At 38.2% G+C, this 72,089-nt stretch overlaps 5 protein-coding genes and 1 long non-coding RNA gene across 9 annotated transcripts; all 6 read left to right on the top strand.

Moving 5' to 3' along the window:
• Window positions 1-21,898: 21,898 nt before the first annotated feature.
• LOC118480507 lies at window positions 21,899-23,282 on the top strand. The gene is made up of 3 exons (XR_004863010.1): window positions 21,899-22,843; window positions 22,932-22,990; window positions 23,152-23,282. It is a non-coding gene; the product is annotated as an uncharacterized LOC118480507 (long non-coding RNA).
• A 5,242-nt stretch (window positions 23,283-28,524) lies between these two features.
• Window positions 28,525-30,770, top strand: LOC110869172 (receptor-like protein EIX2). The gene has a single exon (XM_022118463.2). It carries the CDS (start codon window positions 28,525-28,527, stop codon window positions 30,661-30,663), a length of 2,139 nt encoding a protein of 712 aa, XP_021974155.1. The 3' UTR covers window positions 30,664-30,770.
• Window positions 30,771-50,802: 20,032 nt separating this feature from the next.
• LOC110869169 lies at window positions 50,803-54,872 on the top strand. 4 transcript variants are annotated; one of them, XM_022118460.2, is made up of 4 exons: window positions 50,804-50,914; window positions 52,217-52,281; window positions 53,396-53,581; window positions 54,678-54,872. In XM_022118460.2, exons 1-4 carry the CDS (start codon window positions 50,841-50,843, stop codon window positions 54,740-54,742), a joined length of 390 nt encoding a protein of 129 aa, XP_021974152.1. In that variant the 5' UTR covers window positions 50,804-50,840; the 3' UTR covers window positions 54,743-54,872. The 4 variants fall into 4 exon arrangements, 2 of the variants coding, with proteins under 2 accessions (XP_021974153.1, XP_021974152.1); XR_002552976.2 differs by having other exon boundaries at window positions 50,803-52,281; window positions 53,396-53,601; XR_002552974.2 differs by having other exon boundaries at window positions 50,803-52,446; window positions 53,372-53,601.
• A 4,586-nt stretch (window positions 54,873-59,458) lies between these two features.
• Window positions 59,459-60,379, top strand: LOC110867216. Its single transcript, XM_022116344.1, has one exon. It carries the CDS (start codon window positions 59,459-59,461, stop codon window positions 60,377-60,379), a length of 921 nt encoding a protein of 306 aa, XP_021972036.1.
• Window positions 60,380-60,477: 98 nt separating this feature from the next.
• Window positions 60,478-63,070, top strand: LOC110867214. Its single transcript, XM_022116343.1, has 4 exons — window positions 60,478-61,694; window positions 61,784-62,107; window positions 62,209-62,314; window positions 62,396-63,070. Exons 1-4 carry the CDS (start codon window positions 60,478-60,480, stop codon window positions 63,068-63,070), a joined length of 2,322 nt encoding a protein of 773 aa, XP_021972035.1.
• A 4,001-nt stretch (window positions 63,071-67,071) lies between these two features.
• On the top strand, window positions 67,072-70,022 carry LOC110867213. Its single transcript, XM_022116342.1, has 10 exons — window positions 67,072-67,386; window positions 67,462-67,678; window positions 67,753-68,031; window positions 68,164-68,399; window positions 68,486-68,710; window positions 68,808-68,900; window positions 68,988-69,092; window positions 69,174-69,479; window positions 69,562-69,643; window positions 70,018-70,022. The coding sequence occupies exons 1-10, from the start codon at window positions 67,072-67,074 to the stop codon at window positions 70,020-70,022; spliced, it is 1,863 nt and encodes a 620-aa protein (XP_021972034.1).
• Window positions 70,023-72,089: the final 2,067 nt, after the last annotated feature.

Below are 72,089 nucleotides of genomic sequence, written 5' to 3'. Positions count from 1 at the left end.
TTTATATACAGACCGAATACAGACAAAGTACAGACACAAGTGCACCAACAAACTCCCCCTTGGCTGTAGCTTTGTCTTTATCTTCTATAGTTGTAGACTCGTCTCGAACTTAGACGGTCTTTGGTCTTCGAGTTCCCAAAACTCTGATGTCCTTTCAAGTCTTCAATGTCGGAGGATCTTCAAAGTCTTCACGTCTTGAAAGCAGAGAGTGTATCAACAAACTACCCGTATCATGTAGGAAGTGTGTTGACAAACTCCCCCTTAACATAAGCTCCCCCTTGAGTTATGCTCGTGAAAAGACTTTATCTTTATGAAGTGAGATCCTTGTGGTGTTGATGATGGCCAGCGGCAACTCGATCATCTTCATCTTTTGAGCGCCTTCTCGTCGTGTCTTCATTCCAAAGCTTGTCATCGACCATGTTCTCCTAGCTTTTAGAATCTGCACATGCAAGAAATCTAAACGCATAATAAGAACAACTGCTTGGAATATAGTATAAACAAATGACACACGTATGACCATGTCACAAAGAAACACCGTCCGACAGTTTGAAAGTTTAGTTTAATAAATTTGTCAATTTTAGTCTTTAACTTTCAAAACATGCAAAATTTCGACCGTTTATGAAGATTTAGTCAGTTTGGTTTTCGTTCAGGTTTCAGGTAACGAAGACTCGAGCTCCAACATCGTACGATCGAAAATAAAGTAGAAAGAAAATCTTTTTGGCTTTTATAAAGTTTATATTAAAACACGCTTAAAATCTTTTTGGTATTTTTGAAAGTAAAAGACAACAATTTAAAATCCTTTGAGTGTTATCAAACGACATCACCGCTAATGTCGTGCTGATATGCACCAAACGACGAAACTGTTTAAAAGAAAAATAATAAAAGTTAAGCAATAAATAAATATATACAAACATTCTTTTTGCGAGTTTCGAGGGTAAGAGAATCATATCAGTGTACGGTCATGCCAAAACACTCTTGTTGTTCAGTTAGTTAACATTAAGATAAGCATCCTATAACAATTATCGGTATTGTTGTCCACTTAAGCTCAACTTATCAGATGTAATCATGGCGAGGGGATACGTTAAGGTATGATTTATACTTACCGACCGGTGTTCATCCACATCACGACACATTCCCGTATCAAGGTATGCACGAGAATTCATCTTACCGGTGAGTATACTGATTATCATCTGTTTGACCGTATAAAATGTGAGATACTCACTTATTTTGATTTGAAAGCAAGCCCTATGTGATATAATCACTTATTGATGAGGAACTTGATTTTCATATGCATGAGGGCACAGGTGCAAGTCCGTGAACAGGTCAGTACTTCCGTACAGCAGAGAGACGAACTTGACACCCGGATAAATGTGATATATTATCACTTATTTGATTTGGACATGTGATTGTTTATCACTTATTGAGGTCGAATGCAGTATGTAATATGTACACGTATGTATAGTATCATGGAAGATCTAGACTTGCGTCCCCGTTATTTTCCGGTAAAAGATACAACCATGATACCCAGATGATAAGCAGCATAAAGACCGAATATCTCAGAACCTCGGCAATCTATCAAACGAAATTTCGGTACTAAGACCATATGCCAATGAATGGTTCCCACCTGATCTTCAGTCGATTAAGATTTATATCACCCTGCACACTTTAAAATGATTGTGAGCCTACCGATACATCTTATATAGAGCTGCTTATCGTTTTTCATTTAAGGTTTAAAGAGGTTTGGATAGACCACTGATGTACTATCACTTTCTCTTTTGCTCTCCAGGAAACTCATTTTTGTTTTTCTATTGTTTTTGTGTTTTTGAAATTTTTCGATGTTTTTGGATTTTCTGATTTTTGGAATTTACTCCCCCTAAAATCAAATAAACTAAGATAAATTTAAAACACACAAAGATATTTTCAAAAATGATTTTCCGATGTTGGTTTACTCTTGTGCTTGACCTTAATGCCGTTTACCAAAATTAAGTTTTATCAGAAAAGATTTAACAAATTTTGGAAAAGTGAGTTGGCATGTCGGTAAGCGATGCGGACCATGACAACATTGATGTGTTTCATATTGAAACAATCACGTGTGAGGTGATATCCGAGATCAACGTGTCAGGTCAAAGAGTGCTGTTCAAAGTAGCTTAACTATCGACAAGTATAGGAGAGATTAAGAAATTCAAAACCGTATCCTGCAACTGTTTCATGCATTGCAAGGAATCTGAGCACTCTCCCAACTGGATATCCACCCGGTGTGGACTTCAAAGTCGAATTTGCAACTACTGTAAAGTCTCTTGACAGCAATAAAATCATAAACCTCCGGGTCCGGCTGGTCTTCCACATTGTACCAGCGAAGGTCTTTGACTTTCTCTTTCAGAAATGGTGTTCGGATGTTCAATCCATGCAAAGGCATCGGCACACATTTCACTTCATTCGTTCCTGAGGACCCGATCAAAAACCAGAATGACCAAATTTTCGGCACGTTCTTCATTTGGTCGAATTTTGCAACTTCATTCATCCAAATTTTCTTTTCTTTCCTCTCTCTCCATCAAAGGCAACAATTTCTTCTGTCGCCTATCTTGTGCAAGGACATTCCACTATCAACAATCCTAAGACTATCAATAGTTCCTCCTGGAACTTCCTGCACACTCACTCAGAGATTAGTTGGAGAGGGGGACCCAAGCCATTGTGGTCTTGGGTCTTCCATTTTCATCAATGACAATAACTTCTTGTCTTTGATGGTTTGTAAATTGTGATGGTCCCCCTGATTCAGTAACCGATTTAGGTTTCCATGTCTGTTTTGTTTTATCAGCGTCATTCTTTAAAATTTTAACTTCATTACAGTTTGAAGTTTTTGAATTTGTTGATTTTACAGAAACAGATTGTTTTTGAACCACATCGGTTTTAATTGTTTTTTCAATCCTTTTGACCTGTTGGCGCTTCTGCTTCTTCTCCCTTTCTTTTACAAGTTGGGGATCTTGTTTTGTGGAAACAGATGGCTTACGGTCAGTCTTGCCACGGGGATCATCAACCTTTCCTTTTTGCTTATGAAGATAAGGGCAATTTCGAATTATATGCCCAATGGTTCCACACTCAAAGCATGATCTTCGTTCAACATACCTCGAAGAATCATGTGTTCTCTTAGCCGATGATGTTGAACTTTGTGAACCCGAGGTACTAGGCTGTGAACTGTTTTGTTCATTTCTTTTCAAAACAGTAGCTTTCTTGACAAAATCTAAGTTAGATTTATTTTCAAACGTTTCAATTTTGTCCGTTCCCGTCGATTTCACAAAGTTAACATTTTTCTTCTTCTTTTGATTCGGCTTCTTCTGGACTTGAGCCGGTGCCTTTCCTTTGGGCTTGGTGTGATTTTGCTGTTTTGGCATTACTGGTAATTTCTTGTTGCCAAATTGTTTTCGAACTTCAGCCTTTGGGATTGGAGGACACTGTGTAACTGTAACATGTGGTCCTTTCTTCCCCAAAAACTTACTTGTCGAATTTTCAAAGACTTTATCGATTAAGGATTGATTAACGTTCTTAATAGGAAAATCTTTGTCTGAGTAAATTTTATCAATACCAACCAAAGTGTACAGCAAGGTCACACTCTCCGACTCCTTCTCAGACGAGGACTCAGTTGCAACAGTCTTAGCGGGTGTGGCAGGGGGATCACATAGAATGTGATTCTCAAGAGGTATGTCCTCATTTTTGACTACCGCATCAGACTTTGCTGGGACAGTATCATCAGATTCATCATCAGACGACTCAGCATCCTCAATCACAACTGGAGGATCCTGTTTCTGTTCAGCAGTTACAGATGTATCTGCTGACACATTTGAATCTGAGGATACTTCTTTCTGGTATCCGAGTCCTGCTGCAAACTCCTTCACATCAAGAGGAACAGATGGTTCGAAGAACACTCTATCCTCCTCATCAGGCATGGCATCATAATTGTGTCTGACTGGTGGTGGACATTTTTTGTATCCTATGCATGTGACATCCTTCTTTTCTTTCTGAACGTCAATGATGTGATCCAACACGTAGCTAGAGCTCAAATAGCTGTCTAGCTTGAGTTGGATTGCCTCACTTTCCGTTTTTACACAGACCATTTCCTTTTGCATTGCCTCAAGACGTGAGATGTACAAATTAATGTCCGTTTGTTTTCTGGAAACCATTTTAGTCAATTCAGTTTTATCTTTCTTTAATGTCTCAATCATTGACTTAAATTCCTTTTCATGGTTTTCATAAAACATATTGGCTTCTGTGCATTTTGAAAGATCCACAGTCAACTTCTGATTGTGGATGAATGTCACATCATATTTTTCTTGCAAAGCCTCGTGTTTGCTTTGCAATGCACACCACTCAGCATTCAAGGAACCATGTTTGTCTTGCAAGTCAAACAAACTAGCTTGTAAAGCATCATGTTTGGCTTGCAACTCAGACATCCTTGCCTCAAACTCAGCACATTTAGCCTGCAAGCTATCACAGTTATCACAGTTTACAGCAATGGGTTCATCGACACATACCTGACTTGAAGAACTGTCGACATTAGCCATAAAGGCTGAATGGAGAGAAGACGAAGTACAAGCAGCTTGATCCATCAGAACAGATCTTCTTTGAGTTTCTGCTGCAGCTTCCTCCAAAAGTTCATCAATATCAGCATCAACTGAGACACCAGATGTCTCACCCATATTCTCATCGCCTGACCTAGATGAATCTTCATCAACACTCCTGCTGTACCCAGAAGAGTCTTCATCTTCAGAAGATTCACCACCACTGGCGGAAGATTCTCCACCACTGGTGTTAACTACATCCTTCACAACTTGAGCAAAGCAAGCTGTACCATTAGGAGCATCACCACCAAACTGGATTGACCAGTCGCAACCTTCATCCATCTGAACTACAAGTGCCCGGTTGGCTTGATTGTTGACAGGCACTAATGTACGTTCATTATTTCTGTTCTGGTTCTGCTGGTTGCCCTGGTTTCTGAAGGGGTTCTGGTTTCCATGCTGTGCTGGCTTTGCACATTCCCGTTTAAAGTGACCCCGTTCACCACAGTTGAAGCACTTTACAGCTTGCTTATCGAACCCATACTTGGTGTCTCGCTTACTTTCCAAGCTGGTTCTGCCAGTACTTTCCATCCAATCCTTTGCTCTTCTCACAGCACTCGCAAAGGCCCACTTGATATCCATCAAGTCCATCTCTTCTTTATCTATCTGCCTATAGTCTTCCTGTGTCAGATTAATGTTGCCAATCTGACCTTCTATCAACCCACAGTATGCACTCACTACAGTGTTAAGCAGCTCCATGTGTTCCTTAGCTACTTCCACACTGATTTTAGAGAAGCTTGACGTGTCGAGCTGTACTGTACCTGGCTTTGATTGTTGACTAGCAGATGATGTTCCTCCATAACATGCACGTTGTTGTTGAGCAGGAGGCGGAGGAGGAGGTGGTTGGATTGGATTTCCAAATATGTCTGTGGTGGGAGGCGGCTTAACAGGAACTTGTATTGGATTGCCAAAACAATCTGTGCTTGTGACAAACGTCGTTTGAATTGGAGCATGTGAACCAGTTCTTGCAGACGAAGAGCTGGAAGTTCCATAATACATTTCTGGATTCTGTGGCAATGGAACTCTCTTCGCCTTCAATGTTTCCTCCTGATCCTTGTTTTCCAAAAGCTGCACGAAGTCGTTAAAACTTGTAGTTCTCAACGCTCCGTTATACTTAAGGATTTCCAAGAAACTACTCCATTGAGGAGGTAAAGCATCAGCAAACTTCTTCACCACCTCTGCTTGAGTTGTTGTAACTCCAAAATTGTTCAACTCAGTAAGCAGGTGATAGAAACGACTTGTCATGTCTCCCAGAGACTCCTTATCCATGCAAGCGAAGCTGTCAAATTCTTTCTTGAGCAGATCATGACGCAACTGACGTGTTGCTTCATTCCCTACTCCTCTTGTTTTCAACCCGTCCCACAACTTCTTAGTTGTCTTGAAGCTGACAAACTGGTGATAAATATCCTTGCTCAAAGCCTGGGTGAGAATGGCGTATGCTTTCTTTTCCAGATCATACGTTTTCTTTTTATCTTCGGGAAGATCAGCAAATGACGCAGTCTCTGAAGCAGCAACCTCTATGGCTTGATCGAAATCTGTGGTGAAACGTATCCACAGTTCCGTATTTTGACCAAGAACATATGTTTTAAACCTCTCAGCCCATCCTGGATATTCATTCAAACTCATCAGTTTTGGGGGTCGATTCAAACTTCCTGTTTCGCTTTCGCTTAATAAGATACTTTGTACACTCGGAGTTTGACCCGTTACTAATGCCCATTGATTTGATGGTAAAGCATTTGCTTGTGAAGATGTAGATACTGGAGATTCGGCCCATGATGGTGATAGACTTGTACACGTGTATTTTCCACTATCAGGAGCCGGTGTACCCCACCATGAAGGAGTAACTCCTGAACTTGTATATTTACCACTATCTGGAGCAGGATTCCACCAACTCGGATTCATGATTAATGAGCAAAACAAATGCTAACTGAATACTCCGAAAGATCACACAGCCGAAGAATCCTGGTCGAAAGATCTGAGATCACAGAAACTTGTTAACAATAAACTGACCACAATCGAAAGATCAACTATTGTTCGAAGGATCAACAGTACTCGAAGGATTACTGTTGAATCTCGAACAATGACAATGATTTCGAAAGATTCAAGAACTCGAAGGATTCCCTTTTGAAAGATCCTTATCTTTCGAGTTAAATATCCTTATCTTTCGTATATCTGACTTTCGAAAGATCACACTTGTTCGAATGATCAACAGTGTTCGAAAGATCACTGTTGACTTTCGAGCAATGGCTTCGAAAGATTCAAAATCTCGAAAGATTCACACTTGAAAGATCCTTATCTTTCGAGATAAATCCTTATCTTTCGAACAACTATCTTTCGAACGACTATCTTTCGAAAAGATTCCCTTATCGAAAGATATGTTTCGGACTCAAGAGGACTACTCGAAGGATATTTATCTATCGAGCTGTCTCTGAACGAAGGATGGTCTTTCGATGTTGAAAGATATCTTTCGATGTCGAAGGATATCTTTCGAATGCTCACTGACACACTGACAGAAAAGTTGATGGGTTGGTGAAAAGGTGACAGGTTGGTGTACCAACTTTCGGCAGAAGGGATGTTCTGCACACGATTTCCCACCAACTTTTTGACTTTCAAACAAGATTTCCCAAAAAGGCAAATCTTATCCAACCAGTTCAGTCACCGGAGACAACCGGAATCTTGGCCGGAAAAATCAAGGTCACTTAAAAACAAATTTCCAAGTTACCCAACCCAACTTTAAACACTCCCGAAGGTTTAAAACACGTTTTCCAGTTTAAAAGTGTAGAAAAACCAACAAAAACGGGTGTTAAACCAAGTGTTCAAACACACACCAAGAACTTGAAAAACCCGGTTTTAAACAAGGTAAAGAGCCAAGCTCTGATACCACTTGTAGGTCCCTTTTTGTGTCGGATGACGAACCTCAAACCTTGTTATACTAACCCACTAGCGAGTGCGGAATCCAAGCTAGCAAGCAAACTGGGATTAAGCAAGTATAAACACAACACACAAGGGTTCACCGATTAACACAACTTGTATTAATGCAAATGAAGGTTTCGGTTACAAGCACAATGTTTACAAACCTAACTTGTAAACTCTCAAAGTGTGTGTGTGAGTTCCGGACAGAAAGCTCTCAAGAAGTCTCTCTCTCTTTCGGTGTGTGCACCTATGTGAACTTTTAGAACTGTCTAACACAACACACTGCATGGGTATATATACCCATACACAGCAGGTCTGCTCGAAGGATCCGATAGATGGTCCGAAGGATCATCTTTCGGATACAATGCTTTCGAAGGATCAGCAAGGACCTCGAAGGATAGTCTTTCGAGGTCTATCAATCGAAGCATATCTTTCGAGTACCTCGAAGGATCAACAGTATCCTTCGAGGAGCTATCCTTCGAGACAGACAACTACTTTCTAACAGTTTGACCAAGTCAAACCGGAGGATGGTTGACTTGGTTGACTTGGTCAACTTACAGACTTAGAACATCGTTTATATACAGACCGAATACAGACAAAGTACAGACACAAGTGCACCAACACCTTCAAATAACGAAAAATCCTTTTGACAGCTGCAAGATGTGAGGCCTTCGGATTAACTTGATATCTGGCAAGTAGGCACGTTGGGTACATTATGTCTGGCCTTGATGCTGTGAGGTACATAAGGGATCCGATCATCGCGCGATAGTATGAAGGGCTAACAGGTTCACCCTTCAAGTCAGGAGTAATTCCGTGATTAGTTGGCAATGGGGTACCAATGGGTGTTGCATCGGACATCTGGAACCGGCTCAAGATGTCACCAACATATTTAGTCTGATGGATGAATATCCCAGACTCCGTTTGTTGCACTTGTAGGCCCAAAAAGAAATTCATTTCCCCCATAGCACTCATCTCGAACTTATCCTGCATGATGCGCTCGAAATTCCTACACAAAACATCATTAGTAGAACCAAAAATAATATCATCAACATATACCTGTACCAGAAGAAGATCTCCATCTTGTTCTTTGATGAAGAGAGTACAATCGATAAGACCTCTTCGAAAACCGTTCTCCAGCAGATATGTAGATAAGGTTGCATACCAAGCTCGTGACGCTTGATGAAGACCATAGAGAGCTTTGTTGAGCAACCAAACCCGATCGGGATGAACAGGATCTTCAAAACCTGGAGGCTGTTCGACATATACCTCTTCTTCAACCACACCATGTAGAAATGCACTTTTGACGTCCATCTGGTACACCTTGAATCCTTTGAATGAGGCATAAGCCAGAAAGATTCGAATAGCTTCCAGACGTGCAACAGGTGCATATACTTCGTTGTAATCGATCCCCTCTATCTGACGAAAACCTTGAACGACTAAACGAGCTTTGTTTCGAATAACCACTCCACGGTCGTCTTTCTTGCATTTGAAGACCCATCGAGTGCCAATCTTCTTGTAATTCTCAGGCTTTTCAACAAGCTTCCAAACACCCAGCTTGTGAAATTGCTGTAATTCTTCTTGCATGGCTTCAACCCAGGCACTATCTTTCAATGCTTCTTTCCACGACTTTGGTTCTTCTTGTGACACGTAACACGCGAAGGACCAGTCATTTTGTTGACCAGATTCTCTTATAGCTGAATACAAACCAGCATTCTGGTTATTTCTCAGCTGATTACGCGTCTGCACACCGCGATGGACATCTCCTATGATATTCTGCTGGGGATGGGTATCGTGAATCCTCATATCAGGATTATCTGGCACACGAGCATTGATACCCAAATTATTCAGATTAAGATCAACAACCAACTCCACACCAGGAATGTGGGTAGAGGTGGATGCATTCCCTTCAGCAGTATCTATATTCTGCGTATGAGGTGTATCTACAGAAGCACCTTGAACAGGAGCAGCTGGAGCTGAAGATCCTTCGGCTGCATCATGATATTCATCATCTTCAGAAGAGTCATTATAATCAGCAGCATCTTCATAAACCTCATTTTGAACCATATTGTTGACAGATGTAGAAACTTGAGAATCAACAACAATAGGTCTAACCAATGGCGAGACAGCAGCGTTGTCACTTTCCAACAACATCCGAGCCGCTGCTGATTCTTCGTCAAAGGTTGGCAGATTGAAGGAGTCAAATAGCCCATCATAATCGAACATCCACGGATCACCCGGAGCCCTAACAGGACTCGTGTACCTTTGAACCCTAACTTCGCTCCAAAGCTCAATCTTTTTGGTAGCTAGATTCCAAACACGAAAATTCGGAGTAGCATATCCAAGGAAGAAACCCTCGATAGCTTTTGCACCAAACTTTCCATCCGGCTCAATCATAGTACACGGAGCACCAAACGGTTCAAGGTAAGAAAGATCCGGTTTCCTTCTCTGAAGGAGTTCAAAGCAAGTCTTGCCATGTCTCTTAACTGTAAGAACTCTGTTCAACGTGTAGCAAGCAGCCGATACAGCCTCTCCCCAGAATTGAGTAGGGAGTTCCGACTCTACTAACATTGTTCTTGCAGTTTCTATAATCGTCCGATTTTTCCTCTCAGCGACACCATTTTGTTGTGGAGTATAACGAGAACTGTACTCATGAAGAATGCCTTTAGAAGTACAAAACTCATCCATAACTTGATTCTTGAATTCAGTTCCATTGTCGCTTCGGATCCTTTTAACTTTCAACGTATAGAGATTCTCCAACATTGTAAGAAGATCCTTGAGGATGCCAGGAGTTTCACTTTTGTGTGCCATAAAAGATACCCAAGAAAATCTAGAGTAGTCATCAGTAACTACTAAACAATAAGCATCACCAAACGTTGTCTTGTGCTTCATAGGTCCAAAAAGGTCCATATGAAGACGTTCGAGAGGCATGCTGACAGTGTTGATTTTCTTCAAAGGGTGAGACTTCTTTGTTTGCTTCCCCTTTTGGCACGAGACACAGATATCTTGCAAATGAAAACTTCTTACAGGCACACCATTCACAAGATTATTTTTCACCAACTGGTTCATTTTTCTCAAGTGAATGTGTCCCATTCTCCTGTGCCAAGATATAGACTCCTTTTCTGTGGCTTTTGAGACAAAACAAGTAACTTGTGCAGATGTAGTAATCGCCTGGCTCATGTCGAGAATATAAAGATCATTAACTCTCGGAGCCGATAAGAGAATCCATTCTTGTGGAATTTTGAATCCAGGTTTCAGCACATAGCAGCCAGCGTCATCAAAAATCACTGAGAACTTTTTATCGCAGATTTGCGACACACTCAGAAGATTGTGATCAATTTGCTTCACATAATTGATCTTATCAAAACACACGATACCATTGGAGATGCTTCCTTCTCCAGTGATGTAGCCACCTTTATCACCCGCAAAAGCAACATACCCTCCTCTGATATTTCTCACGTCATATAGGAGCCGTAAGTCGCCAGTCATGTGCCTGGATGCTCCACTATCAACAATCCAATGACTATTAATAGTTCCTCCTAGAACATCCTGCACATGTCAATTAAACACATCAGTTGAGAATGGGGACCCAAGCCTTAGTGGTCTTGGGTCGTCCCTTGGCATCACGATACGTAAGCTCTATCTCTTGATGGTTTTCAAGAACAACTGCTCCCCCTGAATTGTCACCCGACTTAGGTAACCAAGTTTGTCTGTGCCTACCAGTTTTTGAAGATTCTGGTTTTACAGGTTGTGACACAATTGGTTCCTTTTGCACTGTTTTAACTTCAGATTTTAAAGCTTTTTCAACAGTTTTTATGTTCTTACGTCGTTGTTTAGTTTCTTGTTCTTTTACCGTTCGTTTATCTTGTTTAGGTGAAACTGATCGACGTTGAGGGTGAACTGTTTCAGGTGGAGTTTTCTCAACAAATTTCTTCTTTGGAGCATTGGGGCAGTTTCTGATAATGTGCCCAATTTCTCCACATTTGAAACAAGTTCTCCTTTCAACAGACTTAGGAGAACTTGATCGACTACCAGATGTTGAACTTGTAGAACCTGAGGTACTTGCTCGTTCATCACACCCGTTTGTGTGTTGGGTGTAATTGTTATCACTGTTACGTTTCAAAATCTTGACTTGTTGTACGAAATCAGTGTTTGATTTGTTTTCAAAAGTCTCAATTTTATCTGTACCTCTTGATGCTACAAATTTAACATCTTTTCCTTTCTTCATGTAACGAGCTCCTTTTGATTCAACCTTAGCCTTTGGCTTTGGAGCTCGTTGGTGTTGTTTACCCTTAGAAGTAGTCGGTTGTTGAGTGGTTGGAGATTTTTGATTACCAAACTGTTTTCTAATCTCAGCCTTAGGAATTGGATCACATTGTGTTACCACAATTCCCGGAAGTGTTTTTCCCAAAAATTTGTTTGTATTGTCTTCAAAGACTTTGTCAATCAAAGATTTATTTACATTTTTAATTGGAAAAACATGATCTGAGTAGATTTTATTATCTCCAACCAAAGTGTACAACACATTACTGCTTTTAACAGTAGACACATCTTTCTCATCGACTTTGACAGGATCAATCACTTGCTTTTTGACAGATGGAACCTCAGGAGTATCAGGATCACAAAGGATGTGATTCTCTCGTGGAATATCTACTCCTTTCGTCTTGCTAAGTGATTTATCCTGATCATTTACAGCCACTTCTGATTCATCATCCGACGTCTCATAGTCCTCAATAATTGGAGGACTTTGCTTCATGGATGGTGAAGTTTCTTGTTCCTTAGAGGCTGTGTTTGAAGAGTTGTCCGGTTTGAACCCAAGGCCAGTAGTAAACTCCTCAACATCAAGAGGCACACTGGGTTCATACCTAGGCATTTCTTCCTCATCAGGCATCTTGGTATAGTTGTTCATCAAGGGGGGCGGACATTTGTTATACCCTATGCCTTTCTGATTTCCTTTTAGTTGTTGAACATCGATGATGTGATCAAGCACAAATCGGGAGTTAGAATAACTATCCAATTTCTGTTTGATCGCATCATGTTCGCATTGGGCAATGGCTAATTGCTTTTTAGTTTCTTCCACAGTGTTAATATATTCATTTATACTCACTTGCTTGTGGTAAACTACTTTGTTAACCTCGGACACATTTTTCTTTAAAGTTTCTATTACAGATTTAAATTCTTTTTCATTCCGGGTTAAAGCCATGTTTGCCTCTTTGCATTTCGATAGTTCAATAACCAAATTCTGGTTATGACTATGAAGCTTTTCTGATTCAAGCTTCATCTCTGCACATGATTTACAAATAATAGGAGCAGGAGGTTCAGAAGTTACCTGACTAGTAGAGGCTGAGCCGTTTGCCATAAAGGCAGATTGAAAAGAAAAAGTTCCATCTTCAGAAAATAGCTTTTCCATTTCCGTTGATGTAGCAGCAGCCTTCCTAATCAGAATTGATTTCTGACATTTAAGCTCATCAGCTTCATTCAGAAGATCCTGAATATCTTCACTTTCTTCCTCCTCATCAGGCTCTGAGTGATTATCCCCAGAAACAGAGCCTTCTTCATCTGAACTTCCAGAATAACCAGAACTGTCATCGCTCCCAGAAGATTCTTCTTTATGATCCTGCTCGATGACCTTAGCATACAAAGCAGTTCCACTTCCCTGATCACCTTCACCAAACTGAACTGACCAGTCACATCCTTCATCAGCTTGAACAGCCAAAGCCCGATTGTGATTGGTAGTTCCAGGCTGTCCCTGATTGTTGTTCACTGCCACCATCCTCCTCTCACGGTTTTCTTGTTGGGCATTCACATTCGTCTGGTTTCTGAAAGGGTTGTGATTGCCGTGTTTTGTTGGTCGAGTGCACTCACGTTTAAAGTGCCCTTTCTCGCCACAGTTAAAGCACGTGACGGCATTAATATCAAACCCATACTTCGTGTTTTTCTTTCCTTCCAACGAAGTTCTTCCAGTTCGTGCCATGAAATCTTTTGCCCTTCTAACCGCACTAGCAAAAGCCCATTTAATATCCATCAACTCCATTTCTTCCTTGTCGATCTGATCATAATCTTCATTGGTCATGTTGATGTTTCCAAGCTGACCTGCTACCAAACCACAGTATGCACTGACCATGGTGTTGATAATCTCCATATGTTCCTTAGCAACTTCAATGCTAAGGTGTGAAAGATTTGAGTTGTCGACTCGGATTGTGTGATGACTTTGGGGTTGAGGTTGAGGATTGCTTGTATAGTGAGCTTGCTGTTGTTGTTGTTGAGGTTGTGGTTGTGGTTGTGTTGGAACAGGAATGTAAGACCTCGGATCGAATTGAGGTTGTGGTGGAGCAGCTGTTGACTGAGGAAACGGAAAGGAACTTGAACTTGTATTGGACACAAATGCAGTCTGCAGCTTAGGTTGCTGTTGCTGAGCTGCAGCGGATCTTGCCAAAGCATCGAATCCTGGAAGATACATTTCTGTATTCTGAGGAGCTGGAGCACGCCTTGCTTTCCTAATTTCTTCATCATTTTTATGTTCTAGCTTCTGAATGAACTCATAGATGTTAATCGTTTCTAGAGCTTTAGTATGCTTCAACAGCTCAATAAACGAACTCCATTTTGGGGGTAGGGCGTCAGCAAACCTATTCACCATGTCTTGTTGAGTAGCGACAACTCCATAAGCACACATCTCACTAATCAAATGATAGAAACGTGTGGTCATATCATTCAGAGTCTCGTTTTCCAAAAACTGAAAGGATTCAAACTCTTTCTTCAACAAATCATGCCGAGATTTTCGAGCAGCTGCATTGCCTTCTCCTCTAGCAACTAAGGCATCCCACAATGCTTTCGTGGTCTTGCAATATGAAAACTGATGGTAGATGTCTTTGTTGAGTGCTTGAGTAAGTGTGGCAAAGGCCTTTTTCTCCAATTCATAAGCCTTCTTGTCATTTTCAAGCATGTTGGCGTAACCTTCTGAAGTGGATGCTCTACTTTCAAGACTTTCATTGAATGCATTGACAAAACACATCCAAAGGTCGGTGCTTTGTCCTTGAACATATGTGTGAAAGCGGCTTTTCCATGACGGAAAGTCGTTCATGTGGTTCAGCTTTGGTGGACGATTGTTACTGCCTGTTTCACTCTCACTAATCAGAAGATTCTGAAGACTTTGACTTTGATTGGATACCAAAGCCCATTGACATGAACTTATTGACTGTTGTTGTTTAGGTATGGCACTCGTCATATATTCAGCCATCGACATCTGTTTCAGATCTGGTTGTGGATCCGTACTCCAATCCCAAGGACTTGTACAGCTCATTTTGATCAAATAATAATTGAGAACCTTCACAAACACAAACTGTTAAGTGTACACAGACACGAATCGAAAGATACAAGACTTGTTCGAAAGATCAATGCTTGTTCGAATGATCAACAAGGTTCGAAAGATCCCTGTTGAGTTTCGAACAAAGACTTCGAAGGATTGACCTCGAAAGATTGATCACACGAAGGATCCTTATCTTTCGAAAGATGATTTCGAAAGATTCTCCTTATGTTTCGAACACAGGACTCGAAAGATGACACGTGTTTGAAGAACCAACAGTGTTCGAAGGATCACTGTTGATGGCTCGAACAATAACCTCGAAAGATAACCTTGAAAGATTCACCCAATACGAAGGATCCTTATCTTTCGAGAAGAACAGTAACTCGAAGGATGTATCTATCGAAAAGATTCCTTGACTCGAAGGATAACACACTGACTTCGAAAGATGTTCGAAGGATGGTTATCTTTCGAATCTTCTTGATCGAAGGATGATCCTTCGAGCTCGAAAGTTATCTTTCGACGGCTGACACACTGACAAAAGTACTAATGGGTTGGTGAGAAAAGTGACAGGTTGGTGTACCAACTTTCGGCAGAAAGGATATGGTCTGCCAACAACTTTTCACCAAACTTTTTGACTTTCAAAAAGTTTACTAAAAATAGGCAACCTTATCCTCAACCAGTTCACCGGAATGACAACCGGAATATGACCGGAAAAATCAAACTCACTTAAAAACAAGTTTTCAAGTTACCCAACCCAACCTTCAACACTCCCGAAGGTTTAGAAGCCGTTTTTCAGTTTAGAAAAGCACGAAAAACCACCAAAACGGGTGCTAAACCTAGTGTCCAAACACACCAAAGAACTCGAACAACCCGGTTTTAAACAAGGTAAAGAGCCAAGCTCTGATACCACTTGTAGGTCCCTTTTCGCGGAGGATAACGAACCTAAACCTTGTTATACTAACCCACTAGCGAGTGCGGAATCCAAGCTAGTAGGCAAACCGAGATGAAGCAAGTATAGAAACAAACACACAAGAGTTCACCGATTAACACCACTGTATTAATACGTATGAAGGTTCCGGTTACAAGCACAAAGTTTACAATCAGTTTGCAAACTCTTCAAAGTGTGTGTGTGTGAGTTTCGGACAGAAGCTCTCAACTCTCTAACTTTCTGTCTCTCTAAGTGTGCATTCTTTCTTTCACACTACACTGCATGGGTATATATATACCCAGCTCATGATGTCTGGTCGAAGGATCCGATAGATGGTCCGAAGGATCATCTATCGAGGGCAAGGTAATCGAAGGATCAGCATTGACCTCGAAAGATCACCTTTCGAGGTCTATCATTCGTAGCCTATCTTTCGATCACCTCGAAGGATCAACAGAATCCTTCGAGTCTATCCTTCGACATCGACACACATATCAAACATATTCCAACTGTTGGCCAAGTCAAACTAGGAGGATAGTTGACTTGGTCAACTTACAGACTAACTTAGGACATCGTTTACATACAGACCGAATACAGACAAAGTACAGACACAAGTGCACCAACAAAAACAAGAAATTTTATTTATATTTATGAACTCTCTCCCTGAACTTACATTCCCTGAACTCTCTCCCTCTTTACAACTCTCTGTAACCTAGCTCTCACCACCACCATGCCTGCTGCCAACCACCGCCACTACAACCACCACCACCACCATCGCAACCAGCTACAACAACGCACCACACCCTCCCCTCTCTCACCTACACAACGAGATGCGTCAGATGAAGATCTGCGACAACGAAGATCTGCAACAACGCACCTCACCACCTCTTTCAACGAGAGCAAAATCATTTCAATTCGTTTCTCTCACGGATCTAGGGCTCCGTTTATCCGCAAATCGTCAAATCAGTTCATGTCGTTTCATGGCTAGGTTCAGGCTAAATTTTTTGGGTTACATGTGCGTTTCTTTTAGTCGGGAGATGGGTTTAGATAGGTTTCAGGTGGCCGGAATTGATGGCGGTGGTAGCCGGAAATGATGTGGTGGTGACCAGTTGTAATTATATATTATTTTCTTTAAACGTTTTCTAAAATAATAAGAAAAAAAAGACAATAATACCCTCATGTGGAAGGCATGTGATCTAATTTAACGTTAAAAACAAACCTGGTTAGTGTTAAAGGACCTAGGGTGTAATGAGTTTTACATAAAGGACGAAAAGTGTACTTTGGGAGTTTTTATCTCAAAACGGGTCAAATATAAAAATTTTAGCTAAAAGATAACAGAACAAGCTGATCCAATGGCTGTCACCATACTTTAACATGTATCAACTTCATATATCTTCTTACAGGTTATTTTTAAAGAGGAAAGTGATAATCGTATCACGTGTTCAAAATTCTGCTCTTTTAAAAATTAACTTTTTTTTTTCATAAAACCGAACAGTAAAACCGTGAACCGCCCGGTTCACCTAAACTGTACGTATTCAGGGACGCAAGTTTTGAGACATGTGATAATTCATCTCAAATTATAGTCAGAAACAAGAAAATCATCACTACTGTCACTGCACAAAACGAAAATCACAAATACAGATCTACTACAAACACTCAAATTGGAAGTAGCAAACGTACCTTTTAGACAACACAAGAGTTCATCTCCTCTGAACCGGTGGTTCGGGGGTGAATTTCGGCTGTAAAATTGAATAATATTACAAGATAGATTTCAATACTGAATGATGAAAGAATATGAGAAATTAGTAGACGGAGATCTGTAAACGACGTCGGAGAAGAGCTAGGGTTTGAGTTGAAGATGAAAAAAGAAAAGTAAATAAAGTTACTGTAAGGGATTCGAACCTGAGATTTTTTAAAAGAAGAACATTCTGGTTATTTTAACGTTCTAAAGTCAAAAAGTTTTGGGTAAATTACTTTTTGAGTCTCTGTGTTTTATGGGTTTTAACTACTTGAGTCCAAAAGCAAAAAGTTTAACGATCTGAGTCCCCATAAGCATTTTCTTTAACCATTTGAGTCCAAATTTCTGACACTGTTAGAATTTTTTGGTTAAGTATTGTTAAATGACCAAAATACCCTTATAGTTAAAAAACAAAAAACACTGTCTCTATTTCTCTTTCTTCACCAATCACCCTCCATCTCTCTCTGGTCTTTCTTTCCCTCTTTCTTCCACTCCCTCTTTCATTTTCTTCTTCTATAAGAAAACTTTCACACACACTTTCACACTTTATATTTACAGAAAAATCTAGAGTGAGAAACAGTTGAGAGAGAGATTCAGAGGGAGTGAGAGTCAGAACAGGGAGATGATCGGAGAAGGTGACCCTTTCTAGATGATCGGTGGTGACCCTTCCGATAATTCTTTGGGATGATTGCCACTGGATTTTGGTCCCGCTACCTTCATCAGCGCTGCTTCTCTGTTCTGCATCGAAGAGGTTTCTCTCATCTCTGCTCTTAAATAAATCTGAGTGCAGTTTGACTTTTAAGGGCAAAGTCAAACCCATCACTTTTCATATATCAGTTTCGCTATATCTATGATTCTTTTCTGGTAACTTTTGACTAAAGGATTGATCTATTATCATAGTCATGAGATATACATCAGTCTGGTGTGAAAAGTTTACATATAATAATATAGATTTCAAACTTCCAAAAATTACGGTTTGACCTCAAAAGAATTTTTTTCATTCAAAGATTCTTATTCTTGTTAGGGCTTCACTCTTCAGGTATACTCACTCCTTGATCTACACTCACTCTGCAGGTATACTCAAAACACCATCTTTGTCTTCTTGCTTTATGCATTCAAGTTCTGTGTGTGTTTTTAATTTGAGGCTCTTTTAATCATGAACAGGAAAGCTGTCTGCAAAAATTTAAACTACCGGAACCTGCTTTATGTATCGGAGGGTACATGTCAAAAAACCTGAATTTTGGCCGCTGATTATGGAACTGGTTGTGGGTTCCGACGAAGATGGTTGTGGATTCCGATGAAGATGGCTGATGATGATTATGGGTTGATTGAAGGCGGCGAATTGGGCATAAGTGGTTGCAGGCGGCGGTGGTTTGAAGAAAGGGGCGGCAGGTGGTGGTTACAGGTTGGTTTTAATGGGGGTGTATTGATGGTGATAGTGGTGGAAGAGTACTGATAGAGGGAGAGAGAGAGTGTGTGAGAGAGAGTGATTGAATGTCTGTATATTAATAAAATATATTTGTTAAAAGTATCTTGTAAGTATGTTATGCATTAATTGTTGTACCTAGTTGTAAAATGACTAAAATGCCCTTATACTTAACTGACTTAGTTAACAATGTTAGAAATTTGGACTCAAATGGTTAAGAAAAGTGATTATAGGGACTGAGGACGTTAAACTTTTTGATCTTGGACTCAAATGGTTAAAACCACTATAACACAAGGACTCAAAAAGTAATTTACCCAAAAGTTTTCTTTTATGTTCGTCTATTTTTGCAAATTTTCATGTTTTGAATATTTCTAATATATATGTAACTAGTTAATGCCCCGCCCGCGTTGCGGGGCGATAGCCGAATAATGAGCGAGTGTTAGTCAGCTCATTGATACAAAAAACAATTAAATCGAGTCAACCAATTAAAACAGAACACTTTTATAGTTTTGATAAAAAAAAAAAACTAAAACAATGGCAATATTGTAATTTTTAACTGCGGGAAAGTTGTATTTTTTGACTGGGGTAAAATCGTAATTTGCCAAAAGCTAAAGTAATGACAGTCCTGTAAATTTGAACAGGGGGAATATTGTAAATTTTCATAGGGGCAAATTAGTAATTTTGAACTAAGGGCACAATCGTATTTTTAAGCTGGATGCAAAAGCACAATTTTATTTTGAACCGAGGGCAAAATCGTAATTTTGAGTTGGGGGCAAAAACATAATTTTATTTTGAACTGGGGAAAAAACGTAATTTTTAATTGAGGGCGAAATCACAATTTTTTAAACGGGGAAAAATCACATTTTTGAACAGAGGGCAAAATCGTAATTTTAGCTGGGAAAAAACAAAATTTTATTTTGAACCGGCGGCGAAAAGGTAATTCTGAGCTGAGGGCAAAACCGCAACTTTATTTTGAATGGAGGGAAAAATCGTAATTTTGAGATCGGGACAAAAGCGTAATTTTATTTTGAGCTGGGGGCAAAACCGTAATTTCAAAGAGGGACAAAAACGTGATTTTAGAATGGATATAAAATAATAAACTGGTTGGTCCAATGGGAGAGTGCCAGGCAAAGTCGTAATTTTGAATTGAGGGCAAGAGCGTTATTTTGAGATGGGGACAAAAAGCGTAATTTTATTCTGAGCTGGGGGCAAAAATGTAACTTTATAATGGGTATAAAACAATAAACGCGATGGTCCAATGGGAGAGTGCCAGGCAAAGTCGTAATTTTGAATTGAGGGCAAAAGTGTAATTTTGAGATGGGGACAAAAAGCGTAATTTTATTTTGAGCTATGGGCATAAACGTAATTTTGTAATAGATATAAAACAATAAACGCGTTGGTCTAATGGGGAAGTGTCAGGCAGCTGCCTGGCACTATTCCCCCAGCTTATAAACGTATACGTAGGATAACTAGGTGATGCACCCCGCCCGCGTTGCGGGGCGATGTCCGAATTAATCTCAACCAATTAAAAAAATACTATAGTTTTGCTAGAAATAGAAAGTAAAAAGAGTGTTAATTAGGCAGCTTTTTGATACGATTTTTAGCTGGGGCAAATTCATATTTTTATTTTTACTTGGCGGAAAAATCAATTTTTTTCGAAGGTAAAATCCTAATTTTTAGATAGGGCAAAACCATAATTTTATTTTGCATCGGGGAAAAAACGTAATTTTAAATTAAGGGTGATATCGTAATTTTGAACAGAGGGGGAATTCGTAAATTTTAGCTGGGGGCAAAAGCATAAATTTGTTTTGAACTGGGGGCAAATATGTAAAACTGTGGGCAAAACCGTAATGTTAAGGTAGGTATAAAATAATAAACTGGTGTAAATTCGTAATTTTAAGCCGGGGGGAAAAAATTTTATTTTGAACTGGGATGAAAACGTAATTTTGGCTGAGGGTAAAAGCGTATTTTTTTTACCGAGGGCGAAATCGTATTTTTTAGCTCGGGGCAAAAGGGTAAATGTATTTTGAAGTTGAGACAAAACCATATTTTTTAACGGGGGGTAAAAACGTAATTTTAAAGTGAATATAAAATAATAAACTGGATGTTCCAATAGGTATTGCTAGCCGCCCATTTGAACCAATGGGAGAGAAACACTATTGCAGGACGAAAACGTAATTTTAAAGTGTGTATAAAATAATAAAATGGTTGGTCCAATAAGGGAGAGACGGCCGCCCATTTCAACCAATGGTAGGGTGATACCTATTTTGTGAAAAAAAAAATAGAAAGATAAAGCTAGCCGCCACCCCTAGCCAACCATATGCTTTTCCTGTTACCGGCTGCTGACATCATCAAACTTAGGATTGTATATGTTGGAAATGGAAATTGCAACGGTTGTCATGTGAATTGGTTGCATAATTACTTTGTAATAGATGAATCTATATATATATATTAATAAATGAGATGGTTTGGGCCATTTGTCTTTGAATGTTGGAGCCATTTTGCTTATGTGGCATCCATTGGTTTAGTTGAAGTTGATTTTAGGAGGGAATTTGTCTAATTATCTATACACAAACCAGATTTGACAATACACAAACCAAAATATAAGTTTGGACGCGGGATCCGTTTTTAATGTGGGTGAAAATCTGGATTCGGGTCACCCATCTCTCAAATATGGATCCCTTATATTCTTCTTTTTTACAATTGTTCCATTCACTCTTTTTTACAAAACCCTAAAGCCAGTTTCTTTCTTCTTCTTATGACAAGCGATTCCAAAACAATCAATGTCTTGCACATCATCAAGAAGAAATTCTTAGGGTTTTTAATTCTTCCACTACAAGGTGAGTATATCTTACAATTATGTTGTTTTGTTTATAGTTTTTTCACGAATTCGATTATGAGATTAGGGTTTATTTTAGTTCAGATTATGTTTTTTTTTTTTTACAAATAAGTTCAGATTAGGGCTATTTATTGGACATTGATTTGTTTTCTTTTCATCAATTGCAACAGGGTGTAACCGGCGGCGGCTTCCAAGTAAGGTATCTTAGTGCCATCTTTGCTCAATCTCTGCAACCATTTCATCCATCAATCTTCGTTATTTCACGGCTTTATCGTGTTGCCGCTGTTCGAAACCCTAATTAGAACAGTTCAATTCTCGATCACATACATGATATAACGATTTTGTGTTTTCTGATTTCCGCTATTTGATTTGTATTACTTTTTGAACCATTGTTGTTATTCTCAAAGATTGACGAGTATTAGCAGGTGTTAGAGCACGAACATACATTAGGAATCCCCAAAATTCTAGAACATTTATTTATTTTTAAAATACGAATGAAAATTTGGAAAACGTTTTCAAGAGATGATTAGAAAAAAAATATATATAAATTAATTATGGTGGTAGACAGATGCGTTGGTGAGCTAGAAAAGATATAAATTTTATAACTCATTGGTTTCTTTTCTTTAAACGCTAATCGATTGTGCTTTGTCGAAGAACTAAAGATGTCCGGGAAGAGATTCATGGTTTCAATTTTATCTCCGAATGTGGAATTCTTCATCAATATGAGAAATCTCTCCTCAATCGCACTGTCAATGGGTTCTTAAAGGTCAGAGCGGACGGTTTGTGTTCATATCTGATAATCATTTCCTCTAATTTATTCACTATTTCATGTTTTTTCCATGTCTCATTTTTCCTAATCAGAATGGACGGTTGCTTTTGTCACGTTTTTCCGGGCTTGCGTGGCGGTCGGTCTTCATCCGATGAAGATGGGTGGTCTATGGTGGCATTGGGAGGTGGTAGAAGGAGACGTGACTGTGGTTGTTTAGTTGCGGCTAGGGTTTACTTGGAATTAGGTTTGCTGAGTTTTTTGGAATGTTGGGCCATATTATGGGCTTGGATAATGATGGCACAATGATTGGCACCGATTATGAGGTTTGACTGATAATTTTTTAGGTCCACATTTAGATGCAACTGTGGTTTTTCATTGGGCTCATAAATTGTTGTTTTTTTGTTTCATCAGTTTTGGCCCGAGTCAGGATTGTTCATACTCTGTTTCTTTTGGTCCACCAAACATGCCAGGTAAAATGTATTTTCTGGGCGATAATGAGTGGGTTTAAAGATGTGTCATTTGGTTTATTCCCTGGGCTTACTTTATTGGTTCTGAATTTGTAATATTGTGTACACCTATTTAATTAGTCCATTTGTTTTTTTTTTTTTTATAAATGCTTGATGTATTACAGGTAGCAAAGGATCCATCAACACCTATTGATGATTATTGATGATGGTTATTCAAGTGGAGGCTGCCACTATTTGGACAACCCACCTAAACCAACGAATGGTTTCTTATGACATAATGTATGTAAGCTTGGATTTTGATGATGTAAGTATGGAGGGTTGTTTTTGGATATGCTATTTATGAAGATAATTAATATTTATACCATGTTTTTGTCAACAAATGTTTTGCAGTGGGATTAGGGTAGCATGAGCGGAAGCATGGGGCGTATTGGATGACTATTTGTTTTTTTTTATAATGACGCACACTATTTGTTTGATTTTTAGGTTTAATATGTTAATCGTCACAAACAGTGTGTTTATGTTAATATGAAACCTCACTACATTTTGGACCGGAAAATGGATGGGTCAGAGTTATTTTTTCTATGGATGCCGCGGGTTAGATCCATACCCGTGCATTGACCCATTGCTTAATTAACCTAAAAACCCTAATTCTTCGAAGCCGCACCTTCCTTTGTGTCTGAAAATGAAGGAGATTTTCAGGTATGTGAATCTTTTAGAACCCTAATTCTCGAGAGCATTTAATGAGTTTGGTTGATAAAAAAACTGGTTGTCGATTTGTGAAGCTGGGCACCGAAGACGATTAGCAGTATGATTACTTTGTAACTAAGTTATCAAATTAAGGGGTTGTGTATACTTTATTGAAACTGAAGTTATTATATGATAACTCTGTATTAATTTCTTATTTTGTTTAAGTGATTCTGTTAATGTTATAAGGACCTGGTATAGATGTCGTATCTACGTACTTTTGTTGCATATTAACATGAGTTTGGTTGATAAAAAAACTGGTTGTGGATTTGTGAAGCTGGGCACCGAAGACGATTAGAAGTATGATTACTTTGTAATTAAGTTATCAAATTAAGGGGTTGTGTATAGTTTATTGAATCTGATTCGAATGCTAAATTGGCAGTGCACTAATAATGGAGCTTATGTTTCATGGAAAAGCAAAGGCCTCGAGTTATGTAAGAGCACATCCTTTACTTGAATTTCTTACTCATTTTTACTATAGTCGTTCACTTGCTTTTGTAGTTATTTTTTAAGTAAATCGAGTTAGTTCTTTTTTTGTTGTATGCATGAAGATGACATGAACACTATGTATTCTTAGTGATTTGTTGGTTGATTTGAGTTTAATTTTTTTCAATTTTTATAGAACCACACACACAAATGTATATACTCACGAAATCAAAACCCTAGGGGTTCTGTAAGTCCGATCGGAGAAAAGAAGAATCAAAATCGATGATCGGCATTACCGATCCGCGGTTTAATTGGTGAGATTTGTTCGTGATTGATTTTAAACGTTTGGAACTAAGAGATGTATAAGAACTAGCTGTAAGAGCTGGCGCAGAGGAGCTGCTTTAATCTGCCGTCGTACATAAGTATCCGAGAAGGTCTAGATCACGCGTGCGGTTCAAAGCGACGGTTAATTTCAACGGCGAGACGTATGAGAGCCCTAAAATATCATGATTGTTCTATAATTTTGAAGCGATTTAGTAGTTTACTTACTGAATTCTATGATTGAAGAGGATTGAAAGAATCGGACATTAATAGCTTTGTGGACGAAGTGGTTGTGAATAGAAAACTATGGTCTGAAGGAGTTCAAGAGACAATGATGGGTTCATAGGTATTTGTATGTTCACATAGTAGGTATTTGTATGTTCACATAGTAGTCGAGATAAGATTTTGTGGGCCAATTCTAATAAAAAAGTTCAAAGAGGAGGCTCAATTGAGGGGATTGGATAACGTGTCTGTGACTGTTTGTTCACATGTTGGTGGCCACAAGTATGTAGGGAACTTGATGGAGGGGAGGTTTTTCCAGTTTAATATTACGGCTGGCTGGAACTTTGCTCAAAGGTCTCGGTTCAGAGTGATGCTGCGCAGATCTGGTGGAATCCTTGGGCCCCTTTAAAAGCTAATTTGCTGGCCTGTCGGGCTGATTTGGGCAAAATTGCCTCAAAGATAGAGCTGATTATGCGAGGGATCCCCATCAATCAGCCGTTTTGTACCAGGTGCGGGATAGAGGAGAAATCATGTGACCACATATTCGCGGCATTCGCCTTTTGTCTCTGGTCGAGGGCTGTTTGGTGGCATGTGTGCAGGTGGCAGAAGATCTCCATCATGGTGCAGGTGAAGACAGGGCTCGGATTCTGGATTTCTTTTCGTCTCAAATTGGATCAAAGAAATGGAGAAAGGGGATTCACTTGGTGGCCTTAGCTACTATATGGAGGCTAGGGGCGACCCGTAACGACAGAAAATTTAATGGAAATAATAGGTTGTATTAAGGACTCTTTCGTATGGGTCAAGAATAGGGCAAACTTTACTCTAATTAGCTGGTGTAATTGGGTTGATTTTGATATCACGTAATTTGATTTCATTTTCTGTACTGCCCAGCTTCTTGCTGGTTTTCACTATATCTATATATAGTTTGTTGTTAAAAAAAAATCTTAAGTTTGAGTCTACTTATTACAAGTCGAAAACAGACTTAGAATAATTAGAATAATGGAGTATGTATAATATGCCTCCAAAGAAAGAGGAAAAAACCAATTGGTTTTAGCAATTAAATTTATTTTTATACTTTTATTTGTTGTAAATTAAATTTTTCTACCCGGAAAATTTCCGGGTGATAACCTAGTAGCTTATATAATTTAGAAAAGGGTGCAATTGGTTAAATTATGAAGTTGGTTCCTACGCTTTAATACTTATGGATAGAATCTCTTTCTAAAACCCTAACCGTTGATCAGTCGTATGGATAAATCGGAAAGTCCAAATTACGATGAAACTATGGAATTACTAGTTGTTTTATAATCTTAAAAGATTATATGTGAAATCTATATTGGATTGTATGATTTTATGTTGAACTATATATGGTAGTATAAATCTGAGGTAGTTGTTTTGCAAAGATATTCAAGTATTAGCAAGTTGAATGATTATTGTTTGGAACGTGATATGTTGAAAGAAAAGGGGTTCCTTAGAATCTTTATGGTTGTAATTTAAAATAAACAGTCAAAAACAACTACACACAACACACAAATTGTGTACATGAAACATATCGAGATACGAGTTAATATGTGTACATGAAAGTGAATTCTAAATGGATTGATTACTTGTGTTTTTGTGTAATATATTAAGAATATATATTTAATAAAATTTATATATAACAATCACCAACGGATCATCGAGTCAAACCTATTTCAAATAATAACATCTTATCATGTCTAGTGAGTTGGGTATACACTTGCAAGATATACATACGCTATAGACAACAAGGTGTCCGATATGTGTCCGGTTGGTCGTGCTTGCTTTCTTTTGGGATTTTGTGTCGCTAGATTTTACATACGGATTTCAAGATGAGTAATCACGACCCCTCTTTTACTGTTTACTAAATTTGGGGGAAAAACATACGGTTTTATACGAAATGATTTACACTTGCATGTTTGTTTATTCTAGTTGTACCTATTATATGAATACGAGTGTTATGATTATCTATTGTTTTCGAGAGCTCAGGAAAGCCCTCGTGTTTAATGAACTGTAACCCTTAGCCATGGAATATCGCGAATCCTATAGGGTTGACGCCCCACCTTTGGTTAGTAGGTTGACGCCCCACCTTTGGTTAGTAGCGCTAATCCGGTTAAGACAAAGGTGTTCAAAATTTCCAAAACGATTATTTTGTAATGGGATACAATAGGATGAGGCATTCTCAGTCAAGGTTAGTTATGGCCTCATATTGTCACACTGGCATAGTCCTTGCTAGACTTTGATTTGGTCATTCACGAATAACACTTTTTTCATGCAAACGGATTTCAAAACATTGTTTATGTTTAATTTACTTATCGATCTAAACTGTGTTCCTCACAAACATTATGTTGGCGATTGTTAGTATGCATGTATGATTGTTAGCTGTGAAAACCTTTCATTTACATCGCCAATGATTCCTCCTTTTGCGGTGTGTGACAAGCGATACTTATTTTTATGTACGTTTTCAGTTAGTCTACATTTTGACGTACAAGTTATTGTACGTTTTGACGTCGCTAAGTCTTGATACGGTTTAACGATACTGGCGCAACGCGCTACACTTTTTTACAAAAGATTCAAGTATTGTCAACGTCTTTGTTACAATGCATGGAATTCTTTTTCCATTTTACGTTTTGATATAAATTTTGTGGTTCAACGTTTTTACGTCAATTTTTTTATTCGGTATAACAGTCTCGCCACAACAACGCGGTTCTTAACTACTAGTTTCTTTAAATTCTCGCTACTTTCATCCAACTTCAGTAATGTTTCTTTGTTAACCTTTTTCTATTGTTAATCTTTTTTCTTATATCTTGAATGGCTATCAAACAAATGAAGAAAGTTTTACAGTTATTTTTTTTACTTTGAGTCTGATATCTATATGAAGGCTGGTTTAATAATTAAATATAGTTTGCACTTACAAAATTGTTATCTTGTATTTATCTTGAGGGTCAATATATACTAGAAAGTTTATTTCGGTAAATATATGGGAACACTGTGCACCAACCCCCCCCCCCTCCTAATTTTTAAAGTGATTGTAAGTGATTGAGAGAGAAAATGTAATGATAAACGTATAAAAAAATATTCTTTAATTGAAAATGAGAGAGAGAAAAAAAATAGTCATTTTTATTGTAATTACATGGATGGAATGGATGAGGATAAAGAATTGATTGTGAATGCTATTAGTCATCTTTAAACTATGTGCAAGGAGGTTATTCTTGGTGTTATGATTGTGACTAGTTGGTGCATATGGCTTGCTAGGAATGACAAGCATTTCTCGAATCTTAATGTTTGTCCAGAGGTGATTATTCAAAATATTAAATCTCTTGGATTTTAATTGTATAGGAACCAGTCTACAAATAAGTCGTTAAGTTGGGAAAAATTGGTGTAAATTTGATTTGATGTAGTTTTCTGTTTCAGCCTCCCTCTTCGGGGTTTGCGTCGTGAATAATATTTACCTTCAAAAAAATTTGCGAGGAAAGTCTAAGTCAACAGGTGTAGACCATAATTTGAGAGCTACTATTCCCCAGGAAAAGCCAAGTCAACAAGTCTTTGGTTATAACCTTTATCAGACACATGGAAATTGTGAAGCCAATTACGTCCACGTATTTCTTATCACCTTAACGTAGACAAAGGTACTGACTGTTTTCCACAAGGTGCCCTACACTTTAATGGTTGGAATGTCACAATCACCATGCCCATGGAAAAGAAAGTTCCAAGCTTTTACTTGGTCAAGTTTACTATTGACACTCCTCTTCTGTATAAGTATATGGTCACAAAAACATAGAAAGATACCACAAAATTCATTACCAAAAATGAGTGCAAACTGGTTGCTTTTCTTGCGATCATTTCTCTTCGCCATCCTGACACACCTTGCAGCATTTTCCACACCCATTCACAAGGCACCACCAGCACTGAACGGCACCAACGTTGATCGTCTAGCATTGCTTGCTATTAAATCCATGATTAAAGGTGACCCACAAGGTCTCTTGACCTCATGGAACCATTCCAGCACTGATTTCTGCCAATGGCAAGGCGTTACATGCAGCCCTCGCCACCAAAGAGTCACCCACTTGAACCTCACATACGGAGGCTTAACTGGTACGTTGTCTCCTTCTGTCGGAAATCTAAGCTTTCTCAAGAGCATTTGGCTTTTTCACAACTCATTTTCCGGTGAAATTCCACCTGAAATTGGGCGTCTCTTTAGATTACGAGAACTACGTCTTTTTTACAACAGTTTCACGGGAAACATTCCGGCCACCATAGTGAATTGCTCCAACCTCCAAATCCTTAACTTGGGTAACAATAATCTGGTCGGCAAGATTCCAGATGGGATTGGTTCATTGTCCATGCTAAGCTTCCTCTCCCTTCACGATAACATTCTACAAGGCGGGATTCCACCCTTCATCGCAAATCTTACATTGCTTGATACGCTTTCTCTCGCCAACTGTCAACTCGGTGGAAGCTTTCCCAACTTATTCCACCGGCTGACTAACCTGAGAAGACTTTCAGTGGCTGGAAACAACCTTATTGGTACCATCCCGCCTTCTCTTTATAATTGTTCATCTTTAGAAGAACTGAGGCTCTTTGATAATAAACTCACTGGTAGATTACCCAAAAATCTGGGTTCAATGATGCCTCATCTTGTAGAACTTTGGTTCTCAAATAATCATATCCAAGGAAATTTATTGTCTATCCCAGCAACACTTCATGTGCTCAACTTGGGTTCTAATAATTTGTGGGGGGAATTACCTTCTCTCTCAAATGGTTCGTCTGCATTAATTTTGGACCTATCAAATAATTATTTTGTGGGATCAGTACATAATTTGGTTTGCTCCAACGGGGTGAACACGATCGAGTTTGTTGATTTGGGATATAATCAGTTGTCAGGTGTTATTCCGGAGTGTTGGGAGAAGTGGTCGAGCTTGAAAGTCTTACAATTAAGTTGTAATAATTTGTCTGGTGAGATTCCAAGAACATTGGGCTCTGTACCTTTGTTGCAATTACTGGGCATGAGTGGGAACAAGATTTCAGGAAGCTTACCTTCTTCCCTAATGAATCTTTCATACTTAAAGATCCTTGGACTTAATAAAAATAATCTTGTAGGAATCATTCCACCATGGATTGGAACAAAACTCACTATGTTGAAAATTCTCAATCTTAGATCCAACAATTTTTACGGGAATACTCCTAACCAGCTATGTTATCTTTCACATGTTCAAATGTTGGATCTCTCTCATAATAACCTCTCAGGAAATATTCCTAGATGTTTCAACAACTTTAGTGTGCTTTCGGGCAAAGAAACTAATTTAGAGGTTCGATTTTCATTCAATTTTGGCAGTATTGTTTATTTTGTTCGTGATTTATTGGTGATGAAGGGACGAGAAGACACTTATGGATCTATCCTAGGACTAGTCACGCTTTTGGACCTTTCGAGCAATAATTTGTCTGGGCAGATCCCTAGTGAGCTCACGACCCTCCACAATTTACAATCACTAAATTTATCAAGAAATCAACTGACAGGAGAGATACCAAATAAGATTGGAGCCATGAAATCACTTGAATCGTTTGATTTATCAGTAAACAATCTTTCTGGGGAACTTCCTATGAGTTTGTTAGGGTTGAATTTCTTGAGTAGCTTTAACGTGTCCTACAACAATTTGACAGGAAGAATTCCAACAGGTACGCAAATTCAAAGCTTCAGTGAGTCCAGTTTCTTTGGAAACAAACTTTGTGGATCTCCACTTACTAATGATTGTGGACATGTTGACAAACCTGATACCACAAGCCACCAAAAAGAAGTCGCTGGATCACACAAAGTAGATTGGGGGTTGATTATTAGCATAGTGCTTGGATTTATTACTGGGTTTTGGGTCATTGTGGTTTCATTGATACTCAATAGATCATGGAGAATCACGTATTTCCGTCTCATGAGGAAATTGATCAAGGTATAAGGTTTATGATGTTATGCATAAATATTATTGTGATGATGGTTTCCTTTCTGTTTGGTTGTATTTTGGGGCTTCCCTTGGCTTCTTGCTAGGGGAGTCATGTGTGGTTGAATAAAGTTTCCTCTTTTGCGGACTAAAAAAATAAGTATTATTGTGATAAGTTTTTGTTGGTGCACTTGTGTCTGTACTTTGTCTGTATTCGGTCTGTATGTAAACGATGTCCTAAGTTAGTCTGTAAGTTGACCAAGTCAACTATCCTCCTAGTTTGACTTGGCCAATAAGTTGTAATATATATGTCTGTATCGAAGGATAGCCTCGAAGGATACTGTTGATCCTTCGAGGTGCTCGAAAGATATGCTTCGAATGGTAGACCTCGAAGGATCATCCTTCGAGGTCCCTGCTCATCCTTCGAATGAAATGTACTCGATAGATGATCCTTCGGACCATCTATCGGATCCTTCGACCAGACATCATGGGCTGGGTATATATATACCCATGCAGTGTAGTGTGAAAGATAGATGCACACAGACAGAAACTTAGAGAGTTGAGAGCATTCTGTCCGAAACACACACACACACACTTTGAGAGTTTGCAAACTGATTGTAAACATTGTGCTTGTAACCGGAAACTTTCTACGCATTAATACAAGTGGTGTTAATCGTTGAGTCTTGTGTGTTCTTGTGTTTGTTCTTGCATTATCCCGGTTTGCTCGCTAGCTTGGATTCCGCACTCGCTAGTGGGTTAGTATAACAAGGTTTAGGTTTGTTCTCGATCCTCCGAGAGGGACCTACAAGTGGTATCAGAGCATGGCTCTTTACCTTGTTTAAAACCGGGTTATTCAAGTTCTTGGTGTGTGTTTGAACACTTGGTTTAACACCCGTTTTTGTTGGTTTTTCTACACTTTTAAACTGGAAAACGTGTTTTAAACTTACCGGGAGTGTTCATAAGTGGGTTGGGTAACTTAAAACTTGTTTTTGAGTGTGTTGGTAATTTCCGGTCATATTCCGGTCAATATTCCGGTGACTGGTTTGAAGATAGGGTTTTCCTTTTTGGGTAAATTATCTTTCAAAATCTTAGTTGGTGGGAAAGTTGTCAGCCTGCCATACCCTTTTGCCGAAAGTTGACTTACCAACCCATCACCTTTTCACCAACCCGTCACATCTGTGTCAGTGTGTCAGTGCACATTCGAAAGATATCCTTCGACTTCGAAAGATATCCTTCGACATCGAAAGATCATCTTTCGATCAAGGAAGGCTCGATAGATCATCATCTTTCGACACATCCTTCGAAGTCCGAAACATATCTTTCGACCAAGGAATCTATTCGAAAGACAGTGTCCGAAAGATAAGGATTTAACTCGAAAGATAAGGATCTTTCAAAAGGGAATCCTTCGAGTTCTTGAATCTTTCAAAATTATTGTTCGAGATTCAACAGTAATCTTTCGAGTACTGTTGATCCTTCGAACAATAGTCGATCTTTCGATTGTGGTCAGTTTATTGTTAACAAGTTTCTGTGATTTCAGATCTTTCGAACAGGATCTTTCGGTTGTGTTATCCTTCGGATTGTTCACTTAGCATTTATTTTGCATATCAATCATGAATCCGAGTTGGTGGAATCCTGCTCCAGACAGTGGAAAATATACCAGTTCTGGTGTCACTCCCTCATGGTGGGGCACACCGGCGCCAGACAGTGGAAAATACACGTCTACAAGTCTATCGCCTTCATGGGCCGAGTCTCCGGTATCGACATCTTCTCAGGGAAATCAGTGGGCGTTAGTCTCGAATCAAACTCCGAGTATCCAAAGTATTTTACTGAGCGAAAGCGAAACAGGAAGTTTGAATCGACCTCCAAAGCTGATGCATTTAAACGAGTATCCAGGTTGGGCTGATCGTTTCCGTACATATGTTTTGGGTCAGAATACAGAGCTGTGGATACGTTTCACCACAGATTTTGATCAAGCTATCGAAGTTGCTGCTTCAACAACTGCTAGTTTTGCCGATCTTCCAGAGGATCAGAAGAAAATATATGATCTGGAGAAGAAAGCCTACGCCATTCTCACTCAGGCGTTAAGCAAAGACATCTATCATCAATTTGTCAGCTTCAAGACTACAAAGAAGCTGTGGGACGGTTTGAAAACCAGGGGAGTAGGAAATGAAGCAACACGTCAATTGCGTCATGATCTACTCAAGAAAGAATTCGACTGTTTCACGTGCTTAGATAAGGAGTCATTGGGAGACATGACAAGTCGGTTTTATCATTTGCTTACTGAGTTGAATAATTTTGGTGTGACGACAACTCAAGCAGAAGTGGTGAAAAAGTTTGCTGATGCTTTGCCTCCTCAATGGAGTAGCTTCTTGGAAATCCTGAAGTATAACGGAGTGTTGAAAACTACAAATATCAACGACTTCATGCAGCTTCTGGAAAACAAGGATCAGGAGGAAACCTTAAAGGCGAAGAGAGTTCCATTGCCACAAAATCCTGAAATGTATTGTGGAACTTCCAATACTTCGTCTGCAAGAACAGGTCCACATGCTCCTTTGCAAACAGCGTTTGTCACAACCACTGATATGTATGGCAATCCGGTGCAAGTTCCTGTTAAGCCACCTCCCACCACAGACATGTATGGAAATCCAATAGAACCACCTCCTCCTCCTCCTCCTGCTCAACAACAACGTGCATGTTATGGAGGAACATCATCTGCTGGTCAACAGTCAAAGTCAGGTACCGTACAGCTCGACACGTCAAGCTTCTCTAAAATCAGTGTAGAAGTAGCTAAGGAACACATGGAGCTGCTTAACACTGTAGTGAGCGCGTACTGTGGATTAATAGAAGGTCAGATTGGCAACATTAATCTGACACAAGAAGACTACAGGCAGATTGATAAAGAGGAGATGGACTTGATGGATATCAAGTGGGCCTTTGCGAGTGCTGTGAGAAGAGCAAAGGATTGGATGGAAAGTACTGGCAGAACCAGCTTGGAAAGTAAGCAAGACACCAAGTATGGGTTCGATAAACAAGCTGTTAAATGCTTCAACTGTGGTGAACGGGGTCACTTTAAAAGGGAGTGCACAAAGCCAGTCCAGCACGGGAATCAAAACCCCTTCAGAAACCAAGGCAACCAGCAGAACAGAAACAATGAGCGTACATTGGTACCTGTCAACAACCAAACCAACCGGGCACTTGCAGTTCAGGTGGATGAAGGTTGTGACTGGTCAATCCAGTTGGGTGGTGATGCTCCCGATGGAACAGCATGTTTTGCTCAGGTTGTGAAGAAGCTAGTTCACACCAGTGGTGGAGAATCTTCTGCCAGTGGTGGTGAATCATCTGAAGATGAAGATTCGTCTGGATACAGTAGAAGTGTTGATGAAGAATCATCCAATTCTGGTGATGATCATGTGGGTGAGACATTTAATGTTTCGAATGATGTTGACTTTGATGAACTTTTGGAGGAAGCTGCAGCAGAAACTCAAAGAAGATCTATTCTGGTGGATCAAGCTGCTTATACTTCGTCTTCTCTCCATTCAGCCTTTATGGCTAATGTCGACGGTTCATCAAGTCAGGTATGTGTCGATGAACCCACTGCTGTTAATTGTGATGAATGTACTAGGTTGCATGTTAGATGTGCTGAAATGGAGAAAAGTATGTCTGAGTTGCAAGGCAAACATGATGCTTTACAAGCTAGTTTGTTTGACTTGCAAGACAAACATACTACTGTGAATGAGAATTTGAGTGACTTGCAAAGTAAGCATGACGCTTTGCAAGAAAAATATGATGTGACATTCATCCACAATCAGAAGTTGACTGTGGATCTCTCTAAATGCACAGAAGCCAACATGTTTTATGAAAACCATGAAAAAGAATTTAAGTCAGTAATTGAAACATTAAAGAAAGATAAAACTGAACTGACTAAAATGGTTTCAAGAAAACAAACTGATATTAATTTGTATATATCTCGCCTTGAGATTATGCAAAAAGAGATGGCTTGTGTGAAAACCGAAAGTGATGCGATCCAACTCAAGCTAGACAGTTATTTGAGCTCTAGCTATGTGTTAGATCACATCATTGATGTTCAGAAGGAAAAGAGAGATGTCACATGCATAGGCTACAAGAAGTGTCCACCACCAGTGAGACATAATTATGATGCCATGCCTGATGAAGAGGACAGGGTATTCTTTGAACCTTCTGTGCCTCTAGATGTTAAGGAGTTTGCTGCAGGACTCGGATACCAAAAGGAAGTATCCTCAGATTCAGATGTGTCAGCAGATACATTTGTGAGTGCTGAACAGAATCAAGATCCTCCAGTTGTGATTGAGGATGCTGATTCGTCTGATGATGAATCTGATGATACTGTCCCAGCAAAGTCTGATGCGGTAGTCAAAAATGAGGACATACCTCTTGAGAATCACATTCTATGTGATCCCCCTGTGCAACCCGCTAAGACTGTTGCAACTGAGTCCTCAACTGCCGAAGAGCCGGAGAGTGTGAATTTGCTGTACACACTAGTTGGTGATGATAAAATTTACTCAGACAAAGATTTTCCCATTAAGAATGTTAATCAATCCTTAATCTGCAAAGTATTTGAAAATTCGACAAGTAAGTTTTTGGGAAAGACAGGACCACGTGTTACAGTTACACAATGTCCTCCTATTCCAAAGGCTGAGATTCGAAAACAATTTGGCAGCAAGAAATTACCAACAGTGCCAAAGCAGCAAAATCACACCAAGTCCAAAGGAAAATCACCGGCTCAAGTCCAAAAGAAGCCGAACCAAAAGAAGAAGAAAAATGTTAACTTTGTGAAATCGTCGGGAACAGACAAAATTGAAAAGTTTGAAAATCAATCTAACTTAGATTTTGTCAAGAAAACTATTGTCGAGAAAAGAAATGAACCAAGCAGTTCAAAGCCTAGTACCTCGGGTTCACAAAGTTCAACATCATCGGCTAAGCGATCACATGATACTTCGGGGTTTGTAGAACGAAGATCATGTTTTGAATGTGGAACCATTGGACATATTATTCGTAATTGTCCATATCTTCATAAACAAAAAGGAAAGGTTGATGATCCCCGTGGCAAAACTGATCGTAAGCCAACTGTTTCCACAAAACAAGATCCCCGACTTGTAAAAGAAAGGGAAAAGAAACAGAAACGGCAACAGGTCAAGAAGATTGAAAAAGCAATTAAAATCGATGTAGTTCAAAAACAATCTGTTGCTGTAAAACCAGACAATTCCACAACTTCAAACAATCAAGAAGTTAAAGTTTTAAAGAAAGACACTGGTAAAACAAAACAGACATGGAAACCTAAATCGGTTACTGAATCAGGGGGACCATCACAATTCACCAACCATCAAAGACAAGAAGTTATTGTCATTGATGAAAATGGAAGACCCAAGACCACAATGGCTTGGGTCCCCATCTCCAACTAATTCATTTGAGTTCATGTGCAGGGTGCTTCAGGAGGAACTATCAGTAGTCATTGGATTGTTGATAGTGGGGCATCCAGGCACATGACAGGCGACATGAAGCTTCTCTACGACGTTAAATCTATTAGAGGAGGTTATGTTGCTTTTGCTGGAGATAAAGGTGGATACATTACGGGTGAAGGAATGATATCTAACGGGATTGTCAGCTTTGACAAGATCAATTTTGTGCAACAACTTGATCACAATCTTCTTAGTGTTTCTCAAATCTGTGACAAGCAGTTCTCAGTACACTTTGATGCTAATGGATGTTATGTGCTGAAACCCGGCTTCAAAATTCCAAAAGAATGGATTCTCTTGTCGGCTCCAAGGATAAATGATTTGTACGTTCTTGACATGAGCCAAGCTATTACTACGTCTGCACAAGCAACTTGTTTCGTTTCCAAAGCCACAGAAAAAGACACTATCTCTTGGCACAGACGAATGGGTCACATTCACTTACGAAAAATGAATCATTTGGTTTCAAATGAATTGGTGAATGGTGTTCCCCTCAAAAATTTCCATCTTCAAGACGTCTGTGTTTCATGCCAGAAGGGAAAGCAAACGAAGAAGAAGCACCCTACAAAGAAAATCAACACGGTGGCAGTTCCTCTTGAACGCTTGCACATGGATTTGTTCGGTCCTGTCAAGCATAAGAGTATCCGGGGTGATCAATACTGCCTCGTGGTTACTGATGATTATTCAAGATTTTCTTGGGTTGCGTTCATGGCACACAAGAGTGAAACCTTTGGCATTATCAAAAACTTGATCATTCAGATTGAGAATTTGTATAAGTTGAAGGTTAGGCGGATACGTAGTGACAATGGTACTGAATTTAAAAATCATTCCATGGCGGAGTTCTGCACTTCAAAGGGTATTCTTCATGAGTTTAGTGCAGCTTATACTCCTCAACAAAATGGTGTCGCTGAACGTAAGAACCGCACATTGATCGAGACTGCTAGGACAATGTTGGTAGAGTCACAGTTGCCCATTCCATTCTGGACTGAAGCTGTGGCCTCTGCATGCTACACATTGAACCGAGTCCTTACAGTCAAAAGGCACAACAAGACCTGCTTCGAGCTTCTTCAAAAACGGAAACCAGATTTGTCTTATCTAGAACCGTTTGGAGCTCCATGCACAATCATCGATCCTAATGGAAAGTTTGGGGCAAGAGCAATTGATGGATACTTTCTCGGGTATGCCACCCCTAACTTACGAGTCTGGAATCTAGAGACTAAAAGGATCGAGGAATGGTCTGAGGTCAGAGTACAACGGCACACCTTGCCAGTCAAAAATCCGGGTCAACCTTGGATGTTTGAGTACGATGACTTCTTCAATTCGATCAATGTTGAAGCCGTTGAAGAAAATGTTGCGGCTAGGATGTTTTTCGAGAGTGACAATGCAACAGTTTCACCGGTGGTTCGTCCGATTCTTGTTAATCAAGAACCATCTTCTTCGGTGAACAATAATACTCTCAATAATGAGGATTTTCATGATGCAAACGAATTGAACGAATCTTCAGAGGATGATGAATTTCTAGATGCAGATCAGGAAGCTCCTACAACAGCAGTTCATGGTACTTCAGAGGGTACTCCTCCAGTGGATACACATAGAACAGCTGAGGCTACTGCATCATCCTCTTCGTCAATTCCGGGCCTTGAATTGGTTGTTGATCTTAACCTCAACAACCTGGGTATAAATGTTCCGGTTCCAGATAATCCAGAAACAAGGATTCATAATACCCATCCTCAACAAAACATCATTGGAAATGTGCAAAGTGGCGTTCAAACAAGAAACATGTTGCGAAACAACAACAATGCAGGCTTGTATGCAGCTATTCGAGAATCCGGGCAACAAAACGACTGGTCCTTCGCGTGTTATGTCTCACAGGAAGAACCAAGAACGTGGAAAGAAGCCTTGAAAGATAACGCTTGGGTTGAAGCAATGCAGGAAGAACTGCAACAATTCCAGAAACTGGGTGTCTGGAAACTCGTAGAGAAACCTGCTGGATACAAGAAGATTGGTACCCGTTGGGTTTTCAAATGCAAAAAGGATGACCGCGGAGTTGTTATCCGAAACAAAGCACGTTTAGTCGTTCAAGGTTTTCGTCAGATTGAAGGGATCGACTACAACGAAGTATATGCACCAGTGGCACGTCTCGAAGCAATTCGAATCTTTCTAGCCTATGCGTCTTTCAAAGGATTCAAGGTTTATCAGATGGACGTGAAAAGTGCATTCTTACATGGTGTGGTTGAAGAAGAGGTATATGTCGAACAACCTCCAGGTTTTGAAGACCCTATCCATCCCGATCGGGTTTGGTTGCTCAACAAAGCTCTCTATGGTCTTCATCAAGCCCCGCGAGCTTGGTATGCAACCTTATCTCACTATCTGCTGGAGAACGGTTTTCGTAGAGGTCTTATCGACTGTACTCTTTTCATCAAAGAACAAGATGGAGATCTTCTTCTGGTACAGGTATACGTTGATGACATTATTTTTGGTTCTACTAATGATGTCTTGTGTAGGGAATTCGAGCGCATTATGCAGGATAAATTCGAGATGAGTGCTATGGGGGAAATGACCTTCTTCTTGGGCCTTCAAGTACAACAAACAGAGTCTGGGATATTCATCCATCAGACTAAATATGTTGGTGACATCTTGAGCCGGTTCCAGATGTCTGATGCAACGCCCATTGGTACCCCATTGCCAACTAATCACGGAATTACTCCAGACTTGAAGGGAGAAGTTGTTAGCCCTTCAATCTACCGCGCGATGATTGGATCTCTTATGTACCTCACAGCATCAAGGCCAGACATAATGTACCCAACATGCCTGCTTGCCAGATATCAAGTTAACCCGAAGGCCTCACATCTTGCTGCTGTCAAAAGGATTTTTCGTTATTTGAAGGCGTACCCTGACACCGGTCTGTGGTACCCTAGGGATAATAACTTTGAATTGGTAGCTTTCAGTGATTCTGATTTTGGCGGATGCAAAATCGACGGTAAATCCACAACGGCTGGATGTCAGTTCTTAGGAAATCGCCTAGTTACATGGCAGTGCAAGAAGCAGACGTGTGTCGCTACATCAACATGCGAAGCTGAATACATTGCTGCCTCAAGTTGTTGCTCCCAAGTTCTTTGGATCCAACAACAAATGCGGGACTACGGTTTTGAATTCCTAACTACTCCTATTTACGTTGATAATTCTGCTGCTTTAGATATCACTAGAAATCCTGTGCAGCACTCAAAGACCAAACACATCGAAATCAAATATCACTTCATACGTGATTGCTTTGAGAAAAGGCTAATCGATGTTGTTAAGGTCCACACCGATGACCAACGTGCCGACTTATTTACCAAAGCATTTGACAAATCAAGATTTGACTTTTTATTATTGGTAAATGGCATTAAGGTCAAGCAAGAGTAAAACCAACATCGGAAAATCATTTTTGTAAATATCTTTGTGTCTTTTAAATTTATCTTAGTTTATTGATTTTAGGGGGAGTAAATCCGAAAATCTGAAAATCCAAAAACATCGAAAAATTTCAAAAACACAAAAACAATAGAAAAACAAAAATGAGTTTCCTGGCGAGCAAAAGAGAAAATGATAGTACATCAGTGGTCTATCTAAGCCTCTTTAAACCTTAAATGAAAAACGATAAGCAGCTCTATATAAGATGTATCGGTAGGCTCACAATCATTTTAAAGTGTGCAGGGTGATATAAATCTTAATCGACTGAAGACCAGGTGGGAACCATTCATTGGCATATGGTCTTAGTACCGAAATTTCGTTTGATAGATTGCCGAGGTTCTGAGATATTCGGTCTTTATGCTGCTTATCATCTGGGTATCATGGTTGTATCTTTTACCGAATAATAACGGGGACGCAAGTCTAGATCTTCCATGATACTATACAAACGTGTACATAATACATACTTCATTCGACCTCAATAAGTGATAAACAATCACATGTCCGAAACAAATAAGTGATAAAATATCACATTTATCCGGGTGTCAAGTTCGTCTGTCTGCTGTACGAAAGTACTGACCTGTTCACGGACTTGCACCTGTGCCCTCATGCATATGAAAATCAAGTTCCTCATCAATAAGTGATTATATCACACAGGGCTTGTTTTCAATTCAAAATAAGTGAGTATCTCACATTTTATACGGTCAAACAGATGATAATCGGTATACTCACCGGTAAGATGAACTCTCGTGCATACCTTGATACGGGAATGTGTCGTGATGTGGATGAACACCGGTTGGTAAGTATAAATCATACCTTAACGTATCCCCTCGCCATGATCACATCTGATAAGTTGAGCTTAAGTGGACAACAATACCGATAATTGTTATAGGATGCTTATCTTAATGTTAACTAACTGAACAACAAGAGTGTTTTGGCATGACCGTACACTGATATGATTCTCTTACCCTCGAAACTCGCAAAAAGAATGTCTGTAAATATTTATTTACTGCTTAACTTTTATTGTTTTCTGTTAAACAGTTTCGTCGTTTGGTGCATATCAGCACGACATTAGCGGTGATGTCGTTTGATAACACTCAAAGGATTTTAAATTGTTGTCTTTTACTTTCAAAAATACCAAAAAGATTTTAGGCGTGTTTTAATATAAACTTTATAAAAGCCAAAAAGATTTTATTTCTGCTTTATTTTCGATCGTACGATGTTGGAGCTCCAGTCTTCGTTACCTGAAACCTGACTGAAAACCTAATTGACTAAATCTTCATAAACGGTCAAAATTTGCAGATTTTGAAAGTTAGAATTTAAAATTGATAAATTTATTAAACTTTCAAACTGTCGGACGGTGTTTGATTATGACATGGTCATTCGTGTGTCATTTGTTTATACTATATTCCAAGCAGTTGTTCTCATTACGCGTTTAGATTTCTTGCATGTGCAGATTCTAAAGGCTAGGAGAACATGGTCGATGACAAGCTTTGGAATGAAGACACGACGAGAAGGCGCTCAAAAGATGAAGATGATCGAGTTGCCGCTGGCCATCATCAACACCACAAGGATCTCACTTCATAAAGATAAAGTCTTTTCACGAGCATAACTCAAGGGGGAGCTTATGTTAAAGGGGGAGTTTGTCAACACACTTCCTACATGATACGGGTAGTTTGTTGATACACTCTCTGCTTTCAAGACGTGAAGACTTTGAAGATCCTCCGACAATGAAGACTTGAAAGGACATCAGAGTTTTGAGAACTCGAAGACCAAAGACCGTCGAAGTTCGAGACGAGTCTACCACTATAGAAGATAAAGACAAAGCTACAGCCAAGGGGGAGTTTGTTGGTGCACTTGTGTCTGTACTTTGTCTGTATTCGGTCTGTATGTAAACGATGTCCTAAGTTAGTCTGTAAGTTGACCAAGTCAACTATCCTCCTAGTTTGACTTGGCCAATAAGTTGTAATATGTATGTCTGTATCGAAGGATAGCCTCGAAGGATACTGTTGATCCTTCGAGGTGCTCGAAAGATATGCTTCGAATGGTAGACCTCGAAGGATCATCCTTCGAGGTCCCTGCTCATCCTTCGAATGAAATGTACTCGATAGATGATCCTTCGGACCATCTATCGGATCCTTCGACCAGACATCATGGGCTGGGTATATATATACCCATGCAGTGTAGTGTGAAAGATAGATGCACACAGACAGAAACTTAGAGAGTTGAGAGCATTTTGTCCGAAACACACACACACACACTTTGAGAGTTTGCAAACTGATTGTAAACATTGTGCTTGTAACCGGAAACTTTCTACGCATTAATACAAGTGGTGTTAATCGTTGAGTCTTGTGTGTTCTTGTGTTTGTTCTTGCATTATCCCGGTTTGCTCGCTAGCTTGGATTCCGCACTCGCTAGTGGGTTAGTATAACAAGGTTTAGGTTTGTTCTCGATCCTCCGAGAGGGACCTACAATTTTCTAAATATGTGACCATGAAAAAGCAGCTTTGAAGTTGCAAAATGTTTCACAATTTTTTTGAAGTTTTTTTTGCAGAAAATCAAATGACAAGGTGGCATTTGAGATGAGTATTTAATGTTGTCTTGTTTGAGTTAATTAATGTCTTAAACATAATGATTAAAGCATAAAATTATCTTCTGGGTCACTTGGTGTAGTTCCCTGCAGTCTGCTTTTCAGAGAGCATAAGTTTATGGGAAAATCACCAAAATGGCCACTGCAACGCCGTTTTTGCAAATTTGGCCACCTGACACCCCTTGACGAGCCGTTTCAATATCCTGAAACGGCACAAGAATTTTGGTTAACGGCCAGCCAATCGCTGTTTTACACGTGTCCGACAAAGCCTGTAACGGCTTGAGAAGCAACCAGTTAACGCCACGTGTCCGACAGTGTGGAAAGATCTTAGCCAAGCCGTTACAATCGACTCATGTAGAAAGATCTTAGCCAAGTTCCTTCAACGAGCCAAGCCGTGTTCTTAGGATTTAGCCGAGCCGTTACCGTACACGCATGGACCCCACTTCTGCCAGCCGAGTCGTTACAGCTGGCTCCGAGCCGTTTCCGTTAACTGTTTGTGCCGTCTCAACTGCTCCGAGCCGTTTCAGCTGGCTCGAAGCCGGTACAGCTGCTCCGGGCCGTTTCAACACATGGTTCGAGCCGTTTCAGCTGGCTCCAAGCCGTTTGAACTGTATCCGAGCCGGTACAACTGTCTAATGACGGTTCAATGTGTTGTTCAAGTCGGGTCAACGTGTTGTTCGAGCCGTTTGACCGTATGTTCTCGCTATATATTTACCCACTTGTTTTTTTGTGTGCTTGTTAAACGAATCCCTCTAACACACTTAAATCTTATAGAAAATGTTATCTTGCTTTCTTCATTTGATTATCATAGATGTTTTCGTGTATCAAAGGCAAGAAATATTTATGAAATCACACGTATCTGATCGTGTAAAAGACGTGTTCCTGCGCTTTAGTTATCAAATTCGGTTTTGATATTATTTCTCATATTGGAGTGTCTTTCTCTTCAGATATGCCGCATTTACTTACCCAGTGAGTGCGGATGGAACTATCGAGCAAAAGACGCATCTTTATTATTGCTACAAGCGTTTGACTCGAATTCCAGAAGAAGAGATTTGATTCACTCCAAACTTTAAATTTGTTGTCCAATTTGCTCTCGGGGAGGTTCTAAGTTCTAAGCAGCTGTTTGGTGAAGTTATCTGAAGACTGCTTTCTTGGAGACCGAGCTTTTTTCTCTACTACCCGTTTCTGCGGTTATGAGAAAGGGTCCCGATGAGAAATTTTGTGGATGAAATTGAATCACTTTACTAGCAGTTTGGCGAAGTTTTGTTTGTAATTTTTACATGTTATATCTTTTATGTAATTTGTATTAAGTAATAAATAAAAATTATGTGTTTTAAATTTGTTTGGGCTGTTTATGTGTTTGGGCCGTTCACTTTTAATAATTTTAATTCTGTTTTGGGCTTTTTATATGGGTTGTTCACTAACAAGTTAACGAAAAAAAATACATAACACCCGTTGCCGTTCCATCATCCCACGTAACAGCCACCCGTTGCCATTATTACCCACTATATAAACCCTCACCATTCCACATTTCTCCACGCCGTCCCCGTTAAAAAACTCTTCATTGTTTTTGTTTTGAATACAATCCGTTCACATGGCAAATGCTTGGACCGAAGTTGACGACATCGCCTTGTGCGAAGCCTGGGAGGAGGCAGTGACTAATCCTCCACCACGCGGACAGGGGGGCCTTTGGGTTCGGGTTCAACAGATTTTTGCTCAACTTCGTGGTTCGGACTATAACCGGAGCGTGGACGCCTTATCGTCCAGGTTTCGGGTGGTGCGGTTGGAATGTGAGAGGTTTGACCGCTATTTCAAGAAGGTGGAGACAGAAATGCCGGACCTTGTTGAGGATGATCAGAAGGCGGTGGCGCTGATCAACTACCGTCATGACGAGTGACATGATTTCAAGCATGTCTCGGAGTGGGAGGCAATTAGGATTTGGTTTTAGTTTTTTTTTTTTAGTATGTTTTGTTTGGTATTTTTATGTTTATGTTTGATATTAATCTTATTAATATAAAAAAATATTTTGGATGTTATTAAATTTTGCATGTTATAAATTTTTGTCAACTGCAACGAAAATGGTAGTACTTGACTGCAACGAATACCATTTGGGTGGTTATAAAACTTGGCTGTCAATTGTGGGCTCTTTGGCCCAATTGTGGACTGCAACGAATGTATTTCAAGACGTTGTGGGCTCTTTGGCCCAAACATTGTGGACTGCAACGTTGTGGGGTGTATTGCCCAAACATTATAGCGTGTTTGGGCCGTTTTATACTGTTTGGGCCGTTTTAAACTAGTGTATACCAATATTAATTAACCAAGTTACCTAACCTTGTTAATTAATTAAACAAGTTACCTAACCTTGTTAACTTTATTAAGTTAACAATATTAATGTTATCAATTAATCGTTTTTATTATTTAACTATTTTTATTTAACTTTATTAAATAGTTTAATTAATTAAAATATTAATTAATAAATTTTATAATTATTTGTTTTAAAACGTTGTGGGCTCTTTGGCCCAAACATTATAGCTTGTTTTGGGCCGTTTTTTACTATTTTTATTTAACTTTATTAATTAGTTTAATTAATTAAAATATTAATTAATATTTGCACGGTTCATATCGACAAACGGCTCTTTGGCCCAAACATTAAGTTGCACGATACAACCTAAAAATATTACAAACTTATTTCGTGAATTACAGATAGATTTTTAAACTTTCAAACACTGAAAGGTGTTCAAAGTCCTCGTCGTAAAGTATTTGCTTTACGTCTCCAGTAATGTTAATGGGTTTGTCTGTAACGAGATGCTCCATAAGCATACACAGATAGACAGCTTCATTTCCTGCGATTGACCTGTTAGAAATCACGTAGTTATCGTTTAGCTCATGAGTTAAGCAGCATTCAGGTTTGCCTGTCTTTTTCCAATACTGCAAATGCACCAGCAACCCAGTTAAATACACCTTAAGCTTCGTCAACCGTGGAATAATAACTGCCCTAAATTTGTCTCCTCGTCCACAAAAGTTTTCAAACGGGTACAAAACTAATTCCTGGGATGCCAACTCTAACCGTACTAACATCCATTCGTTATTGTCAATCGACAGTGGGAAAAACACAAAATCCACGTCAAAAAAGGAAGGAAATGGGTTTTCTTTACCATTTCCATAACCAACCATGCTTTTAGGAACCGATTGTAGTAACGTGTCATAGAATTGAGGTGAGAGAATTGTCCACCGCAAATTTAACGTGGGATCCCTTTGTAAATTTCTTCTTCTCCAAGCCATTAGTCGTCCAGTCCATCCCTCAATATGCTGTTTAACGAATATTTATATATTAATAAAAGTTACATCTAATAAACACGAAAAATACAAATTTTGGTAATAAAAAATTTATAATGAAATTACTGTTGCTGTTAGGTAGCCATTACAACGATAGCCTAACAAAGTACCCCAAAATCTTTTGTCCAACTCCACATAACGAGTGAAAACAGCTGAATAACAGAATTGGGCGTCCCAATTACTGTAAAATGTTGCAACATCTTTTGACCAATTCTCAAATTCGTCGTCTGGAATTGCCCATCTTCCGGCTCTGTTTGAGTGCAAGCTTTGACGGTTATTTAAAAAGTTGTTTTCTTCCGGCACCTGCGGCACAGCCGTTTTAGACGAGGAAGATTCACCCGACTGTCTGGGTGCTCTCCATTTCTTAAGAATCCACGTTGATGATTTACTAACTGGTTGAGAGCAGTATACGTTGTTTTTGTCAGCCATTATTGGTTTTAAGACTGTTTCAAGTGCTCTGAATGGCGTTCTAAGAATATATTTTGCGATCTTATTTAACATGAAAATAATTTTTGAAAAAAATGTTTTTTTAAGAGGTTTCATCACAACTTTCAATAAAGCTACTGCCCGAGCCGTTACAAGTAACTGTCCGAGCCGTTTCGTGGCACGTGCTCCAATAAAGTAAAATTCAAGCCTTTTCCGTTTCCTGCTTCTGCCGTTTCAGCAATGCCGAGCTGTTTGCACTGCAATGTCAAGCCGTTTCAGCTGCAACACCGGGCCGTTTCCTCTGCAACGCCGAGCCGTTTCCGCTGCATGGTTCCGTTGTCAGTTCGTGCCGTTTCCGATGTCACGACGAGCCGTTTCCGCTGTCAGGTCGTGCCGTTTCCGATGTCACGTCGAGCCCTTTGACGACGCGTGTTCCAATAAAGTACTATTCCCCATGTCAGACAAAATTCAAGTCGGGTCAACAAAATGCGAGTGTCGTTTCCTCCCATGTGACCATCACTTTCCCATTTTGAAACCACTTTGAATTTCTCCACGTTGGAGCAAAGCAAACGACTAGAAGACTCCAACTTTCAAGATCCGAAAGATCGTTGACTCTTCCGGGACCACTAATCTGACTTCTTCGACATTACTTGTGGGCCCCCCACTATGGACTTCAACCGACACGAGAACATGCCTAATGATTTCGAGAAGATTCCAAACGACCAAGAGATGCAAGATGCTTTCATGGACCCCCCCCCTTTTTGCCCGGTAAAATGTTTGCCGATAAATTAAAGATAAGATTTTAATTTGAATTCGTATACTATTTTTAATTTTTTTTTCTTTTTATATAGCAAATAACTATTAAAGTACGAGAAAAGTGGTTGGTTTTAAAAAGTTTGCGTGAAGTGATGACTCCGGCGATTGAAACAGCTATTAGGCAGACTTGTTTCGGTCCATATTTAGACAATAGGTGCACCATATGTGATAGCCTTCTTTTATATGGCGTTGCACAACTACAAATACCGACGCCTTTTCCCCGTATTGGTATTTCGTATAGATTACGAGGGCAGCTATTTACATTCACCCCGAAACAGTTTTGTTTAATAACGGGGCTACGTTTTGGGCACACTTCTTGGGCACACTTCTTGGTCACCAATAGACCATCCGAACTCATTTAGGAACAAATACTTTGGAGCTGGATCAACTGTTAATTTTGGCCAAATAATGAACATGTTCGGGAACATTAGCCAGTTTAACGATGCTGACGGCACGAGGATATGTCTTCTCATGCTAATCGGTCAAGGTTTTTTGGGTTGGCAAAAAACCAATGCTGTTGATAATATGATTTTAGACCTTGTGGATAATTTAGAAGAGTTCAGACAATATCCATGGGGTAATTATTTATGGGAAAGTACTTATAGTGCTATATACAATTTGTGCAATCGGTAAAAAGAAGACGCTAAAGGTTTTTCTTTGGCTGGATTTGTCTGGCCCTTCAAGGTACCCGTGAATGTTAATTAATATAGTTATTTCGAAAAACATATAAAATTAAATATAAATAACCCATAAATAAATTCTCTTGTGTAGATGTGGCTGTTGGAGACTTTTCCTCATTTTAAGAATTCAAGGGAATGGTATCAAGGTGAGACGATTCCAAGATTTTTGGGATGGAAAGAAGGCAAGAAGTTTATGAGGAGCAGTGTGGACTCATTGCTACAAACAGCCGCAAACGTAATACATTTTATTTTTAAATATACTTAAAAAATAAATATAGACTTTTTTATTGTTTATATTAATATTAATATGCTTACTATTTTTATTGGGCATTTTTTTAAACATTTGCAGAGACGTGAATTTAGGCCGTCTTTGGTTATATTGCCCACTGAAAATGAGTTGCAAAGCGCGTGGTATTTGTCTAGTTCAGATAATTTAGACGCTGAACGTCGGATGTATGCCAGTGCAATGCCGGGCGAGAATCCGGTTCAAATTGCCACAGAAATACCCATTCAAATGCCCACAGGATTCATGGGTCAAAATCAACCAGAAATGCAGCCCGCCCCAGGTGTCGTCACACAAGAACAGCTTGCGTCTGTAATGGGGGCTCTGTTTGGTCCCGATGGGACGAATGAAGGTTATAATCCGGCAACGGATCCAGAGGAGATTCCACAACAGAATTTTGTTCCCCCTCCGACCCCGTTTCGATCAAATTACGAGAATGAGCTGATTTCACAGTTTAAATCACTCTTGGACGAGAGGCTGCTCGAGAACAACCGGAGACTTACCAATATGTTCATGTCGGAGTTTTCGCAATCATATCGATATTTTCCAAAGCAAAAAACGGTCTGGACTCCGGCGACCGTACGAACACCAAAAGAAGAGGCACACACTCAGAGTGATAATGTAATGTGTTTTGTGAATAATTTTTTTTATAATAACAATATCTACCAATAACTGTTAATTTACCTGTCATGCTTTTCTTGTAGGCTGTTGCCGATTCATTTATCAATTACGATAATGCCTACCACGTATCTATGAGCCCGATGGTGAATGAAGATTTTGTAAGTTTTTCCATTTTATATATTTTAATTACTTGTCATTTTTTTATTACTAGTATAAATTTTTAAACATTCAGTATAAATTGTGTAAATGAAAGTTAATGAAAATATTTTTTAGAAAGTCAAATTAATACATATATACAATATTTATAGAACGAGGATCCTGAAATAATCAAACTGAGACGATCCGAAAGGCTTGTAAAGCCCGCATCAGCTTTGCTATCCCCGTATGTGGCTTACAAAAGATTGAAAGATAGAAAAGCCAAAAGGTTAAGGAACGAGGATAGACAAATTGAATTCATCAAGCAGTGGTATCCAAATTGCGGCAGTAAACATCTTTCCCTAATAGTGGGGAATTCTGTCGGTCCAAATTTTTGGGAGTCATTGCTGGGCATGGACGGTCGCGGCTGGTTAAGCGATGATGTAAGTAATAAAAAAATAATAAAAAAATAATTTATATTTTTCTGTATATTGTTTTCAAATTAACTTTAGAATGTTTAACAACATATATTTGGGTGGATGATCCATATGTATCATTCAAGAAAAGAAATGAAAGTGATCGTGGAGTATTCTACCCCCATATTTTCAGAATTATTTTCGGTACATGGCCGTCGACCAGACCTGTAAAGGTTACTTTACTGGGCAGGTTGAACCTTTTCCATCAATACATACTGTTGACGAGGTAATGTGGAACGAACTTATTAATTACTGAATAAATGTATTTTGTATTGAATTAATTTAATATTTTGCGTACTAATTATATAGGTTTACGTACCGTTGTATATAGAAGGTGCTCACTGGTTTTTAGGCGTTTTCAACCTTGTCAATTACACGCTGACGATATACGACAGGTATTAGCCCGATTTAACTAATTAGTACTCCAAGATACATGTTACTAACTGTGTTAATTTGTTGCTGTTTTAGCCTTTTAAATGCTAGGGAAAAGGAAAGAACGGATGTGGTGTGTCATATAAATTTTGTGTTTGACCACTGGCTACGAACTCATGGTTATAATGCCCACAGGCCATTACCGTTAACTTACCCTTTCCGAGTTATTTATGCAACCGATGCTCCTCAACAGTCCGGATTTTTGGGAGACTGTGGGGTTTGGGTTTGCATATTTCTTTATAGGTTGATAAATAAAAAACCGTTGAACGATGATGAAGATACTCAAAAAACAGCGGAACGTATGCGACGTCAACTAGCTTTACTATTTTATGATTCCGTGTTACCAGATACTACAACTGACAACAACCTTGATGATGATGATCCCGTATTAGAAGTGTAATTGTATTTTTTTGGTTTAAAAACATTAAATATTTTTCTACTCGTCTCTATGTGTATATATATATGTGTCACTTCCACCTTTATTATACATGTGATATCCTCCATTACCAATGACAAGTATTCCTCCTTCCGTTTCGATCAATCAACAGAATTGGGATCGCCAATGGTCTGCAAATGTTCTTGAATTTTACTACGATGGGGATAATCCTAGTTGCTATTCTTCATACACGGGGTTAACACCACTAGGAAAAGATTGGTGGGGGGACTGCTTGGATTTACTGGAGCAGGTTTTATTCAAAAAACGGTACCTTAATAATAAATATTTTCGTAATAAAAATCTGTTTCATTATTTTTGTAATAAATAAATTACCGTTATTTTTTAGCACGTAAAAGCATGGTGTAACAAACTCATGTATGAACGAGAGAATGCAAGGACGCTGTCGTCAAACGATTATCGTTGGACAGTTCTACCGCCAAATTTCTTCGACATGTTAAATAAACAAGATATTGATGCAACCAGCACTACAAAAAAAAGTCCATTCAGTGGCACACACTTCTAATGGCATTTAGCTTTTGTGCCACTAATTTTGGTTTTAGTGGCAGTTTGTGTATGCCATATTTGCTTAGTACACAATTTTAGTGACATTTAGTCCTTATGCCACAATTTCAAACTTTTAATGGCACGTTACATATGCCATTGAACTATTTCAAAATTTTAATGGCACTTTACATATGCCATTGAAATTCTCTATGATATTTAATGGTATTTTACATATGCCACTATTTTCAAGTATTTCTAAAATCTACTCTTTTATCCACCCTTTATAAAATTTATTAACTTTTTTTCCTATCCTAGTTTTCCCTCTTTACAACACAATTAGCATCTCCCTCCAAAATCACGTTTCACGAAAATCCTTATGAAAAATCTCCCCCCAAAATCAATTAATTCCCTCCAAAATCTCATTCACATTCAAGTTTCACGTAGAAGACATGGTATCTTTTTCTTTCTCTGTTTGTTGTATTCTTCACGGTATTGCTCCACCAAAATGTTTTTTTAACAACAGATATGTCACCCATGAAGCAAAACTCACAGCTAATCTGGCTGATTCAATGTTGGCTGAACCGGATGGCACGGCTAGGGTTAGGGTTTGAGAACCGATTTTATTAACTAGCATCATATGCAATTGAAATTTCCTGTGTATCTTTCTTACGTATGTTTACAATCAGTTATTTCACTGGCATAAAAAAAGAACGAAACCCTAGCCCTAGCCTGGGGCACAAAATTTACGACTATAGATACGATTTTAGATAAGAGTTTGGTCTTGTTCGGTTGAAAAGTTAGTATGCTGTTGGCGATTTTTTATAAGAGTTTTCAGTGGAGGGTGTTCAGCTGAAAAATTATGTTTCTGTTGTTGCTATTGTGCCCGATTAACTGGATAAGGAAGTGTCTGAATCAGTCTTTCACACTTGTTATGCTCTTGTCTGAATACGATTTTTCTGACATCAATTTGGCAGATATTCAGTTGTAATTCTGTAAATTATGTTGATGTGCTTCTTGTTTCCGTTCTAATGTTTGCTAAAGTTGTGTGAAATATTTGTTGTTCTTATTAAAAAAGCTTTGAATTTGTGATGTAACAAGCCAAATCAGATTAGAAATGTAGGTTAATATTGTTTTTAAGCCATAATATTTGTTTGTAATTTGTTTGTACTGTTTTGATGTGCAATATAATCTAGCTACACTTGGTTGTACGTGTTTGGTACAAAAATTAACTTGATTTAGCTAATCCCCTTTTTAAGTATCTAGGGCTTTGTGAAACTCATTGTCTATATATATAATTCGTCGGATTTCTAGGAGTTGTTACTAAATTATTACTTTTAATACCTTCTATTGATATATATAATGCTTATGTTATCATTTGATTATGCTGTAGAATATGAAGATGTTAAGGGAAAACCTTAACATGCAAGTGCAAACTATAAGTTAGTCTAACATGAACAAGCCTTGCAATTTAAGATGGATTGGTTGTCCAGGTGAAAAGCCATGTGATGGCTCTAATGCTTGATGTCAGATTCATGATAATGTCTAACAAGCACACGTTTTGATAATGTCCACCTGAATGGGTTGATTTGGGTTGGTCGTACCTCACACGGGTCAAATAAAAGAAATTTAGATAAAAGAGGAACAAATCTTACTGGTTGAAAGTCGCTAAAAGTCTATTTCTTAGGCATATAGCCTCCCAATCTGTATTCATTGTAAGAACTTTGTTTTAGAGATGGAAATCAATGTTTGTGGGTCAACCTGGCCTGACCCATGACTAAAAGTGACATGTTTCTACCTGAATTCACTTTGCACTTATCTGACCCGCTTGTTTTGTCAACCTGAATTAAAAGCTTTGATCAAGCATTGATTGGTAATTTGTTTCTCTTTGAACCTGTGAACAGCAGGGTTTCCTTTCTTTGGGGCAGATTCATTTGTAGAATCTTCAAAAAACGCTTATCGTTTGCTGGTGAGTAGCTTTGGCTATCATCTCCATGGTGGCATCAGTTGTTTATTATTTGTCCATTTGATGGTGGATACGGGTGGATGGCCGAAATATGAGAACGAAGGGCTGGGTGTGACATCTTTAGAGAATGAGGATTGCAGTTGCGCTGGTCAGTTTGAAAAGCTTTAAGTAAGTTACAATGGTTATAGTTACATTAATTTGGTCGTGTATTTTTGAAAAAAAATATGAAAGTATCGTGAGATGATATCACGATATGTGCATGCTCTATTAAGTTTAGAAGCTGGTAACTACCCTTTCCATCTTTTATCTATGTTATATTGTATGTAAAGCTTTCATATGCTAAACGAGCTGAGCCGAGCCGAGCAGGTTTACCACCGAATCAGTTAAAATTATATTTCTTTTTTAGTCCGAACCGCATAAATACGACACTGCCGGGTGCATCGAGCAGCCGACGCTGCCGCCGCTTCTGCGTGCAGCCGACGCTGAACCGCATTAATACGACGCCGTTGTGTGCTAAATTATTACTTTTAATACCTTCTATTGGTACATAAAATGCTTATGTTATGATTTGATTATGGTGGAGAATATCAAGTTGTTAAGAGGAAACCTTAACATGCAAGTGCAAACTATAAGTTAGTCTAGCATGAACAAGTCTTGCAATTTAAGATGGATTGGTTGTCCAGGTGAAAAGCCATGTGATGGCTCTGATGCTTGATGTCAGATTCATGATAATGTCTAACAAGCACACTTTTTGATAATATCTACCTGAATGGGTTGATTTGGGTTGGTCATACCTCAAACGGGTCCAAGAAAAGAAATTTAGATAAAAGAGGAACAACTCACCGGTCGAAAATCGCTAAAAGTCTATTTCTTTGGCATATAGCCTCCCAATCTGTATTCATTGTAAGAACTTTGTTTTAGAGATGGAAATCAATGTTTGTGGGTAAACCTGGCCCGACCCATTTTGACCAAGACTAAAAGTGACATGTTTCTACCTGAATTCACTTTGCACTTATCTGACCCGCTTGTTTTGTCAATTTGAATTAAAAGCTTTGATCAAGCAATGATTGGTAATTTGTTTCTCTTTGAACAGCAGGATTTCCTTTCTTTGGGGCAGGTACATTTGCAGGATCTGCAAAAAACGCTTATCGTTTGCTGGTGGGCAGCTTTGACTTTCATCTCCATGGTGGCATCCGTTGCTTATTATTTGTCCATTTGATGGCGGATACGGGTGGATGGGAGAAACATGAGAATGAAGGGCTGGCTGTGACATCTTTAGAGTATGAGGATCGCAGATGTGCTGGTCAGTTTGAAAAGCTTTAAGTAATTTACAATGGTTATAGTTACATTAATATGGTCGTGTATTTTTGAAAAAAAAAATATGAAAGTATCATGAGATGATATCACGATATGTATTGTATGTAAAGGTTTTTATCCCCTGCTTTCAGAAGCTTTTGATTTGCTAAACATGAAACCGGTTGGGTTGGGTACGGGCCTACGGCTTTAACCATAATCTTGATAGGATTGGGGAGTCGGACTAGTCTTTTATTAGTCTGAACCGCATAAAAATGACGCTGTTGTGTGCGTCGCGCAGCCGATGACGAAGCTGCGTGCGTCGCGCAGCCGACGCCGCTGTTGTGTGCGGCCGTGCAGACGACGACGCTGCCGCGTGCACCGCACAGCTGAGGCTGCTGCCGCTTCTGCGCGCAGCCGACGCCAAACCACATAAACACGACGCTGCTGTGTGCGTCGCGCAGCCGACGACGCTGCCGCGTGTGCCGCCCAGCCGACGCCGCTGATGCGTGCGCCGCGCAGCCGACCCAACTAACCCGACCCGTTTAACTTGTAGATAAAATTTATCGACCTGACGAAATAACTTCATGACCAAAAAACAATAAACATGCTGTCAAGTTTCAAAAACTATTATTTCATTATACACTTCAGCCTCTGATTTTACTATTTATTAACATGACTTAGCTCTGGTCGCTTTTATATTTTTACAAACGCGAGCCGAGCCGAGCAGGTTTACCATCGACTGTAGTTAAAATTATATTTCTTTATTAGTCCGAACCGCATAAAAATGACGCTGTTGTGTGCGTCGCGCAGCCGATGACGAAGCTGCGTGCGCCGCGCAGCCGACCCAACTAACCCGACCCGTTTAACTTGTAGATAAAATTTATCGACCTGACGAAATAACTTCATGACCAAAAAACAATAAACATGCTGTCAAGTTTCAAAAACTATTTTCTTCCTCTGATTTTACTATTTATTAACGTGAATTAGCTCTGGGTAGCTTTTATATTTTTACAAACGCGACAACTGATGAAGGTTGCACGGGTGCACTTTATGTTTATCATTTTTTCTGCTTCTTTTCTAACATCTAAACCTACAACATGCAGATGAAGGAAGCAGCAAACAAGAAGACTACCTAAAGACCAAATGCAGCTGCTTAGCAATATCATAGCACAATTAAAACGGAGTGGTCGTTAGCTCTTCATTTAAGTGATCTTTTTGTCATTTCATTGAGAAAGATTCATTAAATCTTTGTTCTTGTTATACACTCTGTTGGTAGCCTTGTTTGAATATATTTTTTTAATGGGTCAAGCGGGTAAGATAAAAAAATAGATTAAGGCTTGGCAAACGGATCGTGTTGGGTGGGTTTTGCAAACGTCGTGCAGCCGAAGCCGCTGTTGCGTGCGTCATGCCGCTGCTGCTGCGTGCGCCGTGCAGCCGAAGACGTTGCATGCGTCGTGCAATCGGGTATTTTAGGCATCTGAACACGACCCGTTTGGTACCCCTTACCCTCACTGACTATAAATGATGATAATTTCAGTTTAAATAAAATATGTTTCCCGTTAAATTCAATTATAAAATAGTATTGTATAAATGACGATAATTTCAATTTGGCATCCAACCCGTGCATCAAGCTCAGAATTCTACATCAAACGTAGGCAATCAAAAAGTAAGAAAAAAAAGAAGAAGAAAATCACAATAAGAAGCATGTAAGTGTATTTTTCATGGCAAATTGCTCCTTTGCAGTTACGAATTTATTGATTGTATAATTTATAAAGAGAACTTTTTTTTACAAGGACCATGTGCGTCAAGTTTAGGGGTGCAAACAATTGGCTCGAAAAAAAGCTCGAACGAGTCGAGCTTAAACGAGCTCGACCTCGATCCCGAGTCTAAAAACAAGCTCATTTGGTAAACGAGCCCGAGCTTTCTGTTTATATATTTTTTATTAATATATTAAAATATATTTATATAATAATAATTACCATTTATATAAATATAAAAAAATAACTAAATTGTATGTATAATAATAATTATAATTAATACAAATTAATTAATAAATATTAAATCAGTCGAGCCCGAGCCGAGCTGGAGATCGAGTTTTCATATGTTAAACGAGCTCCAGCTCGAGCCTGGTCTAGCTCGGGCTTGGCTCAACTCATTTGCACCCCAAGCGTCAATCATAGCTGAAAGGTAAAGCTTATGGAAAATGATCAATAATAATGGTATATGTGCAAGTGGAATTTTAATGTTTTAAACAAAGTCCCACATAGAATTCATATATAGTTGTGCAAGTGGAGTTTTAATGTTTTAAACGAAGTGCCACATATTTAACTCCAAAAGGGTTTTTTTTAATTGTTAAAAGTACTTGTTAACTTATGACTTTTTCAAAAGTAGTCCACATGGTTGGCAATTTATTTCACTCTGGCTCAATTAGTTAATAGAGTTAAGTTTTGTTGGATTTAGTCCAAAACCTCCTCGCCGGTCAAAATATTAACCTATTCAACAATTAGAGACCATTAACCCGCCATTGATTGTGGTTGATCAGGTTTGACTTAATTGGCCTTAACTGGTCACCGTTGACTCTTATTCACTACCAATGACCCTAGTTGATGACCATTAATTATAACCGACCACCATAAATCCTAACCAACTATAATGGGCCATTCATAAACTATATTTACCTTTAATGACGATAATTGAATGTCAACCGCCCAAATTCACTATCATTGGTACTAATCGACCACCATAACCAAATACAACAATCAATAGCCTCGGATTTTCATTAATCATGGCTCACAATCAGTGACCTAATCAAACATCATTGATCGTAATTAACCAGCAAGGTGCCTAAAGGACTATCAGTGACCCTCATTGACTTTAAATGACGTTAATTTCAATTTTAAAATAAATATATGTTTCCTGTTTAATTGATTTATAAAGAAACTTTTTTTTTTGCATAAATTAATTTAGTTTCTGTCTAAATACGATTTAACTTTTAAATTTTTATGTAATACTCAAGATATTGAATAGAGTAAACTTTCAAAATGGTCCTTGATGGTTGGTTACTTTTGGCATTTTAGTTTAAAACTTTAAACTTTTTGAACCCGGGTCCCTGTGGTTTCAATTTTGTTGTCATTTTCATCCAAAATCAAATTTTGGTAAGATTTTTGAGTTAACATCCAGTTTTTTTTGTCTTTTTTCTCTCTTTAATGAAGGGCAAAAAGGTCTTTTAACGTTTTATTATAAAAATTTTTAAAAAATTGACCATTTTGCCCTTCATTAAAAGGGAGGAAAAAGACAAAAAAGTTGGATGTTAACTGACAGATCTGACCAAAATTTGATTTTGGATGAAAATGGCAACAAAATTGAAGCCATATGGACCTAGATTCAAAAGGTTTGCGTTTTGTACTAAGTGACCAAACCACAAGGAATGATCGGGCTAGAACGGGTCACGTTGATGAGTCGTAATGGGTCCATTGTAAGTCATAACGATCCATAAGATGTCATAACGGGCTATATACACCCGTATATGACTATTACTCTATTAGTCGTTATTTTTTATGAGAATTTACCACAATTAACTATCATATGACTATTAGTCACTATTTTTTATGATAATTTAAAATAATTAACTATCATTTGAACCACAACTGATTTGTGGTTGATAAGTTTGACTTAATTGGCCTTAACTGATCACCATTGACTCTAATTCACCACCAATGACCCTAGTTGATGACCATTAATCATAATCGACCACCATAAATCCTAACCAACCATAATGGGCCATCCATAACCTGTATTTACCTTTAATGGCGATAACCTGTATCAACCGCCCAAATTCACTATCATTGGCACTAATCCAGTTTTTTTTCTCTTTTTTCTCCCTTTAATGAAGGGCAAAAAGGTTTTTTAACGTTTTATTATAAAAAATTTAAAAAAATGACCATTTTGCCCTTCACTAAAAGGGAGGAAAAAGAAAAAAAAGCTGGATGTTAACTGAAAAATCTGACCAAATTTTGATTTTGAATGAAAATGGCAAACAAAATTGAAACCATATAGACCTAGATTCAAAAGGTTTGCGTTTTGTACTAAAGTGACCAAACCACAAGGAATGATCGGGCTAGAACGGGTCACGTTGATGAGTCGTAATGGGTCCATTGTAAGTCATAACGATCCATAAGAAGTCATAACGGGCTATATACATTGTAAGTCATACCGATCCATAACAAATCATAACGGGCTATATACACCCGTATACGACTATTACTCTATTAGTCGCTATTTTTGATGAGAATTTACCACAATTAACTATCATATGACTATTAGTCACTATTTTTTTATGATAATTTAACATAATTAACTATCATTTGAACCACAATTGATTGTGGATGATAAGTTTGACTTAATTGGCCTTAGCTGATCACCATTGACTCTAATTCACCACCAATGACCCTAGTTGATGACCATTAATCATAATCGACCACCATAAATCCTAACCAACCATAATGGGCCATTCATAACCTGTATTTACCTTTAATGGCGATAATTGAATGTCAACCGCCCAAATTCACCATATCATTGGCACTAATCGACCACCATAACCAAGTACAACAGTCAATGGTCTCGAATTATCATTAATTGTAGCTCACAATCAGTGACCTAATCAAACATGATTGATCGTAATCAACCAGCAAGGTGCCTAAAGGACCATCAGTGAGATAATTTTAGTTTTAAAATAAATATATGTTTCTCATTTAATTTATTTATAATTTTTTTGCATAAATTATTTTAGTTTCCCTCTAAATATGATTTAACTTTTAAATTTTTATGTAACACTCAAGACATTAAATAACACAATAACGAATGTATATAATTAAAATTTGAAATTAAGATTAATATTTTGATAAATGGAAGTATGGAATTTGTAAATATAATTTATTTAAATCTCTAAAATTTTACTTTTTTAATTGGGCTCCTGATTCTTAAAACAGTTTCCCTCTTCCTCAATAGATCAAACTGCAATACGTATTGTTAACTCCGGTGATTAAAGGGAAGACTGAACTGGACGACTTGTTCAATCACTAGAGGGATTCAATCGCTGGTAATTGAAGGGATACCTAGGACGACCATAAGGGTTACGATTGGTTTAATCGCAACTATAACCGCCTTCAATCCTAGGTCAGTAAATGGTAAAAAGCAAACAGTTATGTTCAATTGATCATTAGTGTGTGATTGTGTGTACATGTGCAACGATCTATATGTGTTTGTGTTTTTTTTTTCTAGTTTGAATTATATATCATTGATTCTTCTGCTCTATTATTTGATTAAAGATCCCATGTGCATACTATTCACGTTATAATTAAAACCCAATCTGTGGCCTTTCAATTTTCTTAATTGTTCTAGCTTGATTAGCAAGTATCTGTGACGAATATTAGATTACTTCAGTTATGAAACCATACTAGTTCTGAAACCATACTAGTTCTGAAACTATACTGATCAGTGCCTACATGTGTATGTGCATTTACGGTTCTTTATATGTCTATATATGTAATTTGACAGAAAGAAGGTTTCAAGGTGCTTTTGTACAATTAGTGAACCAATTTAAATTAAATAGCATCACTAGTTGTTTGTTGCTGTCCTAAATCTTAGTTCCATTATATGTTCTGAGAATTGTACGTCTAAATGTGTGAACTAAAGCATGATATCATCAGCTTTGAAATTGATATGAATGTTTTGTTTTTATGCGTACAACTAGTTTAGTTTAGTAATAGATTTTTAACAATCTTGAAAATCTTCTTATATATTGTAATAATTTGCAATTTAGAAGATGAATCCTGATTATATGATTAATACTTACAAAGTTTGTTATGTTTCATTATGAATAGTAATGGACAGATCATGGATGTACCTTGCACCAAGATCAAGTCAAACTTTTGTTAATGGGGTGCAGACCTTCTTAAATTTTGCATTTGAGAGAGCATGTGTGAATGGGACGTTGATAAAGTGTCCATGTACAAGTTGTCTAAACATGAAATATAAGAGTAGACAAACTGTTCTAGATCACCTTATATGTTCAGGGTTCCGACCTGAATACTGGAAATGGGTATATCATGGAGAAGGCACAACGGTTGCATCAACAACCACAACCTATGACGAGGAAGAGGAGATATTACGCCATGAAATGCATGAAATGTTGGATGATATATTTGAAACAGAAGGTGGAATTGGAGTCGAGATGCATGAGACCGCTTCAAATAATAGTGAAGAGACGAATACCAGAAGAAGCGAATTTGATGACCTTGTCAAGGAAGCTGAAGAAAAGGTGTACCAGAATTGCAAATACAACAAGTTATCTTGTGTTGTGCGTTTGTACCAATTAAAATGTCTCAATGGATGGAGTAGCAAATCTTTCACTATGTTGTTAGAGTTTCTGAAGGATTTGTTACCTAAAGGAAATTTGTTACCTAAAACAACGCATCAAGTGAAGAAAATCATGGCAAGCTTGGGATTAAGATATGAAAAAATCCATACATGTCGTAATGGTTGCATGTTGTTCTGGGATGATAAAGAGAAAGATGAAGTTTGTTCTTTTTGTGGATCTTCTAGATGGAAAGTTTATGAAGCTAGTCCAGAAGATGAAGAGAGTCCTCCCAAGAAGAAGGCTTGTAAAATATTAAGATGGTTTCCTTTAAAACCTAGACTTCAAAGATTGTTTATGTCATCAAAGACGTCTAATCTTATGAACTGGCATCATATTGACCGTGTGAAAGATGGCAAATTGCGGCATCCAATCCAGCAGATGCGTTAGTTTGGAAAGATTTTGATGAAAAGTTTCCCGAATTTGCTAGTGATCCCCGTAATGTTCGTCTAGCTCTTGCAAGTGATGGCTTCAACCCATTTAGGTCAATGAATTCGTCACACAGTACTTGGCCAGTTTTTCTTATTCCTTACAATTTGCCACCATGGTTGGTTATGAAGCAACCAAATTTTATTCTTTCTTTAATCATCCCAGGTCCCAATGGTCCAGGAAACAAGATAGATGTGTATATGCAACCTTTGATAAAAGAATTGAAGGAGTTATGGGAAGATGGAGTTTCTACATTTGATGCCTCAACGAAACAATACTTCCAGTTGAAGGCATCTATTATTTCTACCATATCTGACTTTCCAGGCTATGCCAATCTGTCCGGGTGGAGCACTAAAGGAGCACTTGCATGTCCTGTATGTGGTTTTGATACCGATTCCAATTGGCTTAGTCACGGACGAAAGTACTGTTACATGTGTCATCGAAGGTGGCTTCCATCTGACCATCGTTGGCGTTCAGATACAAGATCCTTTGTTGGACACCATGAATTTAGAGTTGCTCCTATTCCTTCTTCTGGAGAGGAGGTTCTACAACAACTAGATAACACTGAATTTCTTGTCGACAAGGATGTCCCTGGTCCATGGAAAAAGAAAAGTAATTTTTTTATGTTGCCATATTGGGAGCATTTGTTGTTGCGTCACAATCTTGATGTTATGCACATTGAAAAGAATGTTTGTGACAACATAGTGGGGACTTTATTGGGACAAGAAGGAAAGTCAAAAGATAACTATAAAACAAGACTTGACTTGCAACAAATGGGTATAAGAAAGGAACTGCATCCAAAGAAGCGGCCTAGAAGTAATATCACCTTCATGCCAAAAGCTTGCTATCAAATGACTCGGGGTGAAAAGACTGAATTTTTAAAAACCCTTAAGTCAATTAAACCTCCCGATGAATTTTCATCTAATATCTCTCGATGTGTACAGTTAAATGAGTGCAAACTAATTGGGATGAAGAGTTATGATTGTCACTTGTTGATGCAAGAATTTTTGCCTATTGCGTTACGTGGAACTTTACCAGACCATGTAAGCTCGGCTATAATTGAATTATGCAATTTTTTTAAGATCATTTGCTACAAGGATTTAGCTGATGTCGATCTGCATTTTATTGAGTCTAAAGTTGCTGTCACTTTATGCAAACTAGAGAAGATATTTCCTCCTTCATTCTTTACTGTAATGGTGCACTTGGTGATCCATTTAACAACAGAAGTTAAGCTTGGAGGTCCTGTTGCATTTCGGTGGATGTACCCTATTGAAAGGTAAATACCATTTCTATATATCTTATTCATTATTTGCTACATTTTTTAGTTTTCAAATGATCAGTGACTTGTAATTATGACATGAACAGGGACCTTTTGAAACTTAAGTCATACGTTCATAATAGAGCTCATCCTGAAGGATCAATTGCTGAAGGTTATTTAGCTGAGGAAAGTATAACATTTTGCTCTAGGTATCTATCAAAAGTAGAAACCGTCTTCACTAGAGCAATTAGGAATGATGATGAGGGTCACCAAAATCACATTGAAGAATCCAACAATCTTTGTCCCGGTCGTGCCATAGGTCATAAATTGCATTCGGGCGTATCTATTCGCAAAAGAAGGAGATCTTCAAATTCAAACATTGATGAGAAGTCTCTCACTCAAGCACATCGTTATGTATTATTCAATGTTGAGTCAGTTACACCTTTTCGAGAGTAATAATCCATGCTTGTTATTTGATACTCTTCCTATTCATTCATTTATCACAAAAAATTGATAATGTGAATTTTCTTAGGGATCACAAACTCATAATCAAGGGACAAAACCGTTCTCGTCGGATGCCAGATTATGAAATGAACAAGATTCACTGCCAACAGTTTGCTGGTTGGTTCAAGAAAAGGGTATTTCGAAATGAATATTAAATATGTTATAATTTGTTATTTGGGATATATCTTTAATGACTATTAACAACCATGTTGTAGGTTGCACGTATGGAAGAGCAAGGGGATGATGTAACGGAAGAGATAAAATGGCTTGCTCGTGGTCCACTTAAAAGTGTGAAACGATACTCTGGTTACCTTGTTAAGGGTTATCGTTTTCACACAAGAAAACGAGAGAAATCACTAAGAACCCAAAATAGTGGTGTCGTTGTTACTGTAGAAGGTGCAAGTTACGCTAGTAGTCGAGATAGAAGGCCTGTTCATGGTGTGACTAACTACTTTGGTAAATTGAATGACATTATTGAGTTAAACTACTCAGGTCAAATCCGAGTAGTTTTATTCAAATGTGATTGGGTTGACATCAATAGGGGCTGCAAGATAGATAATGGTTTAACATTGGTTAATTTCTCATACAAGGCACATACAGGGGCTAATTTAATGGATGATCCATTTGTATTGGCAGCACAAGTTGATAAGGTGTTCTATATAACAGATCCCAAGCACAAAGATTGGGAGGTCGTGAGACATGTAAAAGTAAGAGATGTATTTGACATGGGAAGTGTTGATGATCAAGTTGGTCCTTATTCGAATGATTGCACATTTGATGTGCCTAACTTGCATAGGATTGGGGATGATGGTGAAGATGGCATAGACATTACGCCCGATATGGAATGTGAAGTAGATGTTGAAGAAAACGACGATGAGGGCTCGGGTTAAAATTGGACATATTTTAGCATGGGTATTGTAAAGTGCAGGTACGGTCTCATGCGCAAATAAAATTGTCTACTATGTTTCTTTTAGTATTTGGTATAGTATTTTTAGCCCAATTATATATATGTTTGACTTTAATTTGTATTGACTTTGTCTGCTTTGCTGTTGGTTGGTGATGTGGGTCAAGAATTGAGATATTAGAGGTTGTGCCAGTTCCGTTGATTTGCGATATGGGTCAACATTTATCCCTAGCTAAGAAAGACTTGCTTTAAGGTTATTTGGATCAAAGATAAACGACCTAAACATGCAGCAATAGAGCAATTTCGAAGACATACAGTCACTTAGCATCTGGTGGTTTTTGCTTAGTGTTGTACCTGCAGCGATAGCTACATCAAGACTGCCCAGTTTGGAACCTTTTTTTAGACTATTTTTTATGAAACTTTTCATATATTCAATGCTACATTTATATATCAACTACTTTATGTATACTACATGTTCAAGTACTTAATATATTGTCTCTGATGTTAGATATCCTATAACCGCATAAATTCGTTTAAGAAGAATACCCGCAGCGAAGTGGGTTTGCCACTGACTGTAATTAAAACTATATTTCCTCTTTTAGTCTGAACCGCATAAATACGACGCTGCTGCATGCGCCCCGCAGCTGATGCTTCTTCTGCACACAGCCGACGCCGCTGCTGCTTGCGTCGCGCAGCCGCCGACGACGTTGCAGCGTGCGCCACGCAGCTGTGCGTATATATCGTAATAATCATGATACATTGGCATGGCGGGTCCATTATAAGTAATAACGGTTCATAAAAAGTTGTAATGGGCCATATACACCCGTACATAGCTATGAGTCACCGTATTTGATATATAATTTATGAGCATTGATTTTACTTCACCAAGTTTTACTTAATCGGCCTTAATTGGTCAGCATTGACTATAATCCACCATCAACGACCTGAATCGACCAGCAATAGACCTAAAGCACCATCAATAATGAGGACTTGGGTTAAAATGGGACATATTTTAGCGTGGGTATTATAAAGTGCAGGTACGGCCTTATAATGTTATTGCAGTTCAGCAATTGTATCACGCGATTCACGAGATGGGTCAAAATTTGAGGATTTTCTTGATATATTTTTCTTAAAAGATAGTTGTTGATAAAAGGCTAAAACAATAGTGCAGCCAAATTTGGTTCACTTGCTTTTTTCCTTCTTGAGTGTATTGTAGTAGATTGTTGCTGATAAAAGTCACTGTTTATCAAATATTGGTAGTACCCTAAATTGTTTAAAATAAATGATCTTATTCTTTCAATTAATCATCTATACTGCATTAGCAATACACAAAACTGACAAAAGTATTGGTAGGTTTACCCCCACGTGACCCGACTAACCCGACCCATTTCACTTGTAGATAGAATTTATCGATTTGACGAAATAACTTCATGACCAAAAAACAATAAACATGCTGTCAAGTTTAAAAAACTATTATTTCATTATACACTTCTGCCTCTGATTTTACTATTTATTAACATGACTTAGCTCTGGGTCGCTTTTATATTTTTACAAACGCGAACCGAGCCGAGCAGGTTTACCACCGACTGTAGTTAAAATTATATTTCTTTTTTAGTCCGAACCACATAAATACGACGTTGCTGTGTGCGTCGCGCAGCCGATGACGATGTTGCGTGCGCCGCGCAGCCGACGCTGCAACCGCTTCTGCGCGCAGCCGACGCCAAACAACATAAATATGACTATGCTGTGTGCGTCGGGCAGCCGATGACGCTGCCGCGTGTTCCGCGCAGCCGACGCCGCTGCCGCTTGCGTCGTGCAACGATGCGTATATATCTTCATAATTATGATACATGGACATGACGGGTCCATTATAAGTAATAACGGTCCATTAAAGTTGTAATGGGTCATATACAACCGTATATAGCTCTGAGTCACCGTGTTTGATAATAATTTACGAGCATTGATTTTACTTCACCAAGTTTTGCTTAATCGGCCTTAATTGGTCAGCATTGACTATAATCCACCATCAACGACCTGAATCGACCAGCACCGGACCTAAAGCACCATCAATGATGAGGACTCGGGTTAAAATGGGACATATTTTAGTGTGGGTATTATAAAGTGCAGGTACGGTCTGATGCGTAAACAAATTTTTTTCTATTAACGACTTGAATCGACGAGCACTGGACCTATAGCACCATCAATGACCTTAATCCCCCATTGCCTTGAAAATTGATAACTAAGCCAACTACCATAAATTTACCATGCATAAATTGACCCTAATCGACAACCATTGATCATAATTGATAATCAACTACTATAATGGATCATCAATGACCCTACATGATCTCCATTTATATTATATTTTATTTTTTTCAAAAGGTGTTTTTATATGATCAGTTGAATCAAGGGCGTAGCTTTGTGGGGGCGGGAGGGGGCGGCCGACCCCCCGAACTTTTCACTCAGTAGTGGAGAGCATAAGTTTTCGTATAGAATTTTTGAGTATATACGTTTTTGACCCCCCGGTTTTATAGATTTTTTTTGTATATACGTTTTCGACCCCTCGGTCGGAAATCTCAAGCTTCGCCACTGAGTTGAATTAGTCGGGAATTTTTATGCACCCAAAGACGACCCGTTTGGTACCCCTTACCCTCACTGACTATAAATGCGTATAATTTTAGTTTAAATAAAATATGTTTCCAGTTTAATTTAATTATAAAATAGTATTGTGTATCTCATTGTAGTTTCCCTTATAATTTGATTAAACTTTTAAATTATATTGTAACACTCAAGATATTAAATAAAAGAATAATAAATGAATATAAAAATAAAAGAATAATAAATATAAAAAAGATTACATGTATTAACGGAATGAGCAAAATAGCTAATTAAAACTTCTAAAATTCAACTTTTTGGAATAAGCAAAATAACTGATTAAAACTTCTAAAATTCAACTTTTTTATTGGGCTCCCGCTCCTTTAAAGGGAATTAGGCGGCAGTTAACATTTTGATTTTACCCTCACTGTCAAACTGCAATAGCCAGGCCTAAATTCCAAAGGACGACTTGTTCAATCGCTAGAAGGATTCAATCCAAGGGTTTCGATTGGTTCAATTGCAACTCAAAACACCTTCAATATTAGGTCAGTAAATGGTAAAGAATAAATGATTATGTTCAATTGATTAACATGTGTGATTGTGTGTATATGTTCCGTGTTTGAGAGGTGTGTTTGTGTTATTAACGATCCAATTGATGTTTTTTGCTTTCGTAATTGTATGTACTTCTTCCACATATAATTGTATTTCCACTGCTATTAAACTGTAGTTTATGAATGTCGTTGCTTGCTAAAAAACCAAAGTGGTTGAAAAGATCTCATTCAAAGCACTAGGCTTTTAAGGAATATACAAATAGGATTTTAAGGGCGTCTGCTAACTATATTTTAAGTTATCATTACACATTGCTGATGTTATAGTTTAAATTATTAACCTATTCACAGTTAAATAGAGCATAATTGATGTCTCTATGGTGATACCTTGCAAAATTTGCTTTATCTCTATCGCGATTAGGATTTCATATCAGAGATAATTTAAAAGCCAACGGTTGCTTTAATTAACTCTGACAGAAATGTACAAAATAGACAAGTAAATGTTTTAGGCTTTTAGCGCAACCCACATGAACTGAATATTCTCTAGTTCAACCCGAACCCATTTTGACTAATTACCCGACTTCGCCTGATCCACCTATTTTTCCACCTCTATTTACAATAAGATAAAGATGTATCATGTTACCCGAAGTCTGAATTTGGCTGGTTGAAAAGGGCTTCAGCAGAGCTCTGAGTAGAGGAGCATAACAAACAACGTTTAATAATGTAAACTGCCCCATCATGAGTTTTACTTTTAACTTCACATTTACCATTCACAGCAAGTCAGTAAGTTTTGTTAATGGGGTAAATATTGATATATGTATTGTGTCTTTTTTGAATAGATATTATGGGTATGCGCAAGGGGCTACATATCATTTCTACGGACTTCAGTGAGACTGTTGAAGACCATGGTGAAGCCAATGTTGAAGACCATGGTGAAGCCGATGTTGAAGACCATGACACTTATGACAATGTTGAAGACCATGGTAAAATGCAAGGTTGCCAATCAAATTCTCATGAGGGTAATGAGTATATGAAATTAAGAGAACTTACGATTCAGGAGAATAATAAAAGACTAAGAGAATTAGGAATTAAAAACATCATAAATTCTCAGGCTAGTTTGGAAGAAAGTCAAAAAATGAAGAAAAAAACAGTGAAAAAGGTAATTTGGTTATCAAAACTTTATTTATTTTATTTTATATACACATGTTTTCTAATGAAAATAAATTTGTTATAGCAAAACCGTCCACAATATATTCCACCGATGTCTTCAAATAGAGTTGCTAATATAATGAAGCTACGTCGAGTCGTTGCTCCAAATGTCTCTCAAAAGCTTCCATCAACTTCAAATGCAACAAAACCAACAGTTACCATGAGTGAAATAATCAAAGGTAATAAAGAAGGAGCAAAGAAAAAGCTGGTTCTTGTTGATGAGGATGATGAGATGTTTCAAGGTATCATTTTGTTGTTCATAAAGTTATTTTAATTAATAGTATCTTTTATATTAATTTACTCTATATTCTTTAAGAAGCGGATATAGAAGTGGATGATGTTGGTCAACATGTGATACGAATGGCAGATCACGACTATTCTAACGATGAAGACAATGTTAATGAACAATTACAAGGCCCGGAAAAACAAAAGGCAACAAGTTCTAATATAAAAGGTAATAGTATAGGTAGGCGTAAGAGGCTACATATCACTTCTACAATCTCAACTGAGCGTGTTGAAGACCATGTTGACGACGACCATGATGAAGACCATCAAGTTTTTGAAACTCAAGGTCATCAAGCTAGTGAAATACAAGGTAAAAACTGTACACAATTTGTAATGATGTTTAGACACAAAATAATAGCATATATGTTTAATTTGTATTAAAATTTGTAAACTATTAATAGACCGTTTTTTGTACTTATTTTGTTTTTTTTTAACTTGTTAGGCGCTCCTAAAAGGGTTAGAGGCTATACAACAAAAGCTGAAATTTGGAAGATGGATAGTACAAAAAGAATAGCTGTCACATTCAACAAGTATGGAAAGCCTGTTGGGGCTGAAGCTAATGAACTTGTTCAATTCCTTGGTACGCTCGCGAGGATGGCTGATCATGTATCCATAGAATATTCTGACTGGAGGAAGGTTCCAATACAAAAAAGGGAGGACATGTATTCACTCGTTAAGGTATATGTGTTTATCGAGTTTCAAAATGTATTAGTAGTTAAGCTAAGAGGTATATTCTAATTTATATATATATTTTATGTTTGTAGTCTAAATTTGTTATTCATCCAAATGAAACAAACGAGATTAAAAACTGGATCTTGACTAGCATCGGAAGAAAATGGAAAGAGTGGAAAGGTTCGTTAAAGGCATGTGCATATGATCCAAGCCTTAGTGTTGATGAAATTGTGGCACAACAAGTTAAAAATGACGACCGAGTGAATCCAACTCAATTTAAAGAACTTGTTACTCGTTGGTTCACTTCGGAATATCAGGTAACAATGATGTAATGTTGATTTCTTATGAAATATATGTAATTATGGAATTAGATTAAAGAAATCTTGTCATGTATAACTTTACCATTTACCATAGAGTACATGCGGTGTTAAAAGATTGAGCCGCTCAAAGATGAAGGAGCCTCATGTCAGCGGGACAAAGTCTTTTGCTAGACTTGCCCATGAAATGGTATTATTCTAGCTTTTTTTTACATTTATTAATTTTTGAATATTTTTGTTTTTATTTCCCTTACTAACCATCAAACATAAATTATAGGCCGCGGAGAATAATGGTATACATCCAACACGAGGAGAAATGTATATAAAAACTCGCACTCGTAAAGATGGAAGCATTGTTGATGATAACGCTACTCAAGTTGTGGTAATGTATTTTAATGTTCTTATATATCATGGGTGTGTTTAATTTTCTTATGATTATCTATTTTGTTATCTGTTTAATTAGGCTTCATTAAAAAAAATTACAAATGACTCTACAATCACACCCGGCGATCCAGATGATTTTAAAAATGATGACTACTCAAAAGTTAAAGGCCCGGAGAAAAGAGGATATGTTCGATTAGTTGGAAGGATGCCAGCCGCAAAAAGTAATGGTGCTTCTTCGACATATGCACAAACTAATGATCAGCTAAAGAGTGTTATCCAAACGAACGAGCAGTTAAAGAGTGTTGTCAATGCTATGGCTATCATTTTCCAAGAACATATCCCCAACGCGAATTTGTCTTCGGTTCTTAGCAATATAAACATGCAGGTAATTTACATACATTACCATTATTTGTTCTTTTACGATTACATATTTATGTACCAGCTTTTGTTTGGTTTATATGTTTTAGATCCCCGGTATTGGTTCTTTGGTCCATAACAATTCTTTACCGGTTAACGAAATATCATCTTCAAGAAGTCAATATGATAATGGTAATCACTTTTAACTAGTTACGTTTTTTAGCTATTTCGCAATACTAAATGGATATGATTATGTTGTAATCTTGGTATGAAATTGATTAGCCAAAACTTTCCATTTTACAGGGCAAGAAAGTCGTTTGGACAATTGATCTTGAAGTTTTGTTGACATTGCAATTAAGGTAATATATTAGTTTTTTGTCTAACGTTTAGGTATTCGAGTCAATTATAAATGATTGTATGTTATATGTTTATTTTTTGTCTAATTGTTGGATGTTCACGCCATTTTTATACATGTTTTTCTTTTGAATCAAGAACAATGAGTTTAAAGAACTTTTAGAATTTTTTTAATCAATACTAATACTTGTTTATATGGTTGATGATTGCAGGCTAGATATCATGAGAAGCTTTGGAGCTAAGTTTTATTATACTGCAATTTCCACCAAAAAGAATGTTTAGACTCCTTGTTTAAATATTTAGAATTTGGAATATGTTAACTGTTCACGATGTTTTCCTAACATTTGACATATCTTTTGGATCGAACTTATTATTGAAGTTATGATATTATGAATTCTACATTTACAATTTTATCTTTTATTTTATATTTTATATGGTAAATAATGTAATTTTTATGGCAAAATTATATGCCATTAAAATAGTACACATATTTAACTCGAAACAGTTTTTACCAACACAATATTTCTGCCACAAAAAGATTTTTATATCGTGGCATAAAAAAGTGCCACTAAAACTAGTATAGATATGTGACTATGATTACTTTTTAAAGGCACAAAAATTGTGCCACAAAAATCTTTTTTTATATTGTGGCAAAAATTTAAGTGCCACTAAAAGCCCAAAAACTTTGTGCGGCAGATTTAAAAAGTGCCACTAAAAGGCTTTAGCGTCAGCACTTCTAGCGTCACTTTTTTGTGTGCCGCCTATTCCTACAAGGGCCTTTAGTGTCACTTTTTTGTTTTTTTATGGCACCTTTTGTGTGTCACTAAATGGCCTTTTTTGTAGTGCAGATGCTCAGATGGTTCTACAGCAACATATCCTCCATTCTGGGAAATTGATATGGTAGGCTATATCAAATTTTTTATTTTATTATATCCGTTTTTTATTAAATGAACAAGATATTGATGCACGACTCTCACTCTTACTCCACACCTATTTAAACACATCTTGGTTCACTACTCAACTGGCATCCCCCTTTTTTCTACCTCATGGCAAATCAAGAAAACAACATTCATCTACACGTTCATATCAACGTCAACAATTTCCAACCGGTTAACCACCCAAACCCACCCTCAGATAACCCCGAACCAAACAATTCACAAACTCGTAACCCCCCAAACCCGGTGCAACAGCCAACATGTGAAGCACCATTTAGCGGTTCAGGTCAGTGTGAGGCGGTTGATCCATTACCTAACCCCGATGAACAACAGCGTCCTTTGGACCAGATTATTCCACAAGAAAATTTGGCGGTTACTGCTGACGAGGACTCAAACGAGGAATTGGATTTCGAAAGACTGTACGATAAAGTGTGTTTTGAAGCTTATCGTGCGGAAATGGAAAAAGGGGTAGAGTATGATTCTGAAGCGGAAGACCATTCCGATTATTAGTTAAATGTCAGGGTTTTTTTTTTTTGAAATAAGACATTAAACGTGTTTGATGTAATTTTCCCTTTAATTTTTTTGCTAAGAATTTTTATTTTTTTATTTGCAGCATTGATTTAGAACCTAAGATTATTCACTTTTTGCAGGTATACATTCCTATACCTGACAAGGAACAAAATTGGTTGCTTTTTAAAATAAATATAAAGTCACTACAATTAAGAATTTTTTTTGCTAATACTTGTGACACGATTAATTGCGGAGATTCATTTTGCGTACACAGAAGAGTACATCAAATTGTTCTAGAATTTGAGTCTCTATTTTTGTGGTTTCTCGGACGTATATCGTACTGGCAACATTCAGAAATAAATGAGACGCGTTCCATGCAAATAGTAGGGGATTTCGTGTGGCCTCCTCAAACAAATCGTATTGGCAGAAATTCAGGAGTCATCATATGTATGCTAATGGAAAAACTTATTTGGAATCGTTCTTTAACATGGACCGAAGGAAACCATCAGGATGCTTGTTTCAGATACAGACGATACATGGCAGATGAAATCTACACCGGGCGCTTCACACCTGTTAATGTTTAATGGTTCTATGTATGCATGTAATATAAAAAAATTAATAACATATTTTAATGAAATGATTTTCAATATTAATTATTTTCAACTAAATACACTTACTACATTACTTGAGAAATTAAATTAAAATTCACAAAATAAATTAAAGTATTAAAAGTCTCCCAAGTTAAAAGACGGATATATATAATCAGCAGGAGATTGTGTAAAATGATCAGGATTATCGGTTTCTTTCCCTTTCCCTTTATCTGGGTCTTTGCGAGTACG

The sequence above is a fragment of the Helianthus annuus genome, chromosome 7, assembly GCF_002127325.2.
Source record: "Helianthus annuus cultivar XRQ/B chromosome 7, HanXRQr2.0-SUNRISE, whole genome shotgun sequence".
NCBI lineage: Eukaryota > Viridiplantae > Streptophyta > Magnoliopsida > Asterales > Asteraceae > Helianthus > Helianthus annuus.
The sequence above is the reverse complement of the archived record's forward strand: the minus strand, read 5'-3'. Positions and strand labels throughout refer to the sequence as shown.

Bases quoted from the DNA above. Each gene is read 5' to 3' on its own strand.
- LOC110869172 (XM_022118463.2), top strand. From the start codon at position 28,525: ATGAGTGCAAACTGGTTGCTTTTCTTGCGATCATTTCTCTTCGCCATC.
- LOC110869169 (XM_022118460.2), top strand. From the start codon at position 50,841: ATGTCACCCATGAAGCAAAACTCACAGCTAATCTGGCTGATTCAATGT. The intron at 52,282-53,395 runs GTGAGTAGCTTT...TCTTTGGGGCAG, and splicing joins AAAACGCTTATCGTTTGCTG to GTACATTTGCAGGATCTGCA. The intron at 53,582-54,677 runs GTCAGTTTGAAA...TACAACATGCAG, and splicing joins TGAGGATCGCAGATGTGCTG to ATGAAGGAAGCAGCAAACAA.
- LOC110867216 (XM_022116344.1), top strand. From the start codon at position 59,459: ATGGACAGATCATGGATGTACCTTGCACCAAGATCAAGTCAAACTTTT.
- LOC110867214 (XM_022116343.1), top strand. From the start codon at position 60,478: ATGAATTCGTCACACAGTACTTGGCCAGTTTTTCTTATTCCTTACAAT. The intron at 62,108-62,208 runs GTCAGTTACACC...GAATTTTCTTAG, and splicing joins TATGTATTATTCAATGTTGA to GGATCACAAACTCATAATCA. The intron at 62,315-62,395 runs GTATTTCGAAAT...ACCATGTTGTAG, and splicing joins CTGGTTGGTTCAAGAAAAGG to GTTGCACGTATGGAAGAGCA.
- LOC110867213 (XM_022116342.1), top strand. From the start codon at position 67,072: ATGGGTATGCGCAAGGGGCTACATATCATTTCTACGGACTTCAGTGAG. The intron at 67,387-67,461 runs GTAATTTGGTTA...AATTTGTTATAG, and splicing joins AGAAAAAAACAGTGAAAAAG to CAAAACCGTCCACAATATAT. The intron at 68,901-68,987 runs GTATTATTCTAG...CATAAATTATAG, and splicing joins CTAGACTTGCCCATGAAATG to GCCGCGGAGAATAATGGTAT.